The sequence below is a fragment of the Rosa rugosa genome, chromosome 6 (genome assembly GCF_958449725.1).
Source record: "Rosa rugosa chromosome 6, drRosRugo1.1, whole genome shotgun sequence".
NCBI lineage: Eukaryota > Viridiplantae > Streptophyta > Magnoliopsida > Rosales > Rosaceae > Rosa > Rosa rugosa.
In genome coordinates, this window is record NC_084825.1 from 27,991,522 (window position 1) to 28,063,323 (window position 71,802).

Sequence of the window (71,802 nt, forward strand, 5' to 3'; positions counted from 1 at the left end):
TGCAACGGTATATACTTTCTTGTCCATATGTGGTCATGTTTTTTATTGTTCTAGCAACTAATACTCGGCCAGTAACGACTAAAGTTTGAGAAACCTTTTGATATCTCTGTTATTATTGTTATTATCATTATCCAAATTGTTTTTCATCACCATTGAGTTATTAAAAACTTCTACTATTGTTGTGGTTCCACCTAGTTTAATTTCTTCTTGCATAATGATGTGTAGATGGTTGCCAACAAACGAAAATAGAGAAATATGGAGATTAGAGAAGGAAATTGAGTCAATGATATTGAAGGTGGTAAAACAGCGCAGTGAAGCTTCATATGAGAAAGATTTGCTGCAAATGATTCTTCAGGGTGCTGAAACTTCGGGTGAAAATGGCCTATCACATAAGAAGTTCATTGTTGATAATTGCAAAACCATATTCATTGCTGCCCATGAGACCACTGCCGTTGCAGCATCATGGAGCTTGATGCTACTAGCTTTACATCCAGATTGGCAAGCTCGTGTTCGTGCTGAGGTGCTCGAAATCTGCGGGGATAGGCCTCTACATGCAGATATGCTTCCAAGCATGAAAGTGGTATGTCACTTACAGTGCAAATTACATATAAAATAACTGTCAATGCCCTTTCATATGTTTCACAGCAGTACTTATATGCTAATTCACATCCCACCATATAAAATCCCAAGTTTTTTCACATGGTGCCTTTTGGTATTGGATTCGAAACTTTAACACAGTATCAGAATGAGGTAGTTTTTTTACAGTTTAGGCCTGACCATGTGCTCCACAGTCCACATGTGCAAATATAATTGCATGTTCTGGTATTCAAAAGTTTGCATCACAATATGTAGAATTTTAGGTTTCTTCCCTTGTTGCTGGTTGGTTGTGGGTAGGATAAGTTTTGACAGTTTCCAGTGTAAGCGTGCTTGGTAACCAGAACAAGACTCATATACAGATGAACACACACACACACACACACACACACACAAAAATCATCAAAGGGGCACAAATTTGTACAAAAGAATAATTATATACAAGCAGCTAAAAGGTCAATGATGGAAATACTAGGCAATGATTCCTGTTCTAGGACAATTTTAGATGGTTAGAAACAAAATAGGAGGTTAGCCTTTGCATATGGAATTGAATGACACAGAATGAACATTGATTACCACTTCATTTTTCTACAGCTCACAATGGTGATTCAGGAAGTATTGCGTCTGTACTCGCCTGTATTTTTTTTAGCAAGAGAGGTCTTTGAAACTATCACATTGAAAAACATTGTGATACCAAAGGGTGTAGTCCTTCAGATACCAGTACCCTTTCTACACCAGAACCCTGATATATGGGGCCCTGACGCGCATAAGTTCAATCCTGAAAGATTTGCCAATGGAGTTCTCAAGGCTTGCAACTCTCCACATGCCTACATGCCATTTGGACTTGGTCCCCGAATCTGTGTTGGTCAACATTTAGCAATAACAGAGCTTAAGGTGATTCTTTCTTTGATTCTATCAAAGTTTTGTTTTTCCCTCTCATCAGCATACCAGCATTCCCCTGCTTATAAGCTCTTAACGGAGCCTGAACATGGTGTCATTCTCCGTATGAGGAGTTTGTGACTTCTTAATGTTCAAGAAGCTTTGGTCCTCTTGTGTTAAACTGTTCATGTCAAAGCCACCAAATTGCAATGAACACTATGTTGTTGACAAATAATAGATTTTGTTTACCTATCGCAGTAGTATCCACAATAAGTATTATTATAGACACGGACACCTACTCTCCCAGCTTTTCATTATCAAGTACATGGCTCATAGCATAACATTATTATAGGGCTATGAGGTTCAGAGTGAGCTTGGAGCCTTGGATTTGTATGTAAACAAAATGAAATGTTGTCATACCAGTTGGGATCTTTAAGGTTGGGTATAGTTTGTGTCCCTATATTATATATCTCTGAAAGTGTTTTACATTGTCATTGAGGTTGAGATGCAGAGAATCACATCAGTCATTTACTGGAGTATGACAAATTTAACAACCTATTTAATAGTCAGTTCTCCTTTTCTATCCTTATTTTTGTCTTCTTTGGTTGAATATGATCTCATGTTTATGATATTCTTACATCTTCATAACTCTTAGGAAACAAGTCAACAACGTAAACATTGGTATGTAGGATATACGAATGTGAGCACAATATATTCGCGCACTGTGATCATGAGGGTGTTAAGTTTTAGATAAGAAGCTTAAGCCCGAGAAACCCTAGATAGCACAAACTGTTGCAAGTGATGCTAACATTGGTGCCATCAAAGTCGATATAAATGTAACACTTACGCTACTGTCTGTAAGACATTAGTACTGTGCCTACATGACTCTTTTGCGTTAGTGATTAGATATTCGGTTACATGAGTACTGTACATAGAACATAAGCTCCCTACCTACTATATTCCTTCCATGGAATTGAGTTATGAAAAATCAATGGTACTTAACCTGTTAGATATATGGGAAAATTTTACAAACAGTACACCAAGTAAAGACCACTAATAATTCTTATACATAAAGTTTCAAACCGAGCATTTCGGTACATGAAATTTAAAGTCCTACCCACTATCCGTACACGCCGTCAATGACGTCGTTAATTTGAGGGGTAATATGGTCTCTTCATATTTTCACTTTGAGCGCCCGGCTCTCTCTCTCTCTCTCTCACTATGGGCACCCATCTCTCTTCCCCCCTCCCAATCCCGTTCACCTCTGCAATTCCAAGCATTACCATCAATCCACAGCTTTTCACCTCTGCTGAATCAACAACCATTACCATAATTCTCCCAATCCCAATCCAATTGAAGCTCAGATCCAACAAAAGGGTCCAAAATCGGAGCCCGGTGTTCAACAACAACTCCAGCTGAACCCTCTAATCCCAATCCCGGTGTTCAACAACAACTCCAGGTTCTCAAGTCAAGCTAATTATCCCATTCATCACAAACACCTCCCTCCTTTTCCACACATTCACACTCCCAATCTCTCCTTTCTCCTTCACCTTACTCCACACAAAGTCCAAGAGCACGTACTGCTAGTCCAGCCCATCCTGCCGCCGGCCCAATTTGATCGGCATTAACGCATAAAGCCACCGCAGCGAGAACGGCACCATAGACCCGACTTGGTTCGGGTACACATTCAGATACCCCTCGTAACGGTACCGAGAGCTGTTGAGGTCTTCTAGGGAATCGATCTCGGACGCGGCTTCGGTGAAATGACGCAGTTTGGTCAAGGCGAGGACGTTGTAGGTGAAGTAGACGAGGTGGCGTGGGGCTTGTTGAGGAGGGACTGGGCTCCCGCGACGATGACCTTGTCAGAGCTGCGAGGTGGAGGAGATGCGGTGGTCGTCGGGGTCATAGAGAGTTTTCTAGGTTTGGGTATGTGGAGAGAGAGAGAGAGAAGAGAGAGAGACAGAGAGAGAGAGAGAGAGAGAGGAGATCCGGTTTTTTTTTTTTTTTGGACCAAAAAAAGGCAGAGTGAGAGAGTACTAAATTACCCTTTGATAAATGAATTATTACATAAGAGTTAACGGCGTTATTAACGGTGTGTATGGATAGTGGGTAGGACTTTAGATTTCATGTACTGAAATACTCGGTTTGGAACTTTATGTATAAGAATTATGAGTGGCCTTTACTTGGTATACTGTTTGCAAATTTTCCCTAGATATATAGCACCGGCTCATCATTCCAATTCTTTTGCCCTGTAGAGTAGGGAAGATGATATTTGGGACAGCAAATTAATACTCTAGTTTGCATCGTTCTTGACTCGTAGATATCTGCATATTCCATTAAGCCTAGTCTTGTGAGCATGCGAAGCATGGTAGTATGAGAGAGCCGCACATTCTAAGTTTATCAAGAATAAACTCACTTCACTCGGGTTATAGTTTTGTTTCATGGCATCACGAAGGAGAACGAAAAAGAAAGAACAACACATAGATAAAAAAAAAATGATAATAATAAAAAGAAAAGAGGAAGCTTACTTATTTAGGTGGGAACGCTGCTTCTGATCAATTGAGTTTGAATCCAATTGGTCTGAAGAAAAAATATTTATATGGTGATCATGGTGGCATTAGAATTGAAGATGTCCTTACAAGGTAAAGAACCCATCTAAGGGTGTTCCTACTGAAATAGGGAAATAATAAACATGTATGCATGCTTGTGCTAGCTGGAGGCATACTAGGCACTGAAAAAGCTAATTAGCAAAACAATTCAAACTAGTTGACTTTGTTATGGCTATGTGAATTGAGTGTAGAAGGTCTGAAATGTGGACATAACAATTGAGAGTAAGTACCCAGCTAGAAAGGTTATAAACATATTATGTTACTAATCTCTACTACTGGAAGTAATTAATAGTATAGAAGTGGGGAAACTTTATCTAATTTGATGATTGTTGCTCAAAAGTTACAGATTGTGAACCCATATGGTTCAAATTATAAGAGCTGACTGGAATTTGCTGCCCATTGTTTGCTGAAGAATGAAATGCATTTGGTTGTCGACTGCTTTGCAAAGAATGAGAGCCTTGCATTTGCTGGTCTTTTTTGTTGAAGATTTTGAGCAAAGTTTGAATTCTTTCCCATGTAGAAGGTCTTGGAGTTGAAACAGAGTGAAGCCAAGTGTGCCTATGCTGATAAAGAAAGGAAGCTACAAACACAATGAGAGAAAGTATTGCAGCCACTCCTGTAATGAGGAATAGGACCCAAAAGCTTTCAAGCCGAAGAATACTGCTGCTAGAAATTTTTGGGCCACTTGAGTCTTGACAATTTCTTTCATCTTTTTTGAACCATTTGCTTTCAATGTTCAGTATTTTCACTCCTTCAGTCACGTTCAGGATCGCTTGGGAGAAATCGGCTACAAGTGATGAACGTTTTGGAAACACCTGCATAGTAACCTCAACAAATTAAGATATGAGAACTCCAATATCTTCTTCTGGCAAATAAGGAGAGAGATCTTACAAAGCCAAATCCATCAGCTTTAAAGACGGGTCCAATCATGGTATACTTCGAACAATAATTTGCAACAAAAAGCTTCACATAGGGAGCCTCGTGAATAACAGCAGCAATACCACCCTTTGCAGTCCCTTTTGAAAGAGCCCCATCAATTCTATCCCCATCCATGATGTCCATAGTTGTAAAACTCATGAGCTTCGAATCAGGGAAACCTGCTTGTTTCAAGAGACCGTACATATAAGAAGTATTTATATACCCCACACTATCCCCCTTTCTCAAAAGATCATTTATGGTGGTAACAGTTGGTTGAAGACGTTCGACCGTTATGAGTGAAGCTAAACTAGCTGTGTAACTTTGTGTAAGTATTAGCAAAACGAATATCCATATAATCATCACGAATCTAGTCAAGTTGCTAACCACTTTCTCTCCTGTATAATGCACAAGGAAATTGTTAGCATAGCAGTTGTATGCTTGTGAGACAATTTAGACGTCTAATTGATTTCAAGTGAGGAGTGGTGGATACTTACTATGTGAAAAGACCATAGTTGAGAAAGAGAACCACACGCTGGTGCTAACTTGATGAGAAGGAGAGCCCCGAAAGTCCTTATTGATTTGATGTTCGAGTACCCAAACTACGAATGCAATAAGGACAAAGAAACAAGAAATCGTCAGCCAAAGATCCCATGTCAAAGGCTTTAAGAAAACCCATGCATTTTCATTCTTTATGTCTTTGACTGGAACAGCCATCATTACACCAGATTCTGTGTAGGGCATGGTAAAGTCTACATACAATGATCTGTTTGCTCTGATTGTTGTATCTCCGACCACAGCGTCAAAATTCTTTCAAGTAAACAAATCATGTATGTTATTAAAACATAATATTGTGAGTTTCTGTAGTAATATATCACATAAAGAGAGTAGAAGTTTACCCCAAGATATACTTGATAGCACAAGTCATCGTAGTTTCCGGCGCTGGTTCCATCAACGTTTGCGAAGGGAACGAACTCATAAGAAAGAGAATATGGTAATAGCTCCAATGCAGCCTCAAAAACGTCAATACAGAACCCAGTTACATCCATTACGTTAGTGCTAGGATCCTTCGTGATCTTCACAAACTCAGTATAACCTTCCTTTACAGGAATGCCTATTCTCAACTTCTTATCAATGTTGGTTGGGATCTCCCATCCCTTTGGAATAGAGAATGAATCTCCCGGCCATATTATTGGTCCAAATATGGACTTCAAACTGGTTGTGTTTTCTGAATTCAATTTGTTCACCAATCCATTTTGGGGAGTCCAAAATCCAATCGCCCTTGCGCCATCATCATTCATATTAACTATCTGGAAAGTTGATGATTGAAGCTGGCCATTAACAAAACTGATTTCCCCAGCTATGCCATTGAAATGAGTAATAGACAATGCATGAGAAAGTTCTGGACCATATATAGAGACCTCAAAACTTTCAAGATCTGTTGATGGACTGAAGGAAGCATCTAAGCGCTTTTGGAAGCCAAAGCTTGTGGTGCCAACCTTTTCAATTGCCATTGCTAATGCAAAAGCAGCATCATAAGCCAAAAGTCCATAAACATCCAATTCAGCGTCAAGAATAGTCGGATTCTTCAGTTGGAACTGTTGTTTCCACCGCATTGTTAATTCTTGAAGCTCCTTTGTTTTCGAAACATATGTTTCTACACCTAATACACCATGCATGGAGCTTATTACTGAGGAGTTCATCGCCATTAATCTATTGGTCATCTCAGTAGTTGTGATCCAAACATATCCTTGGCTCATCATTCCAATATCTGTTGCCCTTGCAAAGAGCCTAGAGCCTTGATCTGCCGTCATGTGGATAATGAAGACTCTAGTTTGCATCGTCATCAACTTGTAAAGCTCTTCAATAATTTGACCATCTGTGGCTGACTGGGGTATTACACTCTTGTAGGGGATATGAGCATTAACTTCTTGCAAAGCTTCAGTTAAATATGGTATGATTCCTTCGCCAAACTCACCATCTGCGTAGATGGGCACAACTTGTCTCCATCCAAATGTGTGAATTAGGGAACTTATTGCTTTAACTTGGGATGAGTCATTTTGTGTAATTCTGAAAAAGTAGGAGCTCCTGAGCGATGCAAGAGAAGGGCTTGTTGCTGAAAATGATATAATGGGTACATGAGCTTGGTCTGCGAGACTAATAATAAAGCTTGCTTGCATCGATGTCACTGGCCCTAGGATGGCTTGCACTTGTGCATTCTTTATCAAATCTAGAGCTGGATTTCAATTTTACAAAGCAAATTATTACCAATAATACAAATCAAAGAATGTTATAGATCGAAATTTATAAGGTTTATCATGATTATAATAACAACTATAATATATTGATAATCCACATGAAGGTGTAAATCATGGAGATCCTAACCTGCATTTGCTGCATGCACAACATTTTGTTTGGAGTCCCTGATGTTCAAAACTAGCCTAGTGTTGTAGTAAGCATGGGAAGCATAGAAGTCCGAGATGGCCATTTGGATGCAACTCAACCAAATTTTCCCATCCTGTGTATTAAGGTCTAGAACAACCCCAACGTTCACCGGGATGGTTTTGTTTTGTGCCATGAGCAAGCCATTCCGTGAAGAAAGAAAGAATACAAAGATGGAAAGTATTAGGTTATTCTTGATCATATTTGAATATTTGGAAAACTAGCAAAGGAAATTGTTGATATATATACGTATGTAGATCATGATGGTCGAACAATCTATCACATACGCTACCATTGGAATAATATACATTTCTAATTGTCAAATCCAAATGAGCTAAAACTAATGGTGGCTAGGTTCAATGTAATCAACTAGTCAAAATATATGAACATATGAACAATTTAATCAACTTTGGGGCACTTATATACCTATGTATATTTTTTAAAGCAAAATTTTATTAGGTAGTTGACGAGAGAGATATTGCTTGAGAGAACATCTAACACCTTATCAGAAGTGCGGCCTGGGCAATTATATATAAATCTCTTTGACAATAATATACTACTAAAGACAAACTAGCATTCTAAAGTAGCTAGTAGTGTAGAAGTGTAGAAATAAATTTTAAAACAGTAGAAATTAAATTGGTTCAACAAATACAAAACTAAAATAGTTTGCTTGTTGCACGTGGGGTAAAATGACTAGATCTACTAGCTTCATTCCCTTCTTGATGCCTTGACTAAACGCGAGTCAGCGCATACTGGTTCATGTCGGGAGTGATGGAGATCGATGTTTAAGAATAATAGAATTGAGAGAGATTGATGAGAGAATTGTGTATTCAATATTGAGAATAGGAGTCCTATATATAGGGATTACAAAGTACATGTTCTAATGTTACAAGGAAAACTATTCCGAATAGGACTGGGAATTCTAGAAGATTCTCTCCTATTACAATCATGACACTAATCCTAGTTTGAATAGGCACACATAAGTCAATTTCCTTCAACACTCCCCCTTGTGCCGCTCAAACTTGGTGGTGACGCTTCATCCGTTGCCTCGTTAAAAAACCTTGCTCGAGTGAAAAACTCTGTGAGACAAAAACAAGCTCGAAAAGGAGAAAAAGAGTACAACACGTCCTTCACTCTTCGAGATCGAATATGTAGACATCATAACTCCCCCTGATGTCGATATCTCCCCCTGATTGCTACAATCGTGGGAGTTCAGATAACTTTCTTAATCCGATGCTCTTCACATGTTTCTCGAAGGTGGATTTAGGTAACGACTTAGTGAATAAGTCTGCTACATTATCCTCTGATCGGATTTGATTCACTTCAATCTTTAGAAGTGATTGTTGTTGCTGATTATAAAAGAACTTAGGCGATATATGCTTGGTGTTGTCGCCCTTGATGAAACCTAACTTCATTTGCTCAATACAAGCTGCATTATCCTCATAAATGCATGTAGGTTCATCCGTGGTAGACTTCAAACCACAACTTCCTCGTATATGTCTAACTACATATCTTAGCCATATACATTCACGTACGGCTTCATGTAGAGCAATAATCTTTGCATGATTTGAGGAAGTAGCAACAAGAGTCTATTTTGTAGACCTCCAAGATATCGCAGTGCTTCCCATGGTAAAGACATAACCCGTTTGGGAGCGACCTTTTTGAGGGCCAGAGAGGTACCCTGCATCAGCAAAACCCATCAAAACATCATTGTCGTTTTGATGTAAGAGAGGTGGGTGAGGCCGGCCACCCTTAGTGGTGGCGGCGGCGCTGGCGGCAATATGGCCGGCTATGGTGTTATGGTGGACGGCGGCGCCATGCCTAATGGGGTCCGATCCCATTCTTCCGTCATTCCTCTTCTCTATATAGGAATAAAATAGGCCCATATCAATCGTACCTCTTAGGTATTGAAAGATTGTCTTTACACCAATCCAATGGCGGCGTGTTGGCGCAGAGCTATGTCGAGCTAACAAGTTTACTGCGAATGAGATGTTCGGTCTTGTGCATTGAGCTAAGTACAATAATGCGCCTATTGCACTTAAATAGGGCACTTCGGCCTCTAATAATTCTCTGTCCTCATCCTTTGGACGAAACGGATCTTTTCCGGGCTCAAGACTACGACCAATCATGGGAGTACTCGCAGGCTTTGCTTTATCTTCATTAAAGCGCCTTAGAATTTGCTGAGTATATGTAGATTGATGGATCAAAATCCCATCACTACGGTGCTCGAGTTCTAAACCGAGACAAAACCGTGTTTTCCCAAGATCTTTCATCTCAAATTTGGATATCAAATATGTAGCAGTTTCCTTTAACTCATCTAGAGTTCCAATTAGGTTCATGTCATCGACATAAACTGCTACAATTGCAACCTTTCGGGTTTTGGCAGCCCACCTGCTTAATCACTTTAATATACAGTGTACTAAAACAGTAGTTCTACTATAGAAAAGATCATCAGAAACTCAGAGAAGAGACACCCCATTTTAAGCCTATATTTAAGTAAATATATTGCAATCTCTCATTCATTAATTTTTTCCAAGTCGCCGAACCACACCGATAAAAGTCGGCAACTTATCCATAAAGCAGCACAAAAACCACATGGCCTGAACCATTGTAAAAACCCAAGATCTAGGAAACTAGGACACTCACAATGCCAACACCGATGCCCAATTATTTAAGATAAACTCTGCAGTATAAGTACTTGTATACCTGATTAATTGTAGAGCTTCACTAGGTATATTGTTCTCATAAATTGTGGATTGAATTTCAGATTTTGCTAGTTTTGTCCACCGTTTCATCACCAAAGACAATGGTATCTCCTTCATATGTTGGTGCTTTATAATGTTAAATGAATGACAACATGGGATGCCCTCACATTCAAAAAGTTTACAAGAGCATACTATGCGAGGATTGCTTTCCAGATGGTGGTAAACAGTTGTGCACTCATTCTCTTCATTTCTATTATAACTGGAAGTTATGTACACACGACTTGTGCGAAAACGCATAATTCTTGATGTAATCAGTCCTCCAACCCGCTCTATCTCCTCAGTTACTAGGTAAAATACACTATTAATGTAAATGGTGGATACATGTTTCTCCAGCTGTCGCAGTTGAGTAGTAAGCACATAAATAGAGTTATTGGATTGGAATTCTTCTTGAAGTACACTATTTCTAAGCCGTGCAAATGCAGTGTCAAGTAACGGCATGAGTTCAAACAATTTTACTCCAGTGCTAAGATAATCTTTCACACAATTGTTCATGTGTCCTCACATCGTTGGGTGCTATGCATTCGAGCAAAAAAGTGACCACTGATAAACGCTTCAAGCCATTTATGTCGTTTTTCATACAGCATCCTTGTCATTTTTCATACATCATCCTTACTCAAGTTTTATCATGAAGATCAAATTTATTCACCATATCATTCCACCGTTGCTCAAAACCATGTTGGGTTGCTTCATCGATCAAACATACATCTCTGAAAATCTGCAATTTCTTCGGGATTATGCAAGTTTTTTTTAGCATTCTTTGCAATATGCCATGTACATAAACAATGTGGGCAATCTTGAAACACTACTTCAATAGCCTTCCGCATTGATTCATCCCCCTTTTTTAGCATAACAATGAGTTTTTGCCCTACACAGACTCTAAAAACATTTGCAAAGCCTATGTATATGTCTCAACCATTTCTTCAACTAGTAATGCAAAACCAAAAATTGTAGTCGATAAATGATGGTTTGAACCAGCAAATAATACAAAGGCTTCTCATAGTGATTGGTTTTGCATGTGCTATCAAATACCAACACATCTCTAAAACAAGAATAATCAAGCAATGAAGTTGAGTCTCTCCAAAACAAGTTAGCTAACCTGTTATTCTCATTTGTACACCATATATACTTGCAAAATAACTTCTTGTCTGTGGCTGCTTTTCCTTCCAAATACGAAAATGCAACTTTTGCATCCCCTTCATGTAGAGTCTCTTGACCACTTGTGTCCAACTTATTGTACAAATCTTTAATTGTAAAACCAACTTTCGTAAAGCCTCCAGCTTTGTCAGCCATGTATTGATATGTATGACAAATCTTAATAGGTACTCTCCTTATAGATGTAGCTAATGTTAAATGAGAATCTGGTACAGATCGATGTGACCTAAGAAGATGTGACTCGTGTGGCTGTCCAAGATCATGGGAATGGTTTGTTTTGAAATCAACAATGACATACGAGTTCTTCTCCTTAAAATATCTTACCTTGAATGAACATGGACAATTACACCTTGTCAATTTCTTTGGCATACAGACCTTGTTACTGTTGTTCATATATTCCTCTCTTCTCTTCCCTTGTGCAGAACAAACCAATTGATGGATTGTGACTCTCCCGGTCCTTGCACTTACTTGACATTTGATAGCACAAGACAAAATTACTATATTACTATAACATTTCAATCTTCAAGTGAATTCCATGCCAGGAATTAGTGCAAAAACAAAAACAAGACATGGATATGGAACCTTATCCATTAGTTTAGTTGAACTCCTCAATTGCACAATTTTAGGCCAAAATGTGATACAAGAGAACTATGCAACTGATCAAACACTTTGAGATATATAAAGAAAAATGAAAATTAGTGCAGCTTCCATGTAGATAGCACTTTAAAAGAAAAGCTCATAACTTTACTTAGTATAGATGAAAAAAATTTTTGGAGTTTTCTGATGAAATAAACTAGTAGAGGTAAGAGATTGGATTAAAAAGACGAAATGGGGTTACAGTTTACTTGAAGAAGAGTCGAGCCTCGGAAAGATCTGCCACTCAGAGTGAGTGAAAGCTTCAACCTTTGGCTTTGGCACTCTGCAGACGAGAAAAACCCTTACATGAAGCATATGTATGCTTGGTCTTGAATGTCAGCAAGAAACAAATCTCAACAATCAAAGACTCCATATTAAACCAAACAAATGGAAGGCAAGGGATTGAAAAACAATAATCTTTAAAATGCGACACTCTCTCTCCTTTTGAGAGAAACCCTAACTCAGCGGCGGCCAAAGTGCAAACCTATCGTCTAGCGGGGGCCCTGGCATTTCTGCTGGCCTTGGCCTCGCCTATATCACTATATCACGTGTTTCTGCTGCCGAACGGGGACTAAATGGGTCTGTTCGGGTAGTCCCTTGTGATTGGGTTGCTTAAGCTTTCTGGCAGGTAAAGTTTGGTTTCAAGTTTCTGGCAGGAGATCTCTGGGAGGTGGCCGATCTCATGTTGATGGAGCTTGGATTGACGCCGCTATTCAAAATCTGTGTCCGCGTGGATCAGGGAAGGTGAAATTAAGGCGGGGTTATGGTGAAGCAGCTTATGACGACGTGGTTCATCGGGTTTCCGGTCGTGGCAGACTCGGTGCAGCGAGATCATGGCAGAGTAGGCACAGGGGAGGAGCTGCACTGGAAGGATTGGTGGTCTGGAGGTGGAGGCTGAACCTGGGTCAAGCTAGGGTTGCTAGGCCTTGAGTGAGCCTTCTTCTTGGGCTACTTTGGACTGCAAAATTTTGGGCTAGGTATTTTTGGCCTAGGCCCATCTTTATGTTTTTAGTTTTCGTCTAATTACAATAATTTCCTTGTATTAGGAAGCTGAGCATTTGTGCGCACTCTATGTTTTTGTGTGCACTCTATGTTTTTCTAGCACCTCTGGAGTAGTATTAAAGGAGGATTCCCGCTATGTCTACGTACATGAATATCTGATGATTAGGTCTATTTCTATGTACCAATGTGGATACTACCACTATCTTCTTGTCTGTCTGTAGATGGCAGTGGAAGGATATGTAACAGTCTTTTCTGGCTTTAGATAAATATATTGACACCTAGATTTGAGTTCAAAAAAAAAAAATAATAATAATAATACCAATTGTAAACTAGAAAGAAGAAACAACGACAGAAGCAACACACACACAGACAGATATATATATATATATATATATATAATCTCCTCTTACAACCGATCACAGTCGATGAAACTAAGAAAAAAAGAAATAGAGGTCAAGCAAGAAACAAAACCCAACAAGCAACGATTCCAAGTCAGCTCAAGAAATTCCAAAGAAAAAGATAAAAGGGCAATAGTAAACTAGACAGAAGCTACAAGCTCAAAAAATAATAATAATAATAATAAATAGTAGAGCTCCCCAAAATCAACTTCATTTGCCACAAGAATCACATTGAATGAAAACGGGTAGGTGAAATCTAGAATATCCATCAAGCCAAGAATTGTCTATTCTTTCAAGTTTACTCGATGAAAGCTAAAAAAGAAAAAGGGAAAAAAAGGTTTGTACCATAATTCGACGATAGGGTTCCTCTTTTTCCCATTTCTTCTTCTTGTTCTTACACCAAATATCACCAAATTATCTCTAAAGCTTACAGACACCGCCAATAAAATCCTTTTTCCCTTATCTTCTTTTTCTTCTTCTTGTTCTCACGCCAAATATCTCACAAAATTCTGAAAGTAGAACCTGCTATTTGATGATAACATGCATGCTTTCTCAAAATCAAAACAAGCTTTCTCAAAAGCAACTCCGCTTTCCCTTCTCTTCTTCTTCTTGTTTATTCTTTTGAAATTTGATATGTGGCTATGTGTAATATTGTTGGAGAGTTCCAACTAAACCCTAAAGAAAAAAAAAAGTTTGAAAAAGCTAAGGCCCAAACAGGTTACCAAATTTTAAATATTTTGGACCATTTTTTTTGAGAAAGGAATAACTTCATTACTCAAGGCCAGAAGGCACATACATCAAATGCTGTCTCATACCTAAAACTAGATGGCACAAGCCGCCAAGCAAAAGACAAGTACCGTCACTGTTAACACATAAGCTCACTTAAAGAGCCTAAAGACTAGAAACCAAATTCTCACTACTAACCCCCTTTGAAAAGAAAACCTAGTCGCCTAGAGACCTCAATTGGTGTACAACTAAGTAGACTAAGGAGAAAATAATAAAAACTCAGTCTCTAATCATAGGCAAGGGACCGAGAAAGCCTAAAGATTTCCTTTACCCTTATCTTTAGGGCTAGGAACAGCAGGACCTACTGCCGAGTAGGCGAGTTGCAGAGGGGCAGTTCCCAACTTCAGATTAGAACGTTTGCTCCTATTCTTGCTGCCAAGCGGCCTACCCATTTTCTTCTTTAGAGTGACAAGAGGAGTATCATTGTCATCCTCAATCAGTCCCAAAGCATCAGCCTGCAGAGTTGGGATTTTACCACCTAAAATGGTCTTGAACTTCTTTGCAGAAGGGTCGCAGGCACCAATCCGATCCCTTTTCTTCGAAACCGGTTGCACCACCTGCAGTGTGCCCGCAACTTCAGTTGTGTCAAGCCCATGCACAGCAACTGGGGCCAAACCAGAAGACACGTTCGGCTCCAAGGCACACTCCGTCGCTGAAGCAGGATTCACATCATTAGTATCCGGGTCCGAACCCGTAGGCGACCCCGAAAGAGAAGAAGAGGGGGAATTTGGGTGCTCAAAGCGACGAATAGTGGGCTTCTTCTTCTGCTTAGGAATATATGAGACCACCGTGAAGGACTCGTGTTTGTTCTGAGCCGAGAAGGAGAACAAACCGCCTGAGGTTGCCGGGCCTGGAAAGTTCAAAACCCTAGGTTTCGAAATCATCGTATTTGGCTCCTCACAGGGAACCCCAGCATGCGTGACGAGTCCACACTGTGAACACCTCCCTTTCAGATGCTCAAACTGGAAGTAAAGCACCGGTTCAACGCCGACATCCAAGAAAACTTTCCGCTCAAGTAAGAACGGTTTGGAGATATCATGGATAAAGAAAATCCGAATCCCACCATTCTTAAACTCCTTCTTGTCATAGGCTAAGAAGCCTCCCAAGAGATTGCCAATAAGGGTAAAATTCTCAGGTTCTTCATACAGGGGAGGAATCCCTGAAACCCTAACCCACACTCGGAGGTGCTTGAACTGGACTTCATGTAGAGGCTTGACGCCATCATATTCTTCAAAGCACACAGGAGCACGATCAAAGGACCAAGCCCCTCCCCGGAGTATCTTGGTACGATCACGAATCGATTCAAAGGAGAACAGGAAAACATCTCCAGCCTTTTCCTGAGTCCTAAAGTCCTTTTCCACCATCCAGGTGCGATGGAAAAAAGCCTTGAAAGCTTTGGGATCCACCGGTTTGCGGGTCAATGGTTTGCCAACTAGAAAGGATTGAGATGACTTGCGTACCGGGCCACCACCAATCTTGCCCAGATCCGGAGCGTTACCACCCTGTAGCAAGAGCCAGAGAAGTAGCAAAACTTGCTGTGATAGCATCAATAGAGGCCATGGAGGGAATGGAGAGAAACAAGAGGAAGAGAACAGTAACGAGACTAGAGAAAGGAGGCTAGCCGCCGTAGAGAAGAGACTAGGATGAGAGGAAAACTCTCCTAGGGTTATCTAAATATTTTGGACCATTAGATATATTACGTACTAATCTAATGGTCTAAAATATTTAACAAAATGGGAGTATGGCACCCCACCAGAGTACCTAAGAAAATTCAATTAAAATTTTACATGAAATATAAATGTACTAAAAGAGAAAATATAAGTATCAGAAGTCATTTTTTTTTAGTCAAGCCCCGGGGGCGAAATAATATATTCATCACAAGCCAAAATGGACCATTACATACCATTCCGTTGCCATTTAAGGATATAGGACACGAAGATAGTTGTAGTACCCACAGTGGCACATAGAAATAGACCTACTCATTATACAATCAAATACATAGAGGTAGCGGGGATCCTCCATTGGTACTACGCTGGAGGTGCTACAGATCTAGGTTCCTAATACAAGGAAACATTATTGTAATTAGACAAAAGCTAAAAACATAAGGTTGGGCCAAGGGCCTAAAACCAATGGACTAGGACAAAACCCCCGCCCAACAGTTCATGGCCCAATAGGGTAGTACACCAACGAAAAATTGCTCCAGGCCCATCATTTTGGTTTGGGCCAGTCCACCTTCTCCTCCCATCACCCCGTCGTACATCACAGTCCGGCCGAGTTCCGTCCGACCCACGTCACCCGACTCGCGTCGCCACGATCCGCCCCACCACACCATCTCATCCCGGCGATCCAAGCCGTCCCGAGCCACGCTGCCGCGACTTGCATCAACACAAAAAACCCATCCTTGATACAGGCCTCGCACCCCACATCGCCATCGATCGAGATCCATGACACCGTTGATCCAAGAACCTAGCAGCGGGGATCGACTACCTGACCGTAAACCACGATCACCGCCTTCTCCACCATCCCAGCCGACCCTTCTGACAAAACCGGAGCAAATCCCTCCGACAGAGGCCCGGCAGTAGATCTCCCGTCCGGCAGCAAACCTTATGACAGCGGTGAGGCCAAAGACCAGCCCGATGTCCGAGCCAGATGAGAACAAAATTTCAACCGGAGTAGGCCTTAGGGTTTCTTGAGTTGAGAAGTATCAGGAGTCATTAAAAACATAAATTTCAAGGAAACTCATTTTACAATTTCAGACCACATAGACGGTGGATTGTATCATGATGCGAAAGGGACAAATAGTATGTTCTAGTGCTCTATTTCTTTAAGTAAGCATTGCCAGGAAATTTGGTTCTTCACTCTTTTTTTTTTTTTTTTTTTTTCTGGCCAATGAGATCGAATGCAGATTTAGCAGCGGTTCAATAGCATCAAAAACAACATGAAATTCTAAAGGTCGTTCAAGAACGTACAAGAACAACCATAACAATCTAGAACATACTGCACGACAGCATTTACTAATACAGATAATAACCGATATATACGACTAACGATATAGAATCAAATAAACTATTCATTAGCAAGCAGCTGGACGGTCATTAATCCTTGTGTAATTGCATGGATTATTTTTGTCTAAATTAAGTCCGATTCATTCAAACAAATCTTAAGAAATTAATACTACTAGACATGTTGCTATCTGCAGAGGATCTGCAGAGGAAATTAGATACCAGCTGGTGGAGTCGTAACTCATAAATATACGTTTTCTTCTTCTGCTTGGTTTTATAGTCTTTGACCGGATATGCAGTACGTACGTGCTTATATATAATTAACACTTAATAGATAGAAGCATCAGCCATTCAGGCTACTGTAGTGTCTCTGGAATATATGATCCAAGTTATATTAAAGAGATCGAGAAACTGATGTGGTAAGTAATTGGGAGAACTAGTCTGAGCCTCTGAGGAAAGTGAAATTTGAATTAAGATTAATTTCATATAATTATTAAATTTTGTTATCTTCAAACTTCAACATGGAATAATTGACAACTTCAACTTTAATTTGGTTGAAATTCAGGGTGTTCGTAATTAGTTTATTGATTGGAAATGAGGGAGGGAAGTGATGGAAATGAGAGAGCTAGGTATATCTGGTTGGTACGGCCTGGCGCCTACCAAGGGAAGTCGAGAGCTTTCTCTCGTACTAACATAAATTAATCTAGTTACTTGTTTAGATAAAAGGCTACCATACAATCCTTTCACTTTCGTTGTATGGCATATTTCTCTCCTTTCTCTAACTTTTATTCTGCTACAAACAATTTCTATCACCTTTTTAATGGGAGAAAAAGAAAGTTCTAGGCTTGAATTGAGGCAGCCACTTCTTTGTCCACGTCCGGGCTTGAACAAAGATAGTACAAATTAATTACTTAAAATTTTAAAATCATGCTTAATCATGTTTAAAATCATGTTTATTTGCCCGGTTGTGCCGGGTCGGGCTCAATGTTCAAATAAATGGGCCGGCACGAGTTTGACCACAATAGTAAATGAGTCTGCCCGAAGCATGAATAGGTCTGCTTAAAATGGGCCTAGGCCGGCTTGCCTCCTCTATCTGCAAATGAGTAGAAATAATTTTTGTTTTCTTTTAACTCCTTTATCAACATTTTTTATTTACTATGATAACCTTCATATATTAAAAATTATTTAAAAATAATATGTGGTGTGAAGGTTTTCATGTCTTTTCACTTTGAGTCTTTGACTAACAAAGTGGGTTCTCTTAATATATAATAGTATATATAATTATTTAAAATAGAGTTATCATGCATATAATATCAAATATTACAAAATTGGCATTTAAAGAACAACTCCTACAGTAGGTTGATTATCTTGTATGGATTTTTTTTTCTTTTTTATGGAGGAGGGGTCAAATATGCCTATCCTAAGCCTTGACCAATACATGGGGGGTCATTGTATCTAAATCCCATATTACAATAATTATTAAGAGAATAACCCAAGATAATAACAGGAGTCTCAATAAAACATATGTGTTCTTACAAGCATCAATTAGCGAAATTTGCTCTATTGGCTATATTCTATTCACTTTACAATTATGGTTACATGCTAGAAAGATATTTCTCACACGGAGTCATAATTTACTAACACTATCAGCTTTCCCACTATGTTGCCACCAGAAAAACACTATGATAGCACTAAGTTTCATCTTGCCACTAGATGGTTGCGACTATTTGGCAAAGTAAGGTACTCGCCCCCTACCTAAGGTAGACACAGCACAAAGAGTGCGCAAACCGACATAAAGCCACATCGACCTAGCCAAATAAAGATATTGTTCAAGTAAACCCTAATTTGTGTTTGGCCCAAACTCTAGGTTACTTGACCTAGTGGTAATAGAGTTATTAGAAGGATCTAGATTCCTATTCAATGTACGATTACTTTCCTTGTATGATTGAGATTCTATGCATTGTAATCCTCTATATAAAGAGGCCTCTATTATCAATGAGAATACACAGCGAATTTCTCTCAATTTCTGATTCCCTAAAACACGTTATCAGCACAAAGCTCTAACCCTGAAACCTAATATTCGTAGCTTTCAAATCCCAGAATCCTCCGCCGCCCCCCTTGAAGCTCTCACCTCCAGAAGCCCAGAACCGGCGACACTGCCCTCAGAACCGGCCGGAAAATACCCAAACCGGCCCCCTGAAATACTGAAAACCTCTCTGCCCGGTTCAAAGCCTTCCTCCCTACCTACTGCTGCCATACTCTACCAGAAGCTGTAGCCTGACCCCAGATCACCGGAGCCGAAAAACCACCACCGGAACCGGCCTAGAAGCACCCGAACCGGCCGCCTGAAGTGACTGCACCACCGAACCGCCGCCTGCATCCTCAACCCTGCTCCAGTCAACGCAGCCCAGCAGACGCAGCCCAGAAGCACAGAAACCCTAGGCCCAGAAGTGCAGCGAAGCCCAAAGCACAGAAGCCCAACAACGCTGCCCACTAACGTGAGCCCATAGTTTCTGCCACGCAGACATCCAGTCAGCACACAGTCAGCATCCAGTCAGCCTGCCACGTCAGCACCTCCGGTCAACGACCGGTTAACCTTTTTCCGGCCAACTTTTCCGTTCAAGATTTCCGGCAATTTTTCGAGGTAAACTTTTCTAAAAGTTCCCGTTTTTTGAAGTTTTTATTACTTTTCTCTTCTTTTCTCGGGGACTTCCAACATCCCTTCTTCTACCCCCCTTTCTTCTTCATAGGGGAGACCAATAGCCGAACTGTGGGGGTTCGTGCTCACTCCAAGCTTGGAGCTTGTAGAGTCCTCCAAACTTAGAGTTTGTTGAGAAGAAAACGATCGACCACATACATTGTCGTTTCGATCTAATCCAAAACCCCTCTTGGAATCGGATTTTCTTGGAAGCGACTACACTCAGAAAATCCCTAATTTCTTGGAAGCGACTACGCTCAGAAATTTAATAAGTTTTTCGTGGTAGCCTTTTTAGCTCCGAAACTAACCCTAATCTTGTGTTGTTTTTTAGGATGAGTTACCTGAACAAGTTGAACTTTGTTCCACTGGAGACAACTGGCGCAGGATACCATAGGTGGGTCCGAGATGTGCGCCAACATCTTAAGGCTGATGGACTTCTGGAAGCCATCCAAGAGCCTAGTCGGAACGTGCTCTCCATTGAGCAAGCTACTGCTTTTGAAGCAAATCAAGCTAACGCCATCATTCTCATGACAAGGCACATGAATGACGCGCTCCAAAGTGAATACCTCAATGAGGAAGACCCAAGAAAGCTATGGGTAGAACTTGAGCAGTGATTTGGCAACGTTCGTGACTCCCTGCTTCCTGATTTAGAAGTGCGATGGCATAGCCTCCGCTTTTGTGATTTCAAGTCTGTGCTTGATTATAACTCGGAAGCTCTTCGTATCAAGTCTTTGATGGAGTTTTGTGGTCAAGCCATAACTGATACGATGTTGATCGAGAAGACTCTCTCTACCTTCCCCGTCTCTGCCCTGATGATTTCAAAGAATTATCGGATTGATGTGAAAGTAGGATGTATCACAAGATTTCATGAGCTCATTGGCGCCATGAACGTAGCTGAAAGCACGACAACATACTTGTGAAGAACTATAATGCTAGACCTGTGGGAACCAAGTCTATTCCGGAGTCTAACTATAGTCGCGCCCCCAAGGGAGGACGCAAGGAGCGAAACCCTAAGAGTAGGGACAATTCTAGACGTTCTGGTCCATATTCTCGCCCTAAAGAGGAAGGAAATCTCCAAGAGAGGCGTGCACAGAACCGTGGAGGTCAACGTGTGAAGAGAGAGAGGCGGAGCCTCCGGCTATGGTGATGACGCCACCAAGAATAATAGTCGTCCAAATCATGCACCAAAAGCATATCGATCAAGGGAGCCTGACCATAAAGATGTTTGTCTTCGATGTGGATCAAGTGGACATTGGAAAAAGAAGTGTACTGCATCCCAGAACGTTGCAAACGCATACAAGATGTATCGTGAAGCAAGGGAGGCAAATTACATGGAACAAGAAGATCAAGATGGTGATCTCGATCTAAGGGTGGAAGACTACAAGGATCAAGACCCAGAAACTGGCGATTTTGATTAAGTCTTTTTATTTTCCAAGAGATGTAGGCAATTGCCATATTATTTTTGTAGTAGATGCCAATGCTATTAGTCTTTCTTCAAAGTAGGCGTACTCAATGTGAGTGTGATGTCTAGGAAGGTTTTGAGATAAGTGGTACTTAAGTGAGCCTCGCTCCATTGACATCTCTCTACTCACCTGGTCACATTACATTGGAATTACCGAAAGGAGTTAGACGACTACCATTGCTTTGCATTAACTAGTTTATTGGATTAGATTTCCTTTGATTAAAGAAACGATGATGTAATTCCGTTTGGCTTATTAATAAAAGTTGAGTTCTTTACTTTATGACTCCTTTTTAATTACGAGCTTTTCTTTTAGGAATGGATGAACTACAATGTCTTGCGGATAGTGCGACTACGCACACCATTCTACGACATAGGCAATTATTCTTAGAGATGTTGCCTACATATTCCTCTGTGTCTACGATGGCTGGGCCATCAAATTTAGTTCAAGGACATGGAATGGCCCAATTCCTTTTGCCCAATGACACCTTGATTAAAGTCACTGAAGCTCTCTACGATCCTAAGGCAAATCGAACCTTATTGAGCTTTAAAGATATAAGAGCCAACGGATTCCATGCGGAAACGCATAGTGAGAACGGAATAGAATTCCTTTGCAATACCTCTAATGACTGCGGACGAAAGCGCATCTTAGAGAAGCTTATGTGTCAATCTAGTGGACTTTATGTCACTACAATTCGACCAATTGAATCCAACAATGTCATAAGAGAAGATCTCTTGGATTCAGACACATATTGGCTTTGGCATGACCGACTAGGACATCCTGGTCGTGATATGATGCTCCGTATACTTAAGACTTCACACGGGCATCCTTTCTTCAGAGTGAGAAGAAGCAAGAATCACAAATTGATTCCAGGACTTAGCAAGACAGCACAAATTGCAGCTTCTGGCGCTGCTGCTGTCTTGGGACGCCGAAAGGCCGCCCATGTCCCTAGTGATGATGCCATAAATGGCGCCAACCATGAGCATGATGCCATGGTTGCTCCTCCTAGTGGCCATGACGCCACACACACCAATTTCCATGGCTCTAACGCCATAATGGGAGATGTAGTCACACACTTTGCTTCTAATAGCGCTACAGACGCTCAGGCCCAACCAAAATCCTCATTGGTTGCTTCTAAGGCCCCTCGCTCATTTTGCAAAGCCTGTTCCTTCGGGAAATTAGGACCGAGACCGTCCTATGCAAAGGATCCTAAAATACTCATTCCGTTCTTACAGAGAATCCAAGGGGATATCTGTGGACCAATTCAACCATCATGCGGACCTTTTAAATACTTTATGGTATTGGTTGATGCGTCGACACGCTGGTCACATGTCGCGTTGTTGTCCACTCGCAATGCTGCTTATGCTAAACTCCTCGCCCAGATTATCCGTCTACGGGCTCACTACCCTGACCATCCTATTAAGTCAATTCGACTTGATAATGCTGGGGAGTTTACATCGAAAACATTCGATGACTATTACATGTCACTGGGGATTGATGTAGAGCATCCAGTTCCCCATGTTCATACCCAAAATGGTCTCGCAGAAGCTGCTATCAAACTACTACAGATGATAGCGCGGACATTGGTTATGCGCACCAATCTCCCTGTTTCTGCTTGGGGATATGCAATATTGCATGCTGCTACGCTAATTCGTCTACGACCCACTGCAACCCAATCTTACTCTGCGTTACAGCTAGTGACTGGGTACGAGCCTGATATCTCGCACTTACGCATTTTTGGGTGTGCCATTTATGTGCCTATTACGCCGCCACAGCGTACTAAGATGGGTCCACAACGACGAATGGGCATTTATGTTGGATATGAATCTCCAACCATCGTCCGCTATCTTGAACCCTTGACAGGCGATCTCTTTATTGCTAGATTTGCGGATTGTCACTTTGATGAGACAGTCTTCCCATCGTTAGGGGGAGATAAGAACACAGATGTTCAACAGGAACGACATGAATTGTCGTGGTCTGTCCCCACTATGTCTCATCTCGATCCCCGTACCGCACAGTCCGAACTTGAAGTGCGAAGAATAATCGAGCTCCAGAACGTAGCAGACACTCTGCCTGATGCGTTTTCTGATGTTGCCAAAGTGACGAGATCACACATACCTGCTGCAAACGTGCCTGCAAGGATCGATGTCCCAAATACTGGACATCACGCCACTCCTGTGACACCAGGAGATGGCGCCATTGCCCAACATGGCAATGATGTGGCATCTTTGGCCGCAGGTCCCGCAAGGAAGCGCGGTAGACCAATTGGTTCGAAAGATACTCACCCTAGAAAGAGAGCGAATGAGGCACAAACAAATCTTTTGATCATCGATACTCAAAATCCGTCCCATGAGAATGTTCCGGATTACGGTTATGTTCAAGAGACATCATTGGGGGACGCCTCAATGTCAGAACCTATTCCTGAGAACGTAGAGATCTCTGTAAATTACACTAGTGTACATGGGACGTGGGAAAGAAGCTCCATCATCATTGATGATGTATTCGCGTATTCAGTGGCGCGTGAGATTATTGAGACCGATGACATCGAACCACGCTCCGTTGATGAATGCCAACGTAGAGCTGACTAGCCAAAATGGAAAGATGCGATCCAGGCAGAACTTGATTCTCTAACGAAAAGAAAGGTATTTGGCAAAGTTGTACCAATACCCCCCAACACCAAACCAGTTGGTCACAAATGGGTATTCGTTAGAAAGCGTAATGACAAAAACAAGATTGTAAGATACAAAGCTCGCCTTGTGGCTCAAGGCTTCTCACAACGCCCTAGAATCGACTACGAGGAGACCTATTCTCCCGTAATGGACGTCATTACGTTCCGCTACCTTGTCAGTTTGGTAGTTTCCGAAAAACTGAACATGCAGCTTATGGATGTGGTTACTGCGTATCTATATGGGGATCTAGATACGGAAATATACATGAAGATTCCAGACGGAATTCAGTTACCCAAATCAAGTGGTTCTAAACCACGGAGCGCGTTTGCGATTAGATTGAAACGCTCACTATATGGATTGAAACAATCCGGACGGATGTAGTATAACCGTCTAAGTGACTACTTGATTGGGAAGGGATATGTCAACAATGAACTATGCCCATGTGTGTTCATAAAAGGACAAGTTCCGGATTTGCAATAGTAGCGGTTTATGTTGATGACATGAACATAATTGGCACCCTTAAAGAGTTAAGGGAAACCGCTGAACACTTGAAATCTGAGTTTGAGATGAAAGATCTTGGGAAAACACGGTTTTGCCTCGGTTTAGAACTTGAGCACCGTAGAGATGGTATCCTGATTCATCAATCAGCTTATACCCAAAAGATGCTTAGGCGCTTCAACACTGACAAGATTAAGCCTTCAAGCACCCCAATGGTCGTCCGTAGTCTTGATCCAAAGAAGGATCCATTTCGTCCAAAAGATGACGATGAAGAAGTGCTAGAGGCAGAAGTGCCCTACCTAAGTGCAATAGGCGCATTATTTTTCTTAGCATAATGCACCAGACCGGATATCTCATTCGCTGTGAACTTGCTAGCTAGATATAGCTCTGTGCCAACACGACGCCATTGGACTGGTGTTAAAGATATCTTTCGATACCTATGTGGTACGATCGATATGGGCTTGTTCTATCCCTACAGAGAGAAGATGGATTCAGACCCATCAAGTGCCAGGGACGCCACACATGGTGGACTGCGTTCCCTCTCCCCATCCCAAAATGATATAAGTGTTTTGGAAGGTTTTGCTGATGCTGGGTACCTCTCTGACCCACACAAAGGTCGCTCCCAAACTTGTTATGTTTTCATCATGGGAAAGACCGCGATATCTTGGAGGTCTACAAAGCAGACCTTAGTCGCTACCTCTTCGAACCATGTAGAGATTATTGCTCTTCACGAAGCAGTTCGTGAATGTATATGGCTTCCATCCATAGTTACGCATGTTCGAAGCAATTGTGGTTTGAAGTCTACCACAGATGAGCCAACGAACATTTATGAGGATAATGCTGCTTGCATTGAACAAATGAAGCAAGGCTACATCAAAGGCGACAACACCAAGCATATATCGCCCAAATTCTTCTACAATCAGCAACAACAGAAGCTCCTCAAGATCAAAGTGAACCGGGTTCGATTTGAGGACAATGTGGCAGACTTGTTTACTAAGTCATTGCCCAAATCCACGTTCGAGAAACATGTGGTAAGAATTGGCTTGTGGAAATTATCTGAACTCCCATGATCGTAGTCATCAGGGGGAGGCGCAGACATCAGGGGGAGATGTCTACATGTTTGTCTCGAAACGTGAAGGGTGTGTTGTGCTCTTTTTCCCCTTCGACCGAGGTTATTTTTGTCCCACTGGGTTTTGGTTAGTCGGCAAGGTTTTTAACGAGGCAACGAGAGAAGCACCGCGTTTGGGCAACACAAGGGGGAGTGTTCAAGTAAACCCTATTTGTGTTTGGCCCAAACTCTAAGTTACTTGACCTAGTGGTAATAGAGTTATTAGAAGGATCTAGATTCCTATTCAATGTACGATTACTTTCCTTGTATGATTGAGATTCTATGCATTGTAATCCTCTATATAAAGAGGCCTCTATTATCAATGAGAATACACAGCGAATTTCTCTCATTTTCTGATTCCCTAAAACAGATATGGGTTTATTGAAAGCAAGTAAAACTCAATCAAAACCCAACCCAATCAAGGCACATTGACCTAACTGGGTCCAATAGCAATGCCCAAGCTCAGAAGACCAAGACAGCCAACATCCTTCTCTTAAGCCTAGCCCAAGATCGCACCTGCACCATCACGCTGCCACACCCGCCACCTGCCACTCCACCAACGATGTCGGGTCACCACCATCCTGCTCCGTTGCTATCGTCAGACCACTAGCGACAGACGCCATCCACCTCTGCGATACCATATCCACTTTCCTTCCATCCAGATCGCAACACCAATCCAGGTAAAAGGTCGCCCATCTCCACCCTTTCCCTCCTCTGTGGTGGCACCGCCCCTTTGTCCCACCACAACACCATGGATTCTTCACATGAGCACGATGAGAAAAATGACCTCCTAATATTGGTCTCTGAGAAACAAACACGCCCACCAGTGGCGGATCTAGAACTCAAACCTTGAGTGGAGTTGAACTTCTTAACAAGAAAAAAAAAAAATATATATATATATATAGTAGAGAATCTCGATGGTGCGAGAGAATTTTATTAAATTAAAAATATATATATACACCTAGGCGAGTGCCTTTTTTTTGGGGGGGGGGCGCGTAATTGAGCCTTACCTCTCAAATGCATTTTTATACAAAACTAAAGAATAAACTCAACAATAAAATAAACGTGCGATACAATACAAAAGTATAAACTAACTAAATATATAACAAGTGTACACCTATTACCCCTTGCATGGAATTTATGATCGAAGAATTCATCACCATGAAATGATTAGCCATCTCACTAAGTCACTAGTTGTGATCCAAACATAGCCTTGGCTCATCATTCCAATCTCTTTTGCCTTTGCAAACAGCCTAGAACATTGATCCGCTGTCATGTGGACAATGAAGATTCTGGTTTGCATCGTCATTAACTTGTAAAGCTCATCAACAATTTGTTCATCAGTGGCTAAGGAGGAAATTACACTGCGATAGGGAACATGAGCATCAACCTCTTGCAAGGCATCAGTCAAATAAGGTATGATTCCCTCGATCGCCAAATTCATTGTCTACGTAGATGGGCACTACTTGTCTCCATCGGAATTTTTGGACAATAGAACGTATTGCTTTCACTTGCGACGAGTCGTTCTGTGTAATTCGGGAAAAGTAGGAGCTCCTCAATGAAGTAAGAGAAGGGCTTGTTGCTGAAAATGATCGATATAATGGGGCACATGAGCTACATCTCAAAGATTAATAACAAAGTTTGCCTGCATCGATGACACTGGCCCTAGGACAGCTTACACTCGTACATTCTTTATCAAATCCAGAGCTGCATTTCAAATTGATAGAGTATGCCAATTATAATCAATTAATGAACCGAGAAAAGAACAACGTACAAAAAAATTAAAAAGGTCTACCAACACTAAAATAACCGATGATGACACTGATGATCTAGAGAGATAACGAACCTGCATCAGCTGCATGCATTACACTTTGTTTGGAGTCCCTAATGTTCAAAACCAGCCTAGTCTTGTAGTAAGCATGAGTAGCATAGAAGTCTGGCAGTGCCATTTGGATGCAACTCAACCAAAATTGCCCATGCTGTGTATTGAGGTCTAAAACAACTCCCACGTTCACTGGGATGGTTTTAGTTTGTGCCATGGCCAAGCCAATCCATGAAGAAATAAAGAAGAACTTAAGGATGGAACGTACAAGGTTGGTGAGGTTCTTATTGATCATTTTTCAAAGTTTTGGAAACTAGCTGCTTTATTTTATCTGTCCAAAGAAAGTTATATATATGCTGGAGTTTGATGATGGAAAACGAACGCCCCATCACACACGCTACTTTTGAGATATATTTATTGGGGATCAACAAACCAACTAGGTTCATGTAATCACAATTATTGAATAATACGAATAAGTAGAGTGGCAATCGAAACTAGTTGACTGCACTTAACGTATGATACGAACAGCATTTCGGATTTGTAAGCTACAAGCAACAAATTAACTCTAAATTAGCTAGTAGCTATTGATGACAAGGGGCTGGAACTAGTTTAGAACAGTAGAACTTAAATTGGTTCACCAAAAAATTACTAAACTAAAAGAGTCTGTTCTTTTTCCTTTTTTTTTAATAAAGGAGTCTGTTCTTAATACTATTAGGAGTTTATAATATATCTACTAGCTTCCCTTGACTAAAACCAGGATTTCACAGCTGGTGCCTCATTCTAACCCAATTATCCCAAAACTGTAATCTGATCTTCTAAGGTCGTTATCTCTTTTATCTTGAGTTCTTGACAAATGTACTTTCATTATTTTTATTTTTTATTTTCATTAAAGCATTAAAGATAGGAGAAGCTAGTCCAATGATAATTGGTACAAGTCAATAATGATAAAAACCGCGTTCTTATTCTCAGTAGCATTCTTAAATTAGGCTATCGTATGTATTCCCAAATCTTACAAAGACAAAATTTAATTTCTCAGATTCATTACGAAAGCACTTAATTATTGAAAGTTTATTATCTATAAAATATTACCGAGTAGGCCTAATCCTGCAGTGAAAATTACAATTAGCGTATCAACTTATATTTCAATAAACTATATTTTCACATTCACCATCCAGAATGAGTCAATGAGTCAAGAATCAAAGTATGTCAATACCATTAAGGTCATACATTGACAAACTTTGATTCTCGACTCATTGACTAACGGAGGTACTGTCACGCCCCGAATTTTGAATAATAAGTTCAAATCCGAAACATGAATTAAACCACTTAATCAAATAAACGTTCTGAATTTTTTTCTCAAAACAACCTCACCACACGATACACAAACTTCAAATCTCGAACCTCGAGTTCATTATTACAATTCACTCTCACAAGAAATATTGTAAAGCTCTAAATGAGCATAACACACCTCACCGGCTCACAACGCAATTCAGATTGACACAATTGCAGCTACTCTACGCAGCTCGATCTCCGTCCTGATTCTCTTGACCTGTAGGATTACCCGCTACACAATTTGAATAGTGTACCGGGATTGCAACAACACAAACCCGGTAAGCTTTTGACAGCCTGTATGAGTAAACAAGGAATTGCACGACTTTAAAGAACAAATCAATTTAAGTGATTCTTAGTATAAAAATTGAAGTGCACAACGTCACTTCAAACATCAATCAACTCACATCTCACCATGACCATCCAAACAACTAAACTTTCCCTTTCCAATATATACTCAAGGGTATATGATAGTTATAAAAACCCCTCCACGCAGCATGTCATACTCAAAGACACATAAAAACTTGAGGTTATCCCTCAAACAGTATGATGGCAGACAGACTAGAGCTCTAACTGAATCGTAACCTGTCACCTTGGCCAAGGTTCAATCTTACGATAATACGTATCATAATCATCGACACACGATGAAGACACCTGCCACTATCATCGACGCACGATGAAAACACTTGCCACAATCATCGACACACGATGAAAATACTTGGCACTTTCATCGACACACGATGAGAACACTTGCCACAATCATCGACACACGATGAGAATACTTGGCACCATCATCGACACACGATGAGAACACTTGACACTAACATATAATTTGTCTACACATTTCAACTATCGCACTTTACTCAACTACTCTTTATCACGAACAACTCAATACATCACACAATGTCATAACTTTCAATATATATTTCACGTAAATATATATATATATATATATATACGTAATCACCTACACAAGAGTGACTACTAATACCATCTATAGTTCACATGCAATAAAAACAAGAAATTCATTTTTATACTTAAATTCATTTTCCTTACCTGTGAGTAGTAGCCTTATGAACCGTAGTCGATCAAGTTCATATTATTTCAAAACAAATCTTTATTTTCTTAAAACAATTTTCCACACCTTTATAATTCAATATAAATCACTAAATTTCGGTTCATGAAGGAACCATGTGCGATTTTACTCACCTCTAATCCAGCTGCATCTTCTTAACAGCTCAACAACAATTTCACAAATTGTCCGTCAAATCGATCCGTCAATCACCTAATCCAACACGATCTTAACTTAGCAATTTATTCAAAAACCACACAAATACAACAATCCAACGGTTGGATTCTAAATTAATAATGATCCAACGGTCGGATCGAAATTACGCGATGATCTAACGGTCAGATCCTCACGGATTGCCCTTAGGATCATCCTCCAAAATTATCACGAAGATCCAACGGTCGGATCTTCCTGAATCATCCTTACAAACATCTCCACAAATTTATACGAAAATCCGACGGACGGATTCTCACGAATCGCCTCCCTAATCACTGTTTTGCATTTATACGAAGATCCAACGGTCGGATCTTCGCCCATGACCACAAAAAGTCACTGGGACAGTCATAAGATCATCATATCAAAACTACAAGTCCATCTGACGGTCCTAACTTCACATATCACAAATCTAACGATCGAAATCGATCGAAACTTAAAAATTCATAACTTAATCATACGATATCCAAAAATTGCATATAATATATCAAGATGATCGTATTGAAATATAGAATCTAAAAATGCACAGAAACTATATTTTTGACCCCCGGAGGTGGCCGGAAAGGGCCGCCGGAATTAGTGGCAGAGCCAACGCCGACCACCGCCAATGGTGTCGGGGCCGGGCTGCTCCTCTTCCTCTCATCATGCTTAACAACTTTCATAACTACCATGTAAGCTGAAAATGACCGGAAGTGGTTGAAATTACCTAAAACAGTCGAGGTGGCCGGAAAATTTCCAGAATCCGGCGAAATTTGCAGAATCCGGCAAGGCTTGATTTTGACGTCAAAACTTCAATTTCAGGCTTCGATCCCTTCTATAGAGTTGTTAAGAAACTCAAGGTGAACTCATTGGTTCAAGAATCACAGAAAAATATGGTCTGTAGCTCGAGATATACCGATCGAAAGCTTCGGTGGTCGGAAAAATTCCAGAATCCGGCGAGCTTGAGTTTCGACGTAAAAACTTCAACGAAACGCTTCGATTCCTTCTGGAGAGTTGTTCAGAACTTGAAGACGAACTCACTAAGCCAAGAATCACATAAAGAGGTGGTCTGTAACTCGAGATACACGGATCGAAGGGTTGTTTGTCGATCTAAACCAGTCGAGCTCCGATGAACGTGAAAGCGTTCTACCCAGGTCTGGTCCTTCTTGGTGCTTGTTCAGAAAGTTGAGGCGAGCTCGTGGATGAAGTTTGGTGAGGATTGATGGCCGGTAGCTTGAGATATCAAGCTTGGAACCAAAATGAGCTCAAACCGGCCTCGTGTTCCACCGTCGTGTACGTTTCAAGAGTCGGCGAAAGGCTACCACCTGCAGCTGCGCAAGGAAGAAGCGAAGGCGTGGGACATGGTCTAGGGTCGATCGATGGCCTATGGAGCGAGAACGAGCTTGGAGAAGTTTGCTCTGTTCTTGGATTCGTTTCGGCCGAGAGAGAGAATGATTTCGGATGATTATTTTCTCTTTCTTCAATTATGCTATGGCGTAGTCAATGGCAAAAGAACGGGGCACACCGAATTATGAGTAATCATGAAAGGTAAAGTATTGCAATCATGAAAAGTAAAGCACCGGTAATCATAGTTAATCATGCTTTGCTTTGATTAAAAATCGCAGTTATTACAGGTACCAAAATGCAGCGGAAATAAACCAAATCTTAAACTTTTGATAGTTAGATATGGAATTCAAAACGTCACTATAGTTCGGGCGGTTAATTGTGATTAATCCTTAAGTTTATGATACAAACTGAACGGTCGAGATGTGGATATGCGACCGAAAAGTGACTCAAAACTCGAACTTCACACGTTAATTTCAAAGCGGAGCTCCGCTCTGGATATATATATATATATATATATATATATATATATATATATATATATATATATATATATATATATATATATACCAGGACCCTTCTTGTGAGGGATCCCTTTTTTTGGTCTTTTTCTAGGGATAGGGCATTAGACCAACTTTTCGATCATATTTTAACATCTTAACCGTTCAGATTTTAGGTCCAAATATGTAGATCACTTATGCAAAATTTTCAACCAAATTGATTATCGTTAAGACATTCAAAACGGCGACTTAAGATTATAAGTATGAACGGTTCAAGTTTGACAGATTTGGTTCGTTCATTGATTTATTATAGTTTGATACCTTAATAATCACCCATTTAGCTGAAAATTTACAGAAATGATCTACACATTAGGACCTAAAAAATGAACGGTTGAGATGCCGAAATGTGATCGAAAAGTTGGTCTAATGTCCTATCCCTATAAATGACCAAAAAAATGGATCCCTTAGTGGAAGGGCCCTCATATACATATATATAGACATTTTTAGAATCATTAAGAGACTAAGAGTGTTTCTATTTAGTCAAGGGCTCTTGACCATTTACCCAATTTGGGCCCAATAAATGTTCACTTACTCCACCAAAAGATTTGTGTGCCCACTTACCCAATTTAAATGTTTGCCCTTGAAATAATTAAAAAATCATTGAAGACCTCGCTGGAATCCGATAACCGGTCACCGGACGCCGGAATCCTATCACTGGTCGCCAGAGGTTTCCAAAGAGGTCATCGGAGACTTTTATTACTCCCCCAATAAATTTTTATAAAGTTTATTAAGGGGCAATAAAAAGTGGTTAGAGCACCCACTACCTAAGATCCAGGTCCTGGGTTCGAGTCACCATGGGGGCAGGAGTGAAATCCTTTGATCCTCTTTTTAAAAAAGAAAAAAGAAAATGTTTACTGTGCATTATTGGAGGCAATAAAGTTTATTGGGGGGCAATAAAATAGGACGTCGAACTCCAGTCACCGGTCCGGAGGTTGCCGGAAGTTCGCAAAGAGGTCGCCAGAGACTTTTATTAACCCCCAATAAATTTTTATTGGGGGCCAATAAAAAGTTTATTAGGAGGCAATAAAAAGTTTATTAGGGGCCAATAAAAAGTTTATTAGGGGCAATAAAGTTTATTGGGAGGCAATAAAATGTTTATTGGATATTATTGGGGGTAATAAACAGTTTATTGGGGGGGGGGGGCAATAAACAGGACCGGCGGCCGGTCACCAGATTCCGGTGGCAGGCAACCGGAGTCCGGTGAAGTCTCTCTCTCTCTCTAAGTGACAAAGGGAAAGAGGGCAAAATTGTCCCAGAAATAAATTTAAAAAAAAATAAAAAATTAACTTAATTGGGTATTAGGGCAAAAAATATGTAATTTGTTGAGTAAGTGAGCAATCTTATAAGATATTTGGGTAAATGGGGTTAGTGTAGCTTAAATTTGGGTAAATGGACATTTTCCCTTTAGTCAATGAGTCAAGAATCATTAATCCTTAAGTTTATATATCTTCGAGTTCTATATATATATATATAGAGGACCGTTCTGAAGTGGACGTCCGCAACCCAGAAAAAGTGCGGACGTCCCTCCTCCGGCGTCAAGAAGGCGGCGATGGCTGCGCTGCGGTTGCCGGACGAACCCTCTGAACATCCTGGACCACTTTCCAGCCGGGTGGACTCGCCGGTAATCACTTTCCAGTCGACCTTGATCGGACTACCACTTTGCAGTCGACCACGCTGCCCAGACCTCCGACCTTGATCTCTTTGGCCTTCGTTTTCATTGCAAACTGGTCTGGGATGCATGTAGCCTCCGTCCGGCAAGAGGCGCGCCGCCGTCGGAGCTTGATCGCGGAGAAAGGAGGGATGTCCACACTTTTTTTGGGTTGCGGACGTCCTCTTCTGAACATATATATATATATATATCAGATCCTATCCAGAGAGGAGCTCCGCTTTGAAATTAACGTGTGAAGTTCGAGTTTTAGGTCACTTTTCGGTCTCATATCCACATCTCGACCGTTCAGTTTCTAAGTACTAGTGTATAGATCATCTCTGCAGATTTTCAGCCAAAATGATGATCGTTAAGGCATTGATAACTGCCTTAAAGCTAGTACGGTTCAGGTTGACAGATTCAGTTTGTCCATTGGTTTAAGCGAGTTAGATACCTTAACGATCATCAATTTGGCTGAAAATTTGCAGAGATGATCTATACACTAGTACCTAGAAACTGAACGGTCGAGATGTGGATATACGACCGAAAAGTGACCCAAAACTCGAACTTCACACTTTCATTTCAAAGCAGAGCTCCGCTCTAGATAAAATCTGTATATATATATCCTTTTCCTAAAATCTGTATGAATTGAGTTTAACGCAAAAGTTGAAAAGTCCTCTTGTGATAGCAAAAGACAGACCATCGAATTTCATAGATCCTTTTCCTAAGGATAAATAGAGGAGAAATTGCAGTTCTATATCATACATGTAAAGTATGTATAATGTAATATGAACATATAACCTTAAATTTAGGGTTTGCGCATTATAAAGAAGTTCTGAGTGATGGGCAGTCCGGTGGATTGGGGGTGTTCTGGACGGATGATATAGTGTTGTGGGTGCGCACTTTCTCAGCGCATCATATTGACATGGAAGTTAGTAGTGGCCCTGGTGAACCTCGTTGGAGACTCACAGGTTTTTATGGTTATGCTCGTACCAGTGAACGTGACTTATCTTGGCAACTAATCAGAGACTTATGTGATCTTGATTCCCTTCCTTGGGTCATCATCGGGGACTTCAATGAGATATTGAACAATGGTGAGAAAACTAGTGGTCCAATTCGTCCTGAAAGGCAGATGCGTTGTTTCAGGGAAGCTTTGGGGTACAGTGAGTTGATTGATTTAGGGTTCCAGGGGGCAAAAATGACTTGGTGGAATTCTGAGACTCAACTCAGACTTGATAGGGCAGTCGCAACTGCAAGTTGGAGCGATGTTTTTAGGCATTCTAGGGTCCTGATCCTTGCCCCAAGTGACTCAGATCATACACCGATCTTACTTCAGGCTAGCAGTGTTCCACTGCTTAAACGACCACGCAGACATAGATTCAAATTTGAATCTTTTTGGTTGCAGCATGAAGAGTGTGATCCGTTGGTGCTAGACAAGTGGCAAACTGATTTTGAAGGGGTTCCAATGTATGCGTTGACCAGAAAGATCATATGTACACGTCGAGCTCTAGAAACATGGCAGCAGCAAACGTTTAGATTTCGGCAGCAGCAAATGTTTGAAGTAAGGGGCCGATTGGAGTTTTTGATGGGTGAACAGTTAACTGTCGAACTTCATGACGAGAAGAAAACTCTAATGGCTTCATTGCAGGATCTGTTATCCCAAGAAGAGGCTTTTTGGAAGCAACGAGCGAAGGTTACTTGGCTACAGGAAGGAGACAGAAATAGTGGTTTCTTTCACAGGAAGGCAACTAACAGGAAGAGGAAAAATTCTCTTTTGGGTTTGTTTGATGCTGAAGGAAATTGGAAGGATGATGATGATGGTATGGAGAGGGTAGTTACCTCTTATTTTTCAAAAATGTTCACAGCCTCTTCTCTGGATAGTGAGGCAGTGGAATTTACTTTGGCTGTTATCAAGCCCTGTGTCACTGAGGAGATGAATCAGAGTCTGTGTGCGCAGTATTCAGAGGAAGAAGTGCGGTGTGCGTTGTTCCAAATGTATCCTACTAAATCCCCAAGGCCAGACGGTATGCCACCTTTATTTTTTCAACATTACCGGGAAGCTATTGGTAAAGATGTTACTGCAGCTGTTCAAAATTTTTTGCATACTGGAGCTTTGTTGAAACAAATAAATTTCAAGCACATCTGTTTAATTCCTAAAGTGCAAAATCCAGAGTCGATGGGGGATTTGAGACCTATTGCTTTATGCAACGTGATCTACAAGCTATCTTCGAAGGTAATTGCCAACAGATTGAAGGTCTTTTTGCCTGCTCTTATTTCTCCTTTCCAAAGTGCTTTCGTGCCAGGGAGATTAATAACTGATAATATCTTAGTAGCAAAGGAAGTGGCTCATTTTGTTCATAATAAAAGGCAGGGTCATGATGGATATATGGCTCTAAAGTTAGATCTCAGCAAGGCTTATGATCGAATGGAATTGACTTTCTTACGCAAAGTGTTGTTGCGTTTTGGTTTTGCTCCTGTTTGGATTGAAGTTGTTATGCAATGTGTCACCTCTGTGAGATACTCTTTTCTGGTACGTGGTAAACCTCGAGGTTATGTGATTCCTTCTCGAGGGTTGAGACAGGGAGATCCCCTCTCCCCTTATTTATTTCTACTTGGAGCTGAGGGTTTCTCGGCCTTGCTACAACAGAAACAAGAGTTGGGTTTGCTTCTAGGTATTGCAATCTGTCAAAATGCCCCGTATGTGAACCATCTCTTATTTGCAGATGACAGCATGCTTTATGCTCAAGCTACTCCTGAGGCTTGCTTTCAAATTAAGGAGGTGATTGAAGTGTATGGAAGAGCTTCTGGTCAAGTGGTAAATTTCCAAAAAAGCTCAGTTGTCTTTAGTAAGAATGTTGGTGAAACTGTTCAAAATTCTGTGGCTCATTTGCTTGGCATGGAGATTGTGGATTCACATGAAAGGTATCTTGGTTTGCCTACTTATGTGGGACGCAAGAAGACTGCTACATTCGAGTATATTAAGGAGAGGCTTGGTGAGAAGTTGAAGCTTTGGCAAGGCAAATTACTTAGTGGTGCTGGTAAGGATATCTTAATTCGAGTTGTGGCTCAGGCTCTTCCTAACCATGCTATGAGTGTCTTCCAACTTACAAAGATTTTTTGTGAGGATTTGGAACAGATGTGTGCAAGATTCTGGTGGGGTAGTATCTCAGATAAGCGTAAAATTCACTGGAAAAAGTGGGATGATTTATGTCATGCCAAAGAAGTGGGAGGATTGGGGTTCAGAAGCTTGTCTGATTTTAATATGTCTATGCTTGCTAAGCAAGCATGGAGGGTGGTCTCTAATCCGGAGTCTTTGGTGGCACAATTATATAAGGCGCGTTATTATCCTGAGGGTGATTTTTGGAATGCGACTGCGCATGCTTTACCTTCTTATTCTTGGCGTAGTATTTTTGCTACAAGGGATTTTATCCAGACTGGTGCTTTTTGGCAAGTGGGTAATGGACATAATGTCTCTATGTGGAACGATGCCTGGATACCCAAGTTACCTGCTCATAAGCTTCTTGGTGCTTTAGTGAGTCAACATAATGTGAATATGGTGGATGAACTGATTACTCCTCCAAGTAATTGGAATGAGAGCAAGGTGCGTTCCATTTTTACTCCTGAGGATGCAGAAGCAATACTTGCTATTCCTTTGAGCTCTAGACAACCAGAAGACAGGTTAACATGGCATTTTGAGAGAAGAGGTATGTTCACTGTCAAATCAGCTTATCGTTTTGCCTTCTCAAAAAATGCTTCTACTCTTCCTCCTTCTATTGTGGCTAATCAGCGAGTTTGGAAAAAATTTGGAATGTTAAGATGCCTAGTTCTGCTAAGGTTACTGCATGGAAAATTTGTCACAATATCTTGCCTACTAGGGACCGATTAGCTTCTAGACATGTGGAGTTGGAGTCTCAGATTTGCGTTCTGTGCAATGCTGATGCAGAGACAGTTATTCATATGTGTCGTAATTGTACTTTTACAAGGGATGTGTTTAGTACCAATGTTAGCATCAAGGGTTGTTGTCTAGGGACTGATTCTGATGATTTGGATGCCTTGAGTTGGTTGACGTTTTGCTCTGAGAAACTGTCAAAGACTGCCTTTGCTCATCTTTTATTTTTGATTTGGGGAATCTGGAAAGAACGGAATGTTAGAGTGTGGGAAAACAAAATCACTTCAACTTGTGATATAGCTCTCATGTCTTCTAGAAGACTTAGTAATTTCATCTTTCATAACTCAAAGTTACAGCGAGTTCAGAATGTGAGGAGACAATTGAAATGGAAAGCACCTCCTCAAAGTTGGATAAAATTGAATTTTGATGGTGCATATAATGGTGGGAATGGCAGAGCGGCTATTGGATTTCTGGTTAGGGATGCCAATGGTAATTTTGTCAGTGCAGTTGGGAAGGTAATAGACCATGTTCAATCTGCTGAACATGCCGAGCTATTGGCCTGTAGGGGAGCTGTAACATTTGCTCTGGAACAAGCTTTACAGCCTGTTATTTTGGAGACAAATTGCTTAGTTTTGCAGCAACAGTTGACTCAAGCTAGAACTCCAAATACCTCATTCCTTGGGAGGCTCTATGAGGATATAGGTGAAGATTTAGCACTTATGGTCAGTTCAAGAATTGTTCATGTCAGAAGGGAGGCAAATATGGCTGCGCATGCTTTGGCAGCCTATGCTTCGGTACAAGATCAGAACTTCTTTTTCCTTTCTGTTCCTTCTTTTATTCATACTGTAATTGATGCTGAAAAGCATGTACCCTGAGTTTGTGCTCAATTTCCAATAAAGTTTTAACCTCATTCAACTCAAAAAAAAAAAAAAAACCTTAAATTTGGCATCTAATATGTGATTCACCTTGTTTTTTTTTTTCTTTTTAAAAGGGGAAGACGACAGTGTACTCTATTAAAATGAAACTAGTGAGTACATTGGTGAGCAACATATATATGTGCTCAAAATTGGTGGTACGTACATCACCACACCATACATCTTGAAAGTTTAAATGCAAAGCAACTTGGGCAAGCTTATGAGCTACCCCAGTGGACTCACGACGTACATGTGAGAGTGTAGAACCGGGCAAGGAATACCTATTTTATAGTTTATATAGACATAAAACAAAAACCATAGTTGAATATTATTATGTCACAACAGGTTGCAAAATTTTTGTTAACAATCGAAGAAATGTTGAGCTCTTTCAGGAGTGCCTTCCATTTCCCCATCATTTGTTATATCAACCTCAGTAGCTGGATTCACCTCTGCAGGCTCTTGACCAGTAGATGGTGTCGTAGTACTATTTTGTTGCTCTCCAATGAACTGAGAACTTGGATCTGCGCTGTCTGAACTGTCTCCCAATGGAATTTCCAAGCAGTTGTTTAGTATGGCATTAACTGCATCTCCCATATTAGCGACTCTATCTCGTTGAGTGGTTTTAAATGTATGAGAACTAAAATCTTTTTCATTAAAAATTTCTAACATAGTTCGAAATTTTCCTTGTGTAGAGGCTCCTGGATCAGTGTGAATCAAAACGTGCCTATGCTCGTAAAGGAAGGAAGCTAGAAATATGATGAGGGCGAGTACTGAAGCCACCCCGGCAATGAGGAATAGGCCCCAAAAGGTTTCAAGGCCAAGCCTGTTGCTAGAAACCCCTGGGTTGGAGTTATCTTGACAACTGCCTTCTTTATTGAACCATTTGTTTTCAATGTTCAGTATAACCTCCCCTTCGGTCACGTTTAGGATTGCTTGCGAAACATCATGAAGAAGAGGAGAACCTTTTGGAAAGACCTGCAAGTCACCTTGGCAAATTAGTACACAAACCAGACATATATCTACACAGAGAGAGAGAGAGAGAGAGAGAGAGAGAGCTTACAAAGGCAAAGCCATCAGTTTTAAAAATTGGTCCAACCATAGTATATTTGGAACAATATTTTGCAAGAAAAAGCTTCATGTTGGGAGTTTCATCAATAGCAGCTGCAATACCACCATTTTCACTGCCTTTCGAAAGAAGAGCATCACATTCTTCAACAGATTTATATGCCTTAAGCTTGGACTCATCAAAGCCTATTTCTCTTAAGATATCATAAATATATGTATTGTTTTGGTAGCCAACAGTATCCCCATTCCTTAAGTAATGCTTTAGATCAGTAACAACAGGGTAAAGTTTTTGGACTGTTAATAGTGACGCAAGATTAGCCGTGTAACTTTGTGTCAATATTAGCATAACAAATACCCATATAATCATCACAAATCTAGCCAAGTTGCTAACTACTCTCTCCCCTGTAGAGTACAAGTGGAAAATCTTAGTTAGAAATTTTTAAACCTAATTTACTAAAATTTAAATAAATGGAGTTCTATAGTATATAGAATTGCAGATTGAAATGTCTTGATTAATCTGAAATTAGATAAGGGTATTGGACAATTACTGTGTGAAAAAACCATGGTCGAGAAAGAAAACCAGATGCTCGTGCCAACTTGATATGAGGGAGGGCCACGAAAATCTGCATTGATTCGATGTTCAAGAACCCAAACCACGAAACCAATAAGGACAAAGAAACAAGAGGTTGTCAGCCAAAGATCCCATGTCAAAGGCTTTAAGAAAACCCACGCACTTTTTCTCCTGATGTCTTTGAGTGGCACAACCATCACAACACCAGATTCTGTGTATGGCATGGTAAAATCTACATACAATGATCTACTTCCTCTAATTGTTACATCTCCCGCCACAGCATCAAACTTCTGTTAGTAATGAAATTAAGTATATTAGCATCTAAGCATTATGCATGAAAAATCAGAATGTATTATATGTTTTAATTTCCATATATAATATATATATACATATAAATGAGAAACACAATATTAGTTACTGTTTAAAACCATGAAAGAACAAGAATTTTACCCCAAGATATACTTGATAGCACAAATCATTGTAAGTGCCAGCCATTGTGCCATCAGGATTTGCAAAGGGAATCAACTCGTAAGAAAGAGCATAAGGTAATATGTCCACTGCAGCCTTAAAGACGTCAATACTGAACCCTGTGACATATGTTGTGTTAGTGCTTGGATCTTTTGTCACAGAAACGAACTCAGTGAAACCTTCCTCTACGGGAACTCCTATTCTCAACTTCTTGCCGTTTGCTGGGTTTACCCATCCTTTGGGAACAGAGATTGAATCTCCGGGCCATATAATTGGTCCAAGATCGCCTTTAGAAGTTGAACTTATGCTCGAGTTTACTGATGATGGTGAACCCAATTTTCTCATGATTCCATTTTTCAAGGTCCAAAATCCAACTGTTCTAGCTCCACGACCATTTATATTGACTATCTGAAAAATTGATGTTTGACGCTGCCCATCAACAAGGCTGAAATTTCCAGCTATGCCTTCAAATCTAGTAAGTGACAGTGCTTGGCAAAGTTTTGGACCATATTGAGAGACCTCAAAACTTTCAAGATCTGTTGATGAGTTGATGGAAGCATTGCTCCTTTGGAAACCAAAGCTTGCAGTCCTAACTTCTTCAATTGCCAAGGCCAATGCAAAGGCAGCATCGTAAGCCCACAATGCAAAAATATTCAACTCAGCATCAATGATGGTTGGATTGTCTTTGCGGAATTGTTGTTTCCACCGGAGCTTGAATTCTTCAAACTCTACAGTTGCTGGAATGTAAGTTTGCACACCTAATACTCCTTGCATGGAATTTATGGCTGAAGAATTCAGAAACTTCAAACTATTAGGTATGCTGTTAGTTGTGAGCCAAACATAGCCTTCACTCATCATTCCAATCTCTTTTGCCTTGGCAAATAGCCTGGATGACAAATCAGTTGTCATGTGGACGATGAAGACCCTTGTTTGCATCGTCATTATCTTGTAAAGCTCTTCAACTATTTGGCTATCTGTGGCTGATGGGGAAACGATGCTCCGGTATGGTACACGGGCATCAACCTCCTGCAAGGCATCAGTTAAATATGGTACGACTCCTTCCCCAAACTCATTGTCTACGTATATGAGCACCACTTGCCTCCATCCAAAACCTTTTACAACTGCACTTAATGCTTTTACTTGGGCCGAGTCATTTTGTGCAAACTGAAAAAAGTAGGAGCTTCGCAGTGAAGTAAGAGAAGGGCTTGTTGCAGAGAATGATATAATGGGCACCTCAGCTTGCTCCCCAAGACTTATAACAAAGCTCTCTTCCATTGATGTCACTGGTCCTAGGATTGCTTGCACATGTGCATTCTCTATCAGATCTAGAGCTGTATCTCAATGAAAAAAGAGAATCATAATAAAAATAAGATCAAATGATACAGATACATCCACACGAGTAAAATTGAATCAGGATTGAAATCCAAAAGTAAGAGAACTACCTGCAGAAGCTGCACTGACAACATTTCGTTTGGACTCTCTAGTGTTCAAAACCAATCTAGTGTTATAGTAAGTATGAGAAGCATAGAAGTCTGAAAGGGCCATATTAATGCAGCTCAACAAAATCTTCCCCACCTGTAAATTAAGGTCATGAAGAATAACTCCTACATTCACCGGGATGGTTTGGTTTTGTGCCATGGCAGAGGAAAACCATGATGACAAAACGAAGAAAAGGATAAAAAGAGAGTACATATAAAGGTTGGAAGTGTACTTTTTATTGATCATAATTGAATCTTTTGAAAACTGCTTAGTGTGATATGAGGCTCTGTCCAGGATTAAGAGTCCAAAAGAAATTATTTATATGGAGGCGATGGTGGAAGAGTCTTAATGTCCCTGGTAAACAACCCATCGGATCCGCCACCGACGCAATATTCAAATAAGGAAAGAGCAAACACTAGTTAAATTCAGTGCATTCATAGTCATTCAATAAACAAATAAGTAGAGTGATCAGACCAAACTGGATGACTTTTTGGCAGTCAGGTCGATTATCAATGGGATATGATGGTGCAAAAGAGAAAGGCATATTTTGTCAATTTGTCGTAATGTCTTTTCTTTTTCTGCTTTCTTAGATATGCATGACTGTTTCTATTTTTCTATAAATTGTCTGAAGTTGTCCAGTATTTCATATCCCTCTACCGGTTTACTTTGACCAATTAAAATACCCATAAACCTCCGTTAGTTTATAGTCTAGGATCATCCTGTGACGAACAAGAGACGGCTGGAAGCCAAAAATTCCATGACAGCACATATCTTATTGCAAAACCCTGAAATACTAGAAGCTAAGATACTAAAGTCTAATTGATATATATTCTTCAAAAAGTCATAATAACATAATTGTTTTGTTAATCTAATTACTAACTGTAAGTGTCAAGTTTGTTTTCTTTTTACTAATCAAAAACCTCTAACATATAGTTCAATATAATCAAATGTCTGTTCTTGCAATGCATCGATCTTAGTCAATAGTCACTTATTTCAAGAACCCACCTTTGACCATCTTCTTGGGGTTTAAAACAAGAGAACTTGATGATCAAAGTATAGATATTTTGAACCTAACAATAATTTAAGATCTACACGTTTCAAACTTTCAGCACCTCTATGTGACTAGAAACTTTACCATGTCAATGCTGAACTCACTGAAGCAGGTTGCCTGCAATGCTGCAAATGACTAGTTATCACCGTTTCGATATATGGCCGGAGACAGTACCGCCCAACCATATCCACTGACAGGTTACAGGTGCTCGTTAAAACTTTCCCTCTATTTTGTTTGCGTTAATCAAATGTTTGAAACTCATCTGATCAGGCCAAGAAACCTGCAAATCGTGCTCCATGCAAAATGTTTTCAATCAAGAAAGCTATAACAGAGTACGTAGCGGATGGATGAAGAATTATACACTTCATAAATATCCACCGACAGTTCCTCACAGGAGATGACTTCTTAGTGGCATTTCAAAGAATATGAACTGAACGCCGCCATCCCCTCCTTCGATCTTTCGTGCTTTTTTATTCGAAACCCTAGGCAGATAAACGCACAAAAACCTTCGAAATAAATGCTCAACGGTATCAAAATTTTAGTCCCTATACAATAACACAAAAAAACCCAGGATTGGGTTCATACCAGTTCTGTGTCCAAACTCTCTCTTATATACTCAGTATTGCGATTTTATAATCTAACCATTGAGAATAACAACCTTGAAGAAAAAAAGAAAAAAATATAACCTTCAAATATACCATTTAGTCTAGTGACATAGTCTTCCCTTTGTAAGTGGGAGGTTGTGAGTTCGACTCACGAAATACTAGTTGTAGCATTTGAGTTGTTTATCTAATAAAAAAAAAAAAGATATTTTTTCAAAAAATCAATTCAAACATTTATTGTAATTCTCAAATTTATGAGTTCTAGTGAAGTTAAATTCACATTACCAACCGTTATTTGTTTGATGGACTTGTATGAATAAACTATTTCTTACATTGATTTTTTGTGGGGATAATCTTTAAATATTGATTCAAGTTAGATCGGCTTGAATTTAACAAAGGTCTGAACTATTTGAGGATAAACCAAAAACAAAAATGGTGTGAAACTTGAGGAGACAACGAAGATCAAACTTGGCTTCTCCTTTAAGAAGCTAGGGGTTTGCTCCTAGTGGTCGTGTTTGGATCATTCTTCAACAGGCTGGTCAGGTCCTAACCTCCTAATAGCCTATATTCATCTTATGTATGTTATTTATAATTTATAATACATACATTATAAATCTGAAAATTAGTATAATAATAATAGTTTCGACTGGCCTAGATGATTACAAAAGTTTCAAATAGCACGCAATCATATTAAGAAAATAAGTTATTATCTAATGTACTCTGACTAAATTTTTATAGACTAAACTAGCAGATCAGCATAGCAAGTCTTTGGAAGACCAAAATAATACTTTGACTGAAACGGCAGTCCAGTCCTTAAGTTTCCAAATGAGCATCTAAAATAGAGTTCTCGAAGGCTGTTTAACAATGCAACGAAAAGAAAAACAGTTCTGTTCAATTAAGTGTGGCTACAGTAACCATTCTGTTTTATTTTATTTTTTTGTTTTGAACTTCTAATCTTGCAAAGATCTACACATAGTTAACAGTATAACTACCATCAACATTCCAAACAAAATAACAAAAATATTCATCGTCCTTTTACAAATGGCACAAAACTTGGACGAGTTACACAGAACCAGCTATATCATTTGCCTGGGTATCTAATACCAATCCTGATGAGCTCAAATCTAACATTTGCACCTTATGATACGAGTTATAGATCATGAAAGGAATTCAAGAGAAAAGAGACCTACTCTTGTTTCGCTCCAATCGAGCTTCTCTCTGTTGAAACAAAAATTTCAATCATAAGTAGCGATCAAGCAGGAAAATGCAAACAGATGATTCTACTATAAAACTGAAAATTTGTGTTCGTAAACCTACAAAACAATGTCCATCTACATGCCACAAAATTATTTATGGACCATTCATGCAATAACTAAGTCATCTTATTCAAAGATATGCGGAGCAGCTATTTTTTTACTACCCATGGGAATTAACTGTCTACGCAAAAAATGATTAAGGTGCAGGCACTCTTAAACAATAGACAACTGTAAAAACCCAATCATATTTCTTGGTGGGAAGGACTTATATACTGGAACTTGCACATGATTATGTTTCAATATATTAATATTCAAAGCCATAGCAAGTCTTTCATCACTTCCATAAAGGTATATTATGAAATACATACAGGGAAATTAAGAATCTAAAAGAAGCAATACCTCCTTTTTCTTGCATTCTTTATAAATATCAAAATGTTCTTGACATTTGCTCTTGTCTGAGTGATATTTTTCTAGACCTGCAAATTTTACCCAAAATTAAAAGATTTAATATTTAGCAAAAAAAAAAAAAAAACCTCAAAAACTTTAGTGGAGATTAATGTTATGAGCGAGTAAACTACAAAGTAAAACTCAAGAATCAAGTCAGCAAAATTTTACTAGTATTGTAACCCCTTGTGTGTGTTTATGTGCATCATGTGTGCAGACACCAACTAAGATGTACAGATAGACTAAGAGAGGAGCTTATTCTCTGCAACATAAACTTTCCAATATAACCATACTATAAAGAAGCTAAGGCATTATATTCCCTGTTCAATGTCATGATCACTCTTGAGCAATATACAAGAAAAATTAAAAATTAACCAAGAAAAAGCAATAAACTAGATGGCAGTCAAAAAGTGCCATAGAACATATGACAGTGTAACTGACATGACATGTTTCACAGTTGGGAAACTCAAGGAAGAGAGATGTGAGTACACAATTTGGTGATCATACATCTGTTGTAATCAAGTTGGTAAACATTAAATCACCTAAAGATATACTTGTCAGCTGCTGAAATTCATTTTATTGTGATGAATGTTAATGAAGCTTTCTGAAAATATAAGCATTTCAAAACGAAAAGGAGGCTTAGGTTGTGAGACACATACTATATGTTTTGGCCAATTTCAGTAGGTATAATGTAACCAACTTCAATATGAGCTCCTATTTTCAACTCTTAGATAACCCATATTGAGAACAACCTTACCCAAATGCCAGACTGCTAGAGTGGGAGGGGATGCTGCAACTGAAAAACTGCATCAACGTAACTATATCTTATATAACTCTATTGTCACCTAGTCTGCGTTCTTAAATATAACAATTAATCCAACTCCAAAGAGATTCTAACGACTATGGTGGTATATTGTGGGTTGCACTCTGAAGATTGTCTTAATAGTTTAATGCAGCAGCTATAAGTTGGTTGGAAAAAAAATATATCCTCTTTGGAAGCCTAAGACTAAGCCCAACCCTTTTTGGTCCAAAAGAAAGTCTCCATGGTAGTTTAAGGGTCTTGCCAGGTTAATTTACAGTTTTATGAAGAATAATTATGAGCCTAGTGGTTTTAAGAGTATATTTAAATCTTAGGGTGAGTACTCAAGGGTCTTGAGTGTGCCTTTATGTCTATTTGATAAGTATTCAAGGGTCTTACTATTATTAAGTCTTTAAGTCTTCTGGTGTTCTAGGAGTCTAAGGGTTGTGTTTGAAGCCTTTAAATATGGCTACCAATTGTAAACCCAAATCAGATCGGAATGAAGTAAAATTGAGTTTTATTGAAGGCTTGGTGCCTTGGTCTCTCTCCCCTTACCTCCCTCGTTCTATTTCTCCCTTATACAGCTAATAACCCTCTGTTTTTTTCTAAAATCATTCTGCTTTCTTAATCTCTCAACACTCCCAAACCCACCCAAATCATACTCTCACCAACTCTTGCTCTCTGCTGCATCATAGTTGACTATTGTAAATTAGCCAGCAAATATAGTTTCTGTTACCAGCCCCGGTCAGTTTCCGTCCTACGCCAACCTTTTCTCAACATTTAAGTAATAGCAATATCCACTACACAAAAGATCTACAGTGTTAAACTTACAGCAGCATCACATACAAATAGAACTCATTGTAAAAGGCCTATTGCTTGTTAATTTATGAGGTAAATCCAACAAGCAAGAGTTAGCTTGCATTTACTAATACAGATAACATAACGGATCTGGTCTGCATAGAGCCTCATCATCTAAGTTAAACATAGCCAGTTCTACCGTATGCATACTTCATCAAGAAGTATACTTGCCGTCCATAAGTAACTTACAAATAACTTAAAGCCATTATCACCAAGTAACCTAACCTAACTTTGCAAGTGATGCAATTACGGGCACACCCACAGATATGTCTTATCTCCACATAGAGTGATTGTCTAAGCCAAATGCTTCCGCGTGATTGTCTAAGCCAAATGCTTCCGCTTATGTTGTAGGCCACTATTAATTCCCTTGGACCCATCAAGAAAATACCAATGTGATAGCACCTGATAAGTAAAGAAGTGCCTAAAGCACACCTTGAACAACTGGGGTAAGTTCAATGAAACAGCCCAATGGTTTTTTTTCTCCAGAGAGAAATGATAATTCTCTGAAACTAATCATGGGTATCTCTGTGCTCCCAAATTGACAAAGCCTCTATCATTCCCAGAGCTATGAACCCATCCACCTCTTAATCAAAATCTTTATCCAATTTTCCATCAATGCATACCATATTACTGCTAGGAAAACTTTTTCTGAACCATAAGCTACTGAATTTCTTAAACTCAACTCAAACAGAGAATGCCCAATATAGATTAAAGCCTCAAGAGTTAACATAATCAACACTTGAATAGAGTCAATTTTCTTAAACCCAGAAAGGATCAGATGATTTAAAGCAAACCCAACAAGAATATTACGAAAAGATGCATGCTTTTTCACTAGGAATCGAAAACCCATTGGGTCAAGGCCAGGCAATAGTTAGTTAGTTAATTAGTAAGTAATGATGATAAACAAAAGAAAGAGAAGGGAATGAGTTCCAAGTAGCCTTACATTTGAGAGAGGCAGTGTACTGCTGATAACATTGAGAATCAGAGATTCTAGCAGCGCTTGGGTATGGAGGTGTTGACGCACTCGATGATGATGACGATGATGCCATTGCTATTGCTCCTTCTTCAGTTCTTCTATCTACTCTCTACTCTCGGCGACTCGGGCCACTCGGCTCTCTTGATTTAAGATTAAATGCAATAAGGTAAGGGAGGCCCGAGCAAGCACGGAAATTCAGACCCAAAAAAAAAAAAGAGCAAGCACGGAAACAATAAAAATGGGCAACGCGGCCCGACCACGACACAAACCAAGATTCGAGGACGTCAATTTTCATTTTGCACCACGACGTAAAAGAAGTGTTTCACATTCAACCCCTCTTGTTTTTTTTTTTTTTTTTCTTCGGAAAATTTGAGTGAACATATATTAAGTTTAAGGGATAATACAAATTACAAAGGAATATATAAGTACACGCAACCTAGAGCAAAAGTCAGGACATAAGCAGTTACCCACTAACTAGGCCAGTTACCTGCAACAATCGTAAAGACAAACTTATAAACCAATCGGAAAAAGTGGAAAAATATATTCACTTCTTCTCAAACATATTCTAAAGGTGACCTCATTAAAACTTTGTTTAGATAAAACCTATTAGGACAAAACTCTGAACTGAGGAAAGAGTGCCACCACATAAAAAGAACTAAGACTAAAGTTGACCATTGTCATCTTGGATTAAGACATCATCTCTCGCTTGGCAAAAATGACTAGAGTCGCAAATAGCACCAACAGCTTGATGAAAACAGATCGAATGAAGCAACTAGAATGTGGGACATCTTCCGGTATCAACATGGACGTTGATCTAATCAATTAATTGGTGTATGATGAAAAGAAAATGCCTGAAACTGTCAATGTCAGCCACTTATGACCGTCACATCATCGCAAAGAGACCAATAAGGACCGACCAACTGGAATTCCACCGCTGGAAATAAGCTATAGATCAACTCTTTGGCAATGGACTATGATCAAAGCCCTCCGCTACCGTATCATCGTCGCAATTCCAACAAAGATTTGGTCGAGAAGCTATAATGAAAGACAAAAAAAAAAGTTAGTAGCAAATGAAAAAAATAAATACCTGAATGTAGTGGTAGAGGTCTCCAAAAATTGACAGTCAATAGTGCAGCAAAACCACCAAAGAGGCAACGAGCACAAACCTCTAACAAAATAACCTACACATAGATTTAAAAAGACAAAGCCTAAATGAACAGACTAGCAAACTAGTCAACTTCTACCCATGATCATGGGAGAAAACAGAAACATACGACATTGAACACAATTGTCAACACCACGTAAAACATACACACACAACCAGAGCCGGCTTAGAGAAGGTGCAACATGGGCGACGGAACAGGGCCCCCAAATTTTGGGGCCCTATTTCAAGTTCTAAGTAGGTTTAACATATGTAGAAAAGGGCCTTCTGAAGGCATTGTTCAGGTGGCACTGAACTTTTCTTTTACCTCCTCTTTAGGAGTTCGATTCCCCCTATTGCATGTCTTTTGCTTCTTCTTTTTATCCTTCTCCCGTTACCTTCCTCTACTTTCTTGGTTTTATTTTTTTGTGGATACTGCAGGGCCCATACTATATTTATCTTTGATCCTTCGAATTCTTTCAATTTTTTATGTTATCTGGATAGTATCTTACTTATCTTCTTTAATAATTCAATTGTAATGTTGCTTTTTTTAATGAAATTTTTGTAACAAGCTTTAGTCCCCTCTCTCTGAATTTTTCTTTACAAGAAGTGAAAAGGTAATATAAGACTAAGATAAAAGATTTTTTAATCTAAAAATAATTTGTATAATATTTTCTCTATATAACAAAAAATTTCAATAGTATATTCATACACGACCGCAAAAGGAGGACCTTATTATTAATTTCGCACAGAGCCTCCAAAATTTTTGAGACAGCTCTGCACACAACAAACAAAATTGTCTACTTAAACTAGACACTATCTCCCAAGATCTATCAATCTACAGAGGAGAGAACTTGGGGAAGGAGTGAAACATCACCATGAAGACATGGAGGGAAGGGGAGGGGCAGAGAAAGAGAGATACATGCAAATAGCAAATGTGGTTGCAGTCAGACGGACTTTTTTTCTGAAAGGAACGTGGGCTAGGATTGGTGCGAGCGGCGACTCTCTCTTGGATTGTGATGGCGGCGTATCTGGGTAGTACTTCAAAAGGTCAGAGGTTGGCAGGTGTGGTTGTGGTTTTATACCAACAGTCGGGGATCACTACAGTTTAACCAGATTCCCCGACTAGGGCTGCCTCGTTGTGTGACCGAAGTCTGATCTTGGGGCAATGATAAGTTCAGGCGATGGATTATTTGTGGTCCTCTGACCCCTCTTGTTTTTAAACACCTTTTTCAACAAGACAATTTCAACTTATAAGCTAACCTGACACAATTTGGCCAATAACACCCTACAATTGATAGCTTGAAGTATCAAAGGAATGGTATGCATCCTCGCACTTTGACGTAGTAAGATTTCTTGCCCTAATTTTTTTTTTTATCATTATTGATTTTTGTGAGTCGAACTCATGACTAAGTGAGACTTATGCCAGTAGACTAAATAGTATTGTTTGCCCTTTTTTTTTTTGATGTCTTATTTTTAAAGATTTATCCTATTCATAATTTTTTTTTTAACCCTACGGACTGTTACACTCAGGGTTGTTAATAGGTCATGTCGTGCCAGGTTCGTACAGGTTAAAGTATTTGTCGTGTCACAAGAGACAAACTCAACCCATTTAATAATCGTGTCAAAAATTTAAACTCAAACCCAACCTATTTATTAAATGAGTTACCTGTTTTCAACCCGCTTAACCCATTTAATAAATAAATCGTGTGTTAGACAAAATGACTCATTTTCGCGCGATTCCGTGAAGGAGGTCACAGCGTTGTTTGATCGGGAAACATGGACAGCGGCTAGAGGTTAGGGATGGGGTGGCGGGCTCGGGTCATCCTTCTGTTGCTGGGCCTTGAGCTGAGCCCAATCTCTTGGGGCTACTTGTTTGGCTTTAAAGTGGGCTGGGGTGTTTTGCGCGCCCTAGGCCCATTCCTATGTTTTTTAGTTTATCGAATTACAATAGTTCCTTGTATTAGGAAGCTATGCATTTATATGCACTCTATGTACCTCTAGCGCCTCTGGAGTAGTACCAAAGTAGGGTTCTCACTCTGTCTACGTATTTAATTGGTCTAATGAGTAGGTCTATAGCTATGTATCATTGTGGGTACTACCACTATCTTCTTGTTTACGGAGGAAGGGTATGTAATGGCATGTTCTGGCTTTTGTTGCAATATATTAGCACCCGATTTGGGTTTGATTCCAAAAAAAAAAAATGACTCATTTCTGGGTTAGACACATTAACTAAAAAAAAATACACAAATTAATTAAATTTACTAAAAACTCCAGAAGACGAATATTCATGAATAATTAAATTCAATAATGATGAAGGAAAATATTTCAAGTTGTCCAATCCAAATATTAGATACTCCCAACATCCAAAATTTCAAGAAGAAATATAGCATAATCTATAATTAACAGGTTATATGGGTTCACTTTGTGTTGCAAAGTTGACCTGCGGCCAACCCGTTTATCAAATGGGTTCTGGCGAGTTGACTCGCGGCCAACCTGCTTTTTAATTGTGCGGGTTCAAGCCGTTTTATTTTTGTGCGATTTCGAGTCGTGTTATCGGGTCGTGTCAGAATTGTCAGCCCTAATTACACCATTACATTGGCTTAAACTTTAGTGTTAGATTTGAATTTACATATTTACACTCTAGTCTTCCCTAGTTTTTCACCTACCTGTGGGGAATTATTGTTCCTAGGCTTAATGGGCCCCTCTTGTGCTGGGCCAAAAATGAAGTTGCTTGCATTCGGTTCTGTAAAGTGTTTATTTTGTGGACTATAGTGGGAATCACAAACTTAACTTGAGATTTATTTATTTTAATTTTTTTCAATGGAAAACTTGACTTGAGAACTCAAGTTAAAGGTTCTTATTGTTCGCTTTGTATGAGCTATCCCGGTAATGTATTTTGTGAGTATAGTTATAATTAGTTGTTTTTGTCACACTTGTGTAGATGGTTATGTGTACTGATTGAGTCTGTCTCAATAACTATGAAGAACAATATTGAGTCACTGTGAACCATAGTGACTCAATCTTGTTCTTTATAGATATTGATCAATGGCTCATGAGCAAGATAAATTGTTATATGTGCTATCGATTCATGGTGAATTACCATGTTGTTCGAAATGTCTTGATTCATGGCGAATTACGATCTTAACGTTTAACAACGATGTTCGAGATGGATGTTGAACACATCTGGAATGGTAAGGTGAATGTCAAACCATACCAAAACCAAATTGAATGACTAGATAGAAATGCATTTAACATGTTGAAAGCACTATAGAAGCATCCTCAGTGATTAACCAAATCCTATCATTCATTCGTGTAGTCTGTGGTGTGTACATAATTCCGTATTTCGATTAACCATACGCTCTTCATTAACCCCCTACAGTAAGACAACATTCTTCATGAACAGTTAAAAAGAGAAAAGCATAGGTCAAGTAGTGGGCAATTTCAGTGTTTAATTAAGAATATGTTTTTATTTCCAATGTGGGACTTCTGCCTTCTTTTTTCTCTATGACAGCTCAAATTAAAGTGATCTCAATAATCATCGCAATCTTTTCCTTCCCCTCTCAAAAGAGCTCGAAGATTTTTTTTTTTTTTTTTTTTTTTTTGTTGCTCCACTTTCTCTTTTCTCAACCACCATGTCATAATTAGTGAGAGGGAAACACCGGGACTTTTCTGAAATGGGTTCTTGATTTTCTCCAACAGAAACCATTTGAGAGTGACACAGAAAAGAAAGAAATCGTATGGCAACTACCAATACTACAGCAAAAGAAGCATCTTCATCGACATCAAAGTTCATAAAATGTGTGACGGTTGGAGATGGTGCTGTTGGAAAGACTTGCCTTCTCATCTCTTACACTAGCAACACTTTTCCTACTGTATAAAGTTTTTCACCTTCAACTCCCATATAAATTCCAGTCCTGTCATTTCTGTTAATGGCACTGTGTTTCTTTCCTTCATGTCTTTTCCCTTATTGTTGTTTTCTTCATAGTTTTAATTCCTGAAGGATCTTTGTTCTTTCTGTTTTCATGAACTTTTTCTTCTTCTTGACAGGATTATGTTCCAACTGTATTTGACAACTTCAGTGCTAATGTTTTGGTTGATGGGCAGACTGTGAATCTGGGTCTCTGGGATACTGCTGGTACTATTTCTCTCTGTCTCTCTTAGAGTTTTGATGCTTAAGGAGGTTAAGTACTTTCTCATAGCCAATCGTAGAAGTCGATAATCCCAAGTTTCGATATTAGTCTAAGAATAATTAAAACTGTTATTGATTAATGCTATTCCATAAATTTTCCAACTCCCTTCACAATGATATTTTGATGTTTCAAACATGTCAAAGCTTGAGTAATGTGAGAAAAAATGGGAGTGAACACCACACTTGCATGAGATCCCGAAAAGGTCCAAACTAGGAAAAACAGAGTGAAATTTTTATCATATATTGGAAAAAATAAATGCATTTCAATGGTAGCTCATCCATGTGTAACAACCATCAAAGACAACCTCAATGAACTTTCTCTTTTGCTTTGGAGAAAAAAAAAATCACCTTTGGAAAAAAATAGTACCTTTCTGAGCTAATTAACTCTAGCATATATGGATACAATGCATACATGATCATATTGTTGAAGTGGTTATAAAGCACTTCTCCAATCAATGAGTGCTTGATACTGTTAATTAGTATTTAAAGAATATAATGTAACCTATATCATGCAGGTCAAGAAGACTATAACAGGTTGAGGCCTCTTAGTTACAGAGGAGCTGATATTTTTCTTCTTGCCTTTTCTCTCATAAGTAGGCCTAGCTATGAGAACATATCAAAGAAAGTAAGCTCCTTTTTCTCTACCAAGATTCTACCCTAAACTCAAAATTCACTTTTTCAATTTGTACATGCACCAAATGTATAATACTAATCAGATTCTATGTGTTCTCTCTTCTCTTTGACCTGTTGCATGTTATGTTGGAGAAGTGGGTTCCAGAGCTTAGACATTATGCCCCATCAGTGCCCATTATTCTCGTGGGAACTAAACTAGGTATCCATTCTTTCCACCACCAAAACCAATTCAAATTGGATTTGACAGATATGCCTTTCTTTTCCCTTAAGTTTCACTCTATGCTCTAAATAATTGAGTTTGATTAAAAGTGAAGTATGCAAAACATTTCCTTTTATCTGTCTCAATTTGATTATCAAACACTTTTAATATTAAACTATGTATACCCAGGGGATGTGCTGCTCTGCTAACTTGTATACTAATTAAATAAATACTGATGTGCACTGTAGAACAAGGGATTGGACAAAGAATCATCAACTCATACTAATGAGTTACCATACATATGCTTTTTTTCTTTGTTGAGATGACACATGTTTCATTCTATTCATAATATTTCATATATATGCTTCAACAAAATACACAGATCTGAGAGAAGGCAGACAGTTCCTAATGGATTACCCTGGGGCATGTACCATCTCAACAGAACAGGTAGATTTCTCCTTCAAACCCTTTTCCACAAATACTGATTGGTCCTTGTTAATATTTCTGGTTGGCTATTAAGAAGGCAAATGAACAAAAGGAAAAGTAGTAGAGAACAAACTATCATTGAATATTAATCTTGTTCAATCTCTTTTTATATGTTAGGGTGAAGATCTAAAAAAGAGAATAGGGGCTGTGGCATATATAGAGTGCAGCTCAAAGACACAGCAGGTATATGTCTCACATTGTGCATATGTGCTCAAGAAATTCACAAAAGAGTCATCCATTATTAGGAACAAGAAAAGGGCAAGTGAAAAAAGTCATCATCAGCACTTGGTCTAGCTACTTGACCTGTCTTCAGTTTAACACTTCATTGCAAACATAACATTCATTAAACATTCAGAAACAGTTAGAACATTTGTGGGATGCAATTCGTATGTGCTGAAAATATGTCACTAAAATTGCAGAACGTGAAGGCTATTTTCGACGCAGCTATTAAGTTGGCTCTCTATCCTTCAAAGTCCAAGAAGCAAAAGAGAAAACTGATGCCCTGCAATGTTGTTTAACCTAGTATATATTTCTCTGTTCATTCTTTTCTTCCCCATTTCTTTGTGGGTTGTACTTTTATTCTTTTCTAGGAGAAGGAATTTGCAACATACATTAATTGTGTTTTTACTTGTAATGCTATCAATAACCATCATGTACGTACGCTAGACCATTTCAGAAACTGTATATGCTCCATTGTGCGCACGTTATTGAGTTTCTTTTTTAGTTACCTTTTCCTTGGTCGAAATTTATGCTATCTTAGAATTCAACATTCGCACGAGCCTTTTTACCTTCTATTTCAACCGTGCGCACGTCATTGGCCAATAAAAGAAACTCAATTCATCAGTACATTGGTTGCTACTTGGTGCCCAAATCATGTGGCATACTATATCAAAATGTTTCATTACATGATGTGCCTATGCCACATGAGCTGGGATGGGAAATGGTTCGCTTAGTATCACTCATAAGAAAAATACCACTGCAATACCATGACACTTCATTTATAATTGTTGCTGTTGATCCAGGTAGGAATTGGCAAACAACAGAGGAAAAGGCCTAACGAACGTACCATGTTCCAATTGAATCTGAACAAAAACACCGAACTGCGGGCCTCTCCTCTCAGTACATCCTTTCGTGAGAGCATTCGAGACCATCGTTCTTGTTAACTGCCCTAGAAAATTAGAGTGTTCGGCTAAATTATATATGACCATCTTCTCTAACTGTCGAGCATGATAAAGACATATAGTTTGCAAATATGATTCCGTTAGACCCACTGGAGAGCTCTATGGTTCCCTCCTTCAGCTGATGGATATGTGCAAGGTTTTGAAATTTCCAGTATTGCAAGCGAAACGCAGATGACTAAGAAGGCAACAAGCGAACCAAAAGAATATTATTAGTCACAATTAAAAACAAAAGGGAAAAAAATGACAACTTCATCATTTCTTTAAAATGAACAATATGTACATGACATGCCAAAGTGTGAAAATCCAAGTGTGGATAGAGGTGAACATAGATAATTAAACTTACATTAGGTTCATAGCGGTGCGGAAAAATTCAGTAAAAATTCTCCTCATTTACTTTCCTACTAGAGTGAGAGTGAAAACTTTGCAGTCAATGTCTTCACGCCCTCCGCATTCAGATCAGTATAGGCAAGTCAAACCGAAAGAAGAAGGAGTACGTACTTGCAAAAGATACTATGATGCATGCCTAAGTCAGTGAGTGTTTGAATTGTAGTAGTTGTAGATGGGATTGAATATTACTTACCTCGAATGTTCACCTCACCAAGTATTTATATGTGAGTTTGAGCGGATATCTTAAGTACTAGTATGTGTAATGGTGTGCAAAGTCTGCAAGTCATATGTTAGTAGATTCATTACACCACTTTCAAGACAATGTGGAGGAGTGCTTCCCGCTTGCTACCGATTCGGCCGAACTAACTAATTCCGCTGACTAGTTCTGCTTTATCTTTATCTAGATCCACCTCACCTAAATTCACTTTGAGGGAATTTCACCTCACTTGGATAAGCCTCGAAGGGATTGTCCCTCACTTAGATATACTTCAAAGCATGCTGACATGGAAGCAAAACCCAAAATCGATTTGAATGTTATTCTATATATGAAATCAATATAAGAATATAAAATCAATGAAGAGGGTACTTTTGGAGAATTGGGTTTAGATCTGGGAGCATAAAAAAAAAATGAAATGAATTATGGTAGAATTGAAGGTTGAAGGTATTGATGGAAGAGCAGAGAAGGCAATGAGATTGAAACTGGTTTTTTGGGATGACGGCGAGAGAATGTACAAGTATATAACGGTGTTTGAGTTTGGTGATGATGTGTAATCTCATTTAAATAAATAATACCACATGTCAATATTTTATTAACTCGTCAAACCATGTCAACTCAGCATGCTGACATGGCTTGATCGTAGCACAGAAAAATTTCTTGCCAAGATATACACATCCCTTATATTTTTTTTTTGTCTCATTTTTTCATCGAACTTCCATCTATGCCTCTCTTCATTAAATAAATAAATGAGAAAAACTTTTTTTTTAAATTAGGTTGGCTATGTATCACAAATTTTTATTTAGTACATTCTTTTACTATAATTTTTTGATTTATTGTGGAAATAATTACTAATTAATTCCGGCCATGTCAATATGGTAATTATTAATTATATTTCTTCTTTCTCACATCAATAAGGTTGGTATATCACTAGAAGATTGAATAACCTAATTTTTTTCTTCAAGTTGAAAAACCTCATGCCTCTAAGATTTTTAAACATTCAATACATGTCAATATCTTCATGATCCATATAGGGTCAATAGTAAAATCCTTAAAAGAATGAGCCGTGGTGGTTGTTTGGCAAACGAAGTGATTGATGATGTTGTATTCATGTATCCAAAATATATTTGATGGTTTTATAACTTCTTTCAATATGTTTCAACCGATTTGGTTGCTTGCTAATTCTTCATATGGACTACAATTATTTCATCTACCATTAACGTTCATGTATGATCTTGTAGAGAGGTCGATTATATCACGCCTGACTGGATCAATTATTATTTCAAAAGATGGAAAAAGACTTTTAATAAGAGGAAATGTTTTACTCGCTTAAAAGAATTTATTTAGGGGGGGGGGGGGGGGGACAAGCATGCATCGTACTTCTTGCTTGTGCCTCTGAGGGACAACTAAATAAATGTTCAAAAAGAAACGAAAAGGGTTGGAGATGGGGTCAGGAAATGGGCAAAAAGCTTTTGGTATTCTGTTTTCACTCCTAGACTCACATTTGGTGCCTCTCTACATACTTGAAAAATGTCTAATTGTAAGGTATGTATCTTGTTCTTGGACTACTGTCTTCACCTTTTTAGTATATTGTCATATTAATCTCATGATAGCTTTTCACTCTCAACTACTACATTTCTAATTTACCTACTAAATAGTTATATGTAAGTGAGGCTTGAAGGTAAAGCTAAAAATAGGTCATATCTTCTATGATCATAGGTATAATATAGTAGAAAACCTAACAAAAAGGTGTATGATACCCAAAAAAAAAAAAAATTATTCTAATATAGAGGTGTCATGCAAAAAGAAACAAAAAGTAAACCTCTTATATATCATATACATATTTGAAATCAAATTAACTAGAAAATTGTTCTGATGATCAGATTCTTTTATTATATGGATATATGCATATAAGTATAAAATAGAGACTTTCAACCTCTTAAACATGGTTAACTCGCAATGATAGAATACATAAGAAAGAGTTGATGTGAAAAATGATTCTAATAAATAGGTTGATATGAATATTCCTAAAAGTAAGGTTATAATTGGGAGCAATACCAAACCAAGTTTGGTCAACACTATTACAAAGAGCTTTACTTGCTAAAATATGAGCTATTTTATTGGCTTCACGGGGAGCATAAACCACCTTGAAATCAACCGAGCTATGAAGATGATCCTTTAAATCTTCAAGAACAAAGCTGAGCAAGGACATATCATGTTCAGTTTGGTTCACTGCTGCTGCCAAGATGGAGCAATCTGTTTCAAATATGACCTTCTCCAGATTCATCCTTTCAGCTAATTTGACACCTTCCATCAAGGTCACTAACTCTGCGTGGAATGGGGAATTGATACCTTTAAGTTAGGTTGCAAGTAAAAACAAAAAGTTACCTTTAAAATATAAAGTTTAAATTATCGAAAAGTAAATATCACATTCACTTAAATCTTTTTTTTTAATCGAAGGAGGCCAGTACCAGAAATGACACACCCCTGAGGGGCCGACAGAAACAACTGTCCATTAGGACATATAAAGGGCTATTCTACGAACAAAACAGACCCTCACACTCCTAGGTAGACCCACATTTTAAGGACAAGTAAGCACCTTTATTCTTACAAAACCTAGTAACTCAGAAGCAAAAATATAAATGTAACAACCGAGCAACTAGGTCTTGCGACCGAAGAAAAATTTAAACATTACTAGTTTAGGATGATGCTCCAGCATCCCCAACAATGCCAACACCTGCATGCAGTTCCTCCATTTGTGCAGGAGCCCTTCCGGACTCGTTTTTCCACCTGAGCGTGATCAGTACGATCACTAGCCCGCGATCTTCACTTCTTAGACTTCCTACCCTGGAATTCTTTCTCAAGTGTTTTTGCACACTTTGGCCTATTCTTTCTTCCCTAAGGTCGTCCCAATTTCTTCTTCCTTGGCGAAACAATCAGCTGCCCATTTTTATGTTGCAAGACAAGCTGCATACCATCATCAACTTGAAGCAAAGGTTCAGAATTAGACACATACCTCTAGCCCAAGCGTCCCAACACTTCCACAGCCTTGCGCTTAGTTCTTAGTGTAGGATTGAGAAGAGGAGATGATTCCACCACCATTTTATCATTGCCTCCTAGCAGACTCGAAGGTTGTCTAATGACCAACGGGAGTTCCTTCCCCACTTTTTCCAAACCAGTAGGTTTACTCGCCTGATTCGTCCAGTTCTCCAAGAATGCAGATAGGTTAAAACCTACAAACATAAAGGAAATATGCATGGTAACCCCAGGTAGCGAGGGTTGAGTTTGTGAAACAGGATCCACAGTCCCCGACCCTCCAGAACCATTCTGACCAACCTCAGTCAACACCACCATTCCCATCCTATCCTGCTGGTCTTCCCCATCAGAACTAGGCCCATGTGCCCCATCAGTCAACGACAGCCCTGCCATGGTCGTAGTCTAAACCTGAGCCATGATCTCATCTTTCTCTTTTGTCAACAAAGCATCGCATCCTGACTCCCCATGCTCAAAATAACCACAACTCCGGTAGAATCCTCTAACCTTCTCATAGTTAAAAGACAATTTCGGCGCTACAGTCGGGGAAAACTCAAAAAGCATCCAAACCCTAATTCACCGCCGAACATCAAAAACCAATCGGATCCTCTATTCTTCCTCTTTCTGATACAGCGCTGTTTGATCAAACCGGATTACCCATCCCAGAGACAATCCCACCAAGTTCAAAGCTGCCTTATTTCGGAGCCCCACCAGAAGTCCCCTAATAGCTACCCAATGTTTCCACGAGATTCAAAGGAACCTCAGATACAGGACCAATACCATCATACCTGCCAAGCACCAACATAGTGTTTCTGAAAAACCAAGGCCCTCCATTTCAGATCTTGTTGCGCCCAGTCTCACGCTCAAATTGAAACACAAAGCGCTCCCCCATGTCTTGAATCGTCAGCCCAGCTTTGATACACCAAATCGTAGAAATAATGCCTTTGAAACCCGGAACCTTGCACTTAGGGCCAAGCAATCGACCTACCATATACGACCGTTCTACTTGCAGCGCCGCAAGCCCTACCGAACCCAAAGACACTCTCATCGTGTCCGCCAGATGAAGGCCAGCATGATTACTCTCCTCCATATGAACCATAGCGCCAGGCAGCTTTGAAAATTTTCTCGAAGGGATATCGAGCAAACCCTAGCAGACAGCTAGGTCAAATTAACATTCACTTCAATCTTTATAATAGGGTGGTGCTATTCGCACACCCATTTTCTCTATTCACACACCCTCTATTTATCTATTACTTTAATTTATTTATTTTTACAAATTACCCTAACTATCCTCCCTTTCAATTTTGTTTCTTTTTCTTTTTTATATTTTACCTTTTATCTTGTTTCTTTTTTTCTATATGACAAGTCAATCATCCTCAAATCCTAAACCCTTAGTTTCCTGCAGACACAGAAAACTTCAAAACTTTTTACGATTTTCTCTTTTCTTTTCCATCAAAAACTTCTCTAGCATAGTCATTCTATCTCTCTAACGTGATGCTTTGAAGTTTAATTATGGCAGAATAAGCCACTTTAGACCCATCTTTGAAAAAAAAATTACATCTAATTTGCAATTGAGACATGGAAGAAAAATATGAATTTAGTGATCATTCGAGCCCCTTTGAATCTATCATTCCGGGTAAGATTCTAACTGAAATTATTTGGTGTATTAGGAGCTTTAAATGTGTGCGTTCTGTTCATCTTAGCTTGATTTTGGTATGGCTTGCTTGCTAATCATAGTTTTGACTTGAGTTTATTGATAATTTTGAAATTATTGACGCTTTGATTTCGTTTAGACTTTAATCATATCATCATCACTCTACAAAATGCTTTATGTCGCTGGGAATGGTATCTTAAATCAATATTGCTGAATCAGATGTAAGAGGTTTTGGATCTCCTTTAGTTTATGTGATATGCTTATATCTTTCTTCAGTTTTGTATAGCAATTATGATGACATACCTAAATCCCCAAACTCAGTTACATCGTGTTTTTCATCTGAGCCCTAAACTTTGCCACACTAATTGTAGAACTTTTGACAGATTGCACTTTGTCCTGCCCATCAATTTTTTTTTTCTAATCAGCAATGACATTCACGAGAAAAATTGGTTTATTATATAATGATGTTTAATTCATGATTGACTTGTCAAATAGAAGAAAGAAAAAAATCCATAATTACAAGATAGGGTAGTTAGGGTAATTTGTAAAAAAAAAAAAATTTGTAGTAAAGGAATGGAAATATAGAAGTAGTGTGTGAATAGAGAAAATGGGTGTGCAAATAGCACCACCCTTATAATATTTGAATTCAGAAAATTATATAAAGGAAAACTCCATAATTCTAGCAATAATGATGACTTTAATGAAAACTGCGATAATAATGGGATCAATAAAAAAATCTACAATTAAGGTATTTAAAGATGATATCAATCTTGCTAGTTGACTTATGTTTGTCATATTTAAATTATGACAATTTGTGTAATTTTTCAAAAACAAAGTATAATATTTAGGTGCTTCTCTAGCAATACTTAATTTTTCTTATTGAAATAATATAATGTAGGCATAATTTTAGAAATAAAAAATCATGAAGAGAATGAATAAATAAGTAGATGGAATTTTAGAATAAATAAATAAATAAATAAACAAATAAGTAGATGGAGTGCCATGAATCTCCCTCTAAATGATCGTTTTTCATTTATTTTTATTATAAAATAACCATATTACCCCTCATATTGGATGGAAAAAAAGTTGAATTTTGACAAAGGATGTGCAAATCGGTAATTTTTGACAAGCTTAGGGGTTTAATTTTAGCAATTGCAAATTAGGGTGGTAAATTAACAATTATTACCAAGTTTAGGGGGTATTTTGGCAATTATGTCATTTCATTTCTTTGGTTGGAGAAGTATCTTTTTTTTTTTTTTTTTTTTTTTTGAATAAAGGGCTGGTGCCGCTGCCCTCAAGCTTTGAATAATCAAACTGTCGAATACAAAAGGGGTACATTGAGCATAAACCCCCAATTACAATACACATCTAGAGAACATCCTGAAATACTATCATGAGTCTCTACAAAACAACTGTAATCAACTAAGCATCAACTAGCAAAGAGTGCTCTACTAGCGACTCCATTTGTTTTGACATAGCGGTGACATAACAAAGAAGTATATTTTTTAAACTATAGACTGCATGTAAAACAAACCCAAATGAGTTTTCTTTATAATATTTTTGTTAGCTAATATCATGAGTCTTTTAATATTTGTTAGCTAATAATTGTGTAAAAAACACAATCACATCAGTTTTCTTTATAAGTAGCTGTTTGATCAATAAAACTGCATTTCCCAACTATAGTTCATTCTAGCCATGCGCATGGCTTCCTTCAACTAATATGATCTTTGCGATCCTGAGGTTCTGGTACAAGAGAATAAAACATTTGTGAGGACACTAATACTAAACAGGCCTCAACAATTGAATGCTCTTTCCTTTGAAATGCTCTCTCGGCTGTCTGAGCTCTTCCTCGCCCTAGAGTATGATGCGGGTGCCTCTTACTTCTTGTCAAGGCTTCCTGGATTTTTTGGAGAATATGTTGGCCTAACTGGTGCCAAATTGGATGGTCCTGAAATGCTTGCTTGCGGTCTAGCAACTCATTTTGTTCCCTCGACCAAATTGGCTTTGTTAGAAGAAGCTCTAGTATCCAAAGTTGCTTCTTCACCAATAATATCTCGAGCCATGATTTTTCATTTTATGTTTTGGCTATTATAAATGACTACTCGATCCAACCAGCCGTGAAAGAGAACAGCAGTGCTTCTCACAAAATGGATGTTATTTAGAAGTGCTTTTCAAAGAGCAGTGTAGAAGAGATTTTAAGTGCACTCGAGAAGGAGGCTACTACAAACCTTCAATATCCTTTAAATGAGGATAAATAGTTATCTTCCACAATTTAGTCACTTCAAAAGGCATCGCCAACAAGTTTGAAACTTTGTTTGAGATCAATTAGAGAAAGAAGGTTTGAAGGACTTGGTGAGTGTCTTGCTCGAGAGTATAGAATGGCGTGTCGTCTTATGTGAGGAAAAATCAGCTCGGACTTCAGAGATGGTTGCACAACTATATTGTCGAAAAAGGATAACATCCAAAAGTGGCAGCCTTGTAAATTGGAGCTCATCATTGACTAGATGGTTGATCAGTACTTCTTGAAGTTGGTTGATGACGAAAATTTGGAAGAACTAAAGCTCCCTGCCATATCAAACATGCCTACCATTGCCAAGCTTTGACAAGCAAGCTAGTGAAGAGGTGTAATGGTGTTTGGGTAGACATTCTACTTCAGTTACGCTTTTGGTGTGTAGTTTTCTAAATAATCATCTTTTATTGTGTTGTAAGTTGTGATAATAATTAGCTACAAAGTATGTAACATCCCGTATTTTCACTTACCCGTTTACTAGTCATTTGGACGGTAAACGACAACTACTCTCACTTTTTACTCTAATTCGGTATTTTAGTGGCCCTAAAAGTTGACTTTTTGATCGGGCCAAAATTTGAGAAAACTTCCTTCTTGAAAGTCGTAGAGGACGTTAAACCGAGTCCGTGGACATGTGATACACCTAAATCGGAGTTCGTATGCAAAAGTTATGAGTGAATTACGAAAATTACTGTTCATGGTAAATTTTTGATATATATGGAAAGTTACCCGGGTAGGTTTCCAAAACCGGAAACCCACCCCTCTTTCTCTCTCCTCTCCCCCGACTCTCCCCCTTTCTCCTTCGGGTTTTCTTCCTCCCTCCGATTCCTCACATTCCGGCCACCATCCGGCGTGCAACCGGTCACCACAGGGGCGCCACAACCCGCTCGTGATACCAGTGACCTGGGATTGGGGAGTTTTGGCCGTGAAAGCCCGGATCGAAGCAAGAAGTGCTCCGGTTGCAGTTTTGGGATTTTGCCGATTCCCGGCCATTCCGGCCACCTCCGGCCACCATATTCCCATCGAAGGTTCGGTTTTTGATGGAGGTTATTTCCCCTAAGGTGGTTCATTCCAATTTGAATTGTAGAAGTCGAATTGACAATTTTTCATTTCTAGGGTTCTTGGAGCTTCGGGGCTTTCCTTCACCGGCTTGATTCGACCACGTCGAGGTAAAATTGGTTGATGTTGTAGTTGAGAAGTTGGTTGGGCTTGTTGTATAGATGCTAGTGCCGGAGTTTGGTGGTCATCGGAGGAGGTCGCCGCCGGCGCGTGGTCCCCACGCGCCGCCACTGTGGGTAGCGCGTGGAGGCGCGTAGAGCAGTGTTTTAATTCCGGTTTTTAGCCCATTAAATCCTATTAATTGTGTAGAGCTTGTATGTGAAATTTGGTAATTTTTGGAGAAACTTAGAATTATATATGGATTTTGAAATTTAAGGTTTCGATTATCGAATTACGAGAATCCGACCGTCGGATATCTCTCGGTTCTGCCTTGGAACCTTTAAATTAACGAATTGGTATTAGTGGTATAATTTGGGCTAAATCCTAGGAGAATGGAAGATGTAATTATGAGGAATTGATTTTAAGAATCGTATTAAATTGTTGAAGAATTAATCACGGAGTATAATTATGTACAGGACGACGTACCGAGCTATTGCTCGATAACGGAACACGAATGCGTGATCGTCGGAATAGTACTGTGAGTGGACTTTTGTTTTAAATAATGATGCATGCGTTTATTTCTTGAATTAATTCTTTATTTAATTATCGTATTACTTTTCAAGCGTATTATTTGTTTCCGGAATTTGATTATTGGTTTATCTCATGGATTGGCTTTCAATAATGATTTTCTGAGATGGATTATGATTTACCTCGGTCATGAATTTCGGGTATTAATTCATTATGCTCGGATTCGAGTTTGTGATTTATGTTGATTTCCGGAGTTTCATATTTAATTTCATTAATCGATTTGAGATTTCTGAAAGATTTTCGAAATGGGATTTCGATGGAATTATTTCTTATTTATTTTTTGAATATGAGTTTATTTTTGGTGTGGGACACGCCGTTAATTTATTGATCTTTCTTATTTATTTATCGACTTTCGGATTTTGGCATTGGGAATGCCTTGATGATGATTTTGGAATTGGTTTTGTTTCGAATTATGGAGATTATGATTTATTATTATTTCTCGCATTTTTGCTATTGATTTGAGATATTCTTGGCGTGTGGGACACGTCGTTGGAAATTCATTTGCGAGAGTTGGGGGAAGCTTTATGTATTTTGGATTTACTGGATTTTCGGTTATGTTTCCCTGTGCCATACTGAGGGGTGATTTTATCATGCTAGCATTGATTTTACGCCTTTGTGGCGCGGTGATGGGATCACCGTAGCCCTTCCGCCTTTGTGGCGCAGGTTACTGTCTCTGTGATAGTAATTCTGTAGCCCAGTATCCTATCGCTACACTTAGTGGCGTAAGGGTATATTACGGGAGTTATGGGAGTTCTTTAGCCTGGGAGGCTATCACCCAACCAAGCCTGCGTGGCTTATTCGTATGGCTATCATCTTCCCCTACTTATACTATTTTTGACTAGCGGGGACTAGTCTGAGTTTTCTTAACCAGCGGGGTTGGACTTATATTTTCGAGTATTGAAATTTCAATCTTTTACTCTGTTGTTGTGACTAGCGGGGCTAGTCGGTTTTCTGGAGTTCAACGTTTTTCGGATTATTTTTGTAAGTGTTTTATAAATGTTGCATGCATCCGGATTTTATATATATCGAAAAATGTGGGAAAGTATGAAGTTTTATTTTGTTTTATTCATATTAAATTATTTATTTTTGTCCACTCACGCTAACGTTTTTATGTACTTTCCCCTGGGCCCTTCGGTTTCAAATGCCCAGTTTGCAGGCGAATTAGTGGAGGTCGGGCGTACATGACATTTGAGGCATAATTGTCACCACTTCCGCATTGTAGGATCCCTTGATCATTTACTCTACTTTTTTATTTCCTTGTGAATTAGTATTGCTCTGATAACCTTTGGGATTTGTATTGTTAAGTTGAGTTTTGTGTTTTGCGAGTTGGGGAATGTTGTTTGGGGGAGCAGGGTGGCTCCAGGAGAATAAGGATGGGTGATTTAGAAGTGTAAATTTTCTTTCTACAGGTTTTGGGTTGTCCACTTTAGGGGAAGTTCTGCCAAATTTTTGGCAAAATTTCTTCTAAGGTGGGCCCCGCAGGTCCACTTCGGATTTCAGGGTGAAATCCGGGGCGGGTTCTGTCAAAGTAAACTAGCCAAGTTAAAACAAACAGATTGCAGAACCCAAAGGCCTCCGAGGTCTTCGGAGCGATCTTGCAAAGCAAAACCTAGGGTTTTGCATGTTGGCGGCGGTGAACACATGTTCCCTAGACCAAGCATTGGCGAGGGTAGCGAGGTGACGGTACAGCGACGTTGCGAGGGTGGTGGGAGCTGTAATTGGCGACTGAGGTGAGAGCTGTAATTGGCAACAGAGGTCGGCTACAATCATGATCGACCTGAAGGGAGGGGGGAGAGGTGATGGGTTCTGGGCCATTGGACCTCCAATCCATCTGGGCTACAGTTTTGTGGCCTTGACGGGTTAGCCCATTCCTTTTCCTTTTTGTTTTGGGTCATTTGCTTTGGGCTGCTGGAGTGTGGCATAGCCTTTGTTTTATTGCTTGAATAATTGAGCTTTGCTCACTCGTGCCTTTCTCTACCTGGGATCGATGCCATTTACTGGTTGATGAGTGGCGATGTACACCATGAGGGTCATAGGCGTCAATGCTTGTGAAGTCAGTGGCTTTGATATAGGGTTGGATAGGTGTAGGAGTTTCTTTACATTTTGTTTTTTTGCCTTTTGTTTGTTTAGGTTGTTTTTGTTTCTATTTCTGTTAGCTCTGCTATATGCAGTTTATTTGGTTATCGTGATGTAATATGAGGGATTTTCGAATCCATCTAGGTTGACCGAGAAAGGTCGTTTTATTAATGGAACCTGATTTTGTTCCCCTCAAAAGTAAACTAGCCAAGTTTTGTGTAAATTGTAATTTGTTGACTGTTTATGTACATGTTCATTAGTTATATATTAATGATATTAATGATGTAAAGTCTAATTTTATATAAAGGAGAATAATAAGTCTAAATAAGAAACTTATACTTCCTCTCAACTATTCTCACTCTATTTGATCTCTAGTTTATAACAACACTTTATAAGACGTTATGCTTTACTTTTTCTTCTTGTTTTCTTAACTTGTTTGAACCTAAATTTGGCAAGGCTCACATGACAGACAGGTGGGTCGGGCCCACAAAGTATTTTTGTTTACGTGGCCCACACTATAGCTATTTACGTGAATTCAATCAATGAAGTGCGTTGTGACCGTGATTGAATGGCCGCTGCATAATGAATGACCGCGGTTGAAAAAAAGCCGCGACATAATGGATGACTGCTATTGAATGGTCGCGATGTAATGAATGACTGCGATTGAATGGTGTTAATAAAGTTCATAAAGGCCATTAGATGCGAGCGTTAAAAGAATTCAGAATATTCAAAAGCCAGGGAGATTAAAATTTGAGACAATCAGCTTAAATGCACGGTTATGGTTTTAATTCTCAAGTTAGCAGTTACTGCATTTAAATGCATGTAACCGCGCATTGATTCTCAACTTTGAATTCATGCAATCAATACGGTCTCAACAGTTACAGCCAAGATTGTATCTTTTTCTTTATTCAGTAATGTATCATTCACTATAAAAAGGGCCATAGGCATCTTTGTTAGTGGTCCTCGTCCAAATGCTCTACGCGATTACTCAAATTTTATCTCAATACATTTCAACAACACTTATCAATCTTTACGTGTTTATCTTATCGTCTTCTTTACCGGTATTTATCATTCCTGGATTTTACATTGTCGTTCTTTACATTCTAGCAATTTATCTTTTTGCTTGTTACTTTGCTGCACTTTATTTCTCGACGTTCACATTCTTGTTCTTTATCTTCCTGCATTTTATTTGCTACATTTTTACATTCTTGCACTTCCTTTACCTGCACTTTCGTTTATGATATTTATTTGTTGTTGTTTACTTTACATCATTTACTTTATACAATATCACAAAAAGAATCTTCATCACTTCACTTTCACATTCACTCACTGAGTTATACAGTACGGAGACTGCAGCTAGGTAAGGCCTATCCGTGCTAAAGTCCTTGCAACCAAGGCAGAGAGAACCCCGCGGCCGAGATCGATCCTTCCTCGGCCTGCATTCAGTTGATCAGAAGTCAGATCGACGCAAGATCTAAAATCTAGAACAAAACCTTGCTTGGCCTCCTGACCGCGAGTTGGCACGCCCGCGCACACGTCACCACTCCAGAAGGACACGTGTAAGCCAAAGAAGCCATCGGCCCAGTGACACGTGGCCGGGACAATTTTTGAACAAACATAACTCTATTAGACCTAGTTAATTTGGTGCATGAAAAGGAAAAAAATTCATTTATCCTTCCTAAGGGATGAGGAACTAAAATTCTCATGTTCGTTTCAGAGTTTGGTACCATTAGGGAAAGTTGTTAAGAAATTAATTATTGAAAATTTTAGGAGGTTTATTGACCTCAAATAAAAGTTCATTGACTCCCAATAAAAGTTCTATTGACTCCCAATAAAAGTTCTATTGAGCAGCAATAATCAGTGCAAAATCATCATTTCTTGCTTTTTTTAAGTTTAGCGTCGAACAAAACAAAAATTTAGAGGATGATCGCTAACAAAAAATGATATTTTTTCTTTTATTGAGAAGAAAAAAAAGAAATTTGATATGGGCACCCACATTAGAGAGAGAGAGAGAGAGAGAGTTGTGTATAAAAAATAAAAAATAAAAACGTGGTAATACAATAAAACAAAGAGAGAATATCACAAATGATCACTCAATTATGACTCATTCAACACTAATTTGGTCACTCAATTTTCAAATATATCAATTTGGTTACCCAATTATTACTTTGTTAATCACTTTAGTTACTTTGCTAAATCTTCCGTCAAAATCTCAGTTAGATATACACTATTTTTGTAAATTTGCAATTTTTATAGGATAATTTCATAAAAGTCTCGCTTTAGTCACTTCTTCTAATCAATCCAATTCAGACTTCTCCATTTTCTAAAGTTGAGTGACCAAAGTGATATATTTAAAAAGTTAGTGACTAAAATGTCAAATATATAATAGTTGAGTAACCATTTGTGATATTCTCCCTAAAACAAAATAAGAAAAATTAGAAAGAAAATGCAAGGTAGTTGTGTATAACCTCTCTCCCCTTAATATTTCTCAACTTCGATTCTTCCACTCCCCCATAACGTTGCATACATTACCTAATGTATGCAACGTTATATAGAGGATTACAAGTACTAAATCTTAGAATACAAGGAAACCTAATTAAACATTGATTAGGAGATCTAGAAGATTCTACCCTATCACAACTTAAACAAGTAAATGTGTTTGAGCCATGCACACATAATTCGGATTTTCTTCAACAAACCGTTGTTTCTTTATATTCATCTCTGATAAGTCATTATGCAAAACCGTTGTCTTTCTTCTGTGCTCCTTACTTGGTCAGGCCTATGGTACTTAATCATGATGAAAAAAATATATAAAATAAATCATCTCGGTCCTTCATTTCAACACCTAGTTACCCCGAAGATAGCTACCACAAATTATATTGTTTTGTTCTGCCTGTATAGTCTTATTATAGATAAAAACCAAAGCCTTTCTCCTGTGCTCCATACTTGGTCCCAATGGTACTTAATCGGGATAGAAAATCATCATGATCCTTCAAACATCCAGTTACCCCGAAGATACCTACCACAAATTGCTTTGTTCTACCTGGATAGTCTTGATCTATAATCAAAACCAGTGTCTTTCTTCTGTGGTCCTTACTTGGTCAGGCGTATGGTACTTAATTGCAATAAAAAATCATCCCGGTCTTTCCAACATCCACTTGCCCGAAGATACCTACCACAAATTGCTTTGTTCTTCCTGGACAGTCTGTCTTCCGGGCCAGACCTTTCTTTGGACGGCACAGGCATGTTGTCTGTGACCAACATTGCTGGGATCTGATGACCCACAACGTAGGCCGTGGTCCTTGTGGTACAAGGCCCCTATCCATCAGATCCCTAAATACAATGCCATCCCAAAAATATTTTATTAAGTGATCCAACAACAACCAAGGCATTAAGAAATACTAATTATTTAGTTTTAAGATTATATTACTGATCACTCTTACAATATCTAAAACCTTTCTCAGGTTCTTCACATGTATATTGCCTATAATATTTCTTCTATTCCTTTGCCTTTCTTTAATTCCTCAAATGAGTTTATTAGGTGTCGTTCAAGTAATGGAAAGTTCTGCATCAAATCAACTGGTGACTTGCAAACTCAGAAAGCTCCCGCTCATTCTCAATCAAAGTTTCTAATGACTGTGGAAACTTCCATTTCTCCTAAAATTAAGATTTCAGTTGGCAACTAATTCGAAAATAAATTAAGAACTAAATCAGTGTTCACTTCTCATATTATTAAAAAAAGTTTCCCTTACTGTCATACTACTATTGAAACTACTGATCATCTGTTTATGTCTTGCTCTTTCTCTAGACTGGTCAGGAGATTATTTTCTAATTTCCTTAACTCTTTAAACTGGCTATGTTGAGTGGCTAAACTCAATCACCGATATGACTTTAGAAATTTGAGGCAGAATCTTTTTTATATTCTTGTTCTTAGTTATTGTTTATGGAAAGTTGGAAACCAAGAAATGAGCTTGTTTTTAAATAGAGACAAATGACTCATATTGAGGTGGTTTATCTAGTCGCCAATATGAGCAATCTATAATATAATCAAGCTAATGGCATTTTATTGAGACCTAAACGTAAAAAAGTTCAACATCTTATTAAATGGATGGTTCAGTTTACGCTGATCATAATATTGGTGCCTCAGGTTTTGTTATCAGTGATGAAAATGGCAAATCAATTCTGGCCTCTGCAAAAAATATTGGTTGTTCAGATCTTCTATCTTAAATATTAGCTCTCTGGGCTGGTCTCCAAGCTGCTTTCTTACATGGTTAAAGCTTATCTAAGTGGAAGGTGATTCCGAAATTCTGATTGATAGCATCACTAACAAAGTCATTCCTCCATGAAGAATCATAAAGCTTCTTCAGGATATCGCACAACTGACTTCTCAATTCCATCATGCACATTACTTACAAATATATATGGAGATAAGAAAATTTCCTAACTGATGTAGTCAGAGCCGGCCCTGAGGGCTGCCCACTGAGGCAACCGTCTCAGGCCACCAGCTTCCGGGGGCCTCATAGCTCTGACTTTCAATAAATATTATATAATATATATAAACTATGCGCCTAAATCACCAATGCTATAAATTAGAGTAGTGGCAAGGCTGCCTTTTAGGGGTATTTTT

General features: G+C 39.0%; 5 protein-coding genes, 1 long non-coding RNA gene and 1 pseudogene across 6 annotated transcripts in view; 4 read left to right on the top strand and 3 right to left on the bottom strand.

The window, feature by feature from the left end:
- The window catches only part of LOC133718268 (cytochrome P450 714C2-like), a 4,517-nt gene extending 2,505 nt beyond the window's left edge, over window positions 1-2,012 (top strand). Inside the window, exons 4-5 of the mRNA XM_062145090.1 lie at window positions 226-580; window positions 1,189-2,012. Of these exons, the coding sequence (XP_062001074.1) occupies window positions 226-580; window positions 1,189-1,614 (781 nt within the window). The 3' untranslated portion in view covers window positions 1,615-2,012. The remainder of the gene's footprint in view (window positions 1-225; window positions 581-1,188) is intronic.
- Window positions 2,013-4,292: 2,280 nt separating this feature from the next.
- Window positions 4,293-7,646, bottom strand: LOC133718425 (glutamate receptor 2.1-like). Its single transcript, XM_062145260.1, has 5 exons — window positions 7,383-7,646; window positions 5,897-7,233; window positions 5,495-5,807; window positions 4,974-5,395; window positions 4,293-4,897 (listed from the first exon to the last, which is right to left on the bottom strand). The coding sequence occupies exons 1-5, from the start codon at window positions 7,639-7,641 to the stop codon at window positions 4,397-4,399; spliced, it is 2,832 nt and encodes a 943-aa protein (XP_062001244.1). The 5' UTR covers window positions 7,642-7,646; the 3' UTR covers window positions 4,293-4,396.
- Window positions 7,647-38,467: 30,821 nt separating this feature from the next.
- LOC133713454 (glutamate receptor 2.8-like) lies at window positions 38,468-42,381 on the bottom strand. The gene is made up of 5 exons (XM_062139492.1): window positions 41,924-42,381; window positions 40,464-41,812; window positions 39,991-40,303; window positions 39,438-39,844; window positions 38,468-39,352 (listed from the first exon to the last, which is right to left on the bottom strand). Exons 1-5 carry the CDS (start codon window positions 42,204-42,206, stop codon window positions 38,738-38,740), a joined length of 2,967 nt encoding a protein of 988 aa, XP_061995476.1. The 5' UTR covers window positions 42,207-42,381; the 3' UTR covers window positions 38,468-38,737.
- Window positions 42,382-44,478: 2,097 nt separating this feature from the next.
- On the bottom strand, window positions 44,479-48,166 carry LOC133713455 (cytochrome c oxidase-assembly factor COX23, mitochondrial). Its single transcript, XM_062139493.1, has 3 exons — window positions 47,914-48,166; window positions 45,269-45,345; window positions 44,479-44,831 (listed from the first exon to the last, which is right to left on the bottom strand). Exons 1-3 carry the CDS (start codon window positions 48,017-48,019, stop codon window positions 44,784-44,786), a joined length of 231 nt encoding a protein of 76 aa, XP_061995477.1. The 5' UTR covers window positions 48,020-48,166; the 3' UTR covers window positions 44,479-44,783.
- Window positions 48,167-52,703: 4,537 nt separating this feature from the next.
- Window positions 52,704-55,326, top strand: LOC133715939 (rac-like GTP-binding protein RAC2). The gene is made up of 7 exons (XM_062142642.1): window positions 52,704-52,962; window positions 53,138-53,225; window positions 53,795-53,904; window positions 54,048-54,111; window positions 54,494-54,558; window positions 54,715-54,780; window positions 55,017-55,326. The coding sequence occupies exons 1-7, from the start codon at window positions 52,828-52,830 to the stop codon at window positions 55,113-55,115; spliced, it is 627 nt and encodes a 208-aa protein (XP_061998626.1). The 5' UTR covers window positions 52,704-52,827; the 3' UTR covers window positions 55,116-55,326.
- Window positions 55,327-62,887: 7,561 nt separating this feature from the next.
- LOC133716521 (probable 3-hydroxyisobutyryl-CoA hydrolase 2) lies at window positions 62,888-63,669 on the top strand (annotated as a pseudogene).
- Window positions 63,670-63,945: 276 nt separating this feature from the next.
- LOC133713904 (uncharacterized) lies at window positions 63,946-66,573 on the top strand. The gene is made up of 3 exons (XR_009848317.1): window positions 63,946-64,381; window positions 64,470-65,049; window positions 66,249-66,573. It is a non-coding gene; the product is annotated as an uncharacterized LOC133713904 (long non-coding RNA).
- The last annotated feature ends 5,229 nt before the right edge of the window (window positions 66,574-71,802 follow it).

Excerpts from the sequence above, each read along its gene's own strand:
- LOC133713455 (XM_062139493.1), bottom strand. The coding sequence starts at position 48,019 with ATGGCATCATCGTCATCATCATCGAGTGCGTCAACACCTCCATACCCA. Across the intron at positions 45,346-47,913 it reads GTACACTGCCTCTCTCAAAT|GTCTAGAAAAATATCACTCA; the intron begins GTAAGGCTACTT and ends TAAAATTTGCAG. Across the intron at positions 44,832-45,268 it reads AAGAATGCAAGAAAAAGGAG|AGAGAAGCTCGATTGGAGCG; the intron begins GTATTGCTTCTT and ends TTGTTTCAACAG.
- LOC133713454 (XM_062139492.1), bottom strand. The coding sequence starts at position 42,206 with ATGATCAATAAAAAGTACACTTCCAACCTTTATATGTACTCTCTTTTT. Across the intron at positions 39,845-39,990 it reads GACCATGGTTTTTTCACACA|GGGAGAGAGTAGTTAGCAAC; the intron begins GTAATTGTCCAA and ends TGTACTCTACAG. Across the intron at positions 39,353-39,437 it reads AAACTGATGGCTTTGCCTTT|GTCTTTCCAAAAGGTTCTCC; the intron begins GTAAGCTCTCTC and ends GGTGACTTGCAG.
- LOC133718425 (XM_062145260.1), bottom strand. The coding sequence starts at position 7,641 with ATGATCAAGAATAACCTAATACTTTCCATCTTTGTATTCTTTCTTTCT. Across the intron at positions 5,396-5,494 it reads AACTATGGTCTTTTCACATA|GAGAGAAAGTGGTTAGCAAC; the intron begins GTAAGTATCCAC and ends TGCATTATACAG. Across the intron at positions 4,898-4,973 it reads AAGCTGATGGATTTGGCTTT|GTGTTTCCAAAACGTTCATC; the intron begins GTAAGATCTCTC and ends GTTACTATGCAG.
- LOC133715939 (XM_062142642.1), top strand. The coding sequence starts at position 52,828 with ATGGCAACTACCAATACTACAGCAAAAGAAGCATCTTCATCGACATCA. Across the intron at positions 52,963-53,137 it reads CTAGCAACACTTTTCCTACT|GATTATGTTCCAACTGTATT; the intron begins GTATAAAGTTTT and ends TCTTCTTGACAG. Across the intron at positions 53,226-53,794 it reads GGGTCTCTGGGATACTGCTG|GTCAAGAAGACTATAACAGG; the intron begins GTACTATTTCTC and ends TATATCATGCAG.